This window comes from Fringilla coelebs, assembly GCF_963513975.1.
Source record: "Fringilla coelebs genome assembly, chromosome: 1".
Lineage (NCBI taxonomy): Eukaryota > Metazoa > Chordata > Aves > Passeriformes > Fringillidae > Fringilla > Fringilla coelebs.
The window spans coordinates 70,524,706-70,596,794 of NC_140028.1; the positions used below are offsets into that span (position 1 = coordinate 70,524,706).

Sequence of the window (72,089 nt, forward strand, 5' to 3'; positions counted from 1 at the left end):
GCCACTTAACAGTGCCACATCCTTGTGTCAACCAGCAGCTGTAGGAAATAAATCTGTAATTTTTGAATCTTCATCAATGTGCTTCTAGTGTTCTTCTGTGCTAACCTTATTGTCTATCTGTATTAATCTAATCTACTCATATCATGACCATATAAGTCTTCCTATAAATCCTATTAATAACAGGTTTAAAACTAGTGAAATTCTCTTTCAAAAATTTTTTTTTTCCTATTTCTTTTCAAGTGTTTTTCTGAGAATAAGTCCTAAACTCTGATACCCATGGATGCTGCAGAATTCCGCAAGAGAGGGAAGGAGATGGTGGACTATGTGGCGGATTACCTGGAGAAGATAGAGAAACGACAGGTATTCCCAGATGTGGAACCAGGATACCTACGGCCCCTTATCGCAGACTGTGCACCCCAGGATCCTGAGAGCTTTGAGGATGTCTTTAAAGACATTGAGAAGATCATTATGCCGGGGGTAAGCAAAATGGAAATGTAGGGCAATTTCAATTCTGCATTTAGGTTTTTCAAACGCCTAGAGAAAGTGGGGGTTTACCAACTTAAGTACCCCCACTGATTAACTTTTACAAGGCAGGAGTCAGCTTTACATGTTGAATATGATCTAACTAATGTTTTTCATTCTTCCTAGAAATAGAAAATCATTCTTTTGCTTCATGCATGGTTTACTTTTGAAAAGAATTCCCTTGAAGTGGTTAAGGCAAAACTGCATAACTTTCAGTTTCGTGTGATATTTTTACTACTTTCATAGCACAGTAAATATTTTACAAAATAGTATTTTTATTAGTCTGCTGTGCCCGAAGTGTTTCTTCAAGCTGATCTTTAAATGTTAAATTCTCTTAGGAGACTTCTTTTTATTAGAGAGTTGACTAGAAAGGATTCTCCCCAATACTTTTTCTGTTGATTTACTCTCCTAAATGTCAACTACTTCTTATATCTTCTAAGGCAGACGACTACTGCCTATATATTAGTCCTTGAATAGATCAGTATGGGACAGACAATGTAGAACTGTTGGAAAGCATCTGGCATTTGTTTAGACCTGGAGTTTTCTTGTTTTTCCACTCATTGTACATTGTCTCCTTAGGCCTCTAAGTAGCTTGAAGAGAACTGAATTATTAGTAAAAGTTAATGAGGAATCTCTCATTTGGATCTCTTCAATAAACACTTTGGGTTTCTTCTCTAGATCCAGCTAGGTGATATGATTGTGATGGGACTGGACACCGCAATCAAAATTACTTTAGTCAGTGTACTATGATGCCAATTCCTTTTCATTGACCAATGTAAATATTTGATATTCAATATGATTTTATCTTGTTTTCCTTGGAGCCAGCCTGCTGTACTTTAACAAAGCTCCACTGAAGTCAATTGAAACCTTTGCACTCTTTTCAAAGATTTGAGGATGAAGTCTTAAATCCAAGGGAATTACATCAATGCAGATTGGATAAGAGAATCATGTCCAACACGTGCAAATACTTTAATTGCTGCTCATAAATATAATTGCCTTTTCTTTTTCGTTGGAGGAAAATAGTAATGTCTGTGAAGTAGAAGAGAAAACACTTTGAACACCTGAGACCTTTCAATAAAATAATAATGCATTAAAAACAAGAGATGAATCACTCAAGAGTAGAAAGTGAGACATTGAATTCCAATTATGTCATCAACATGTCATGTTCTCTCTTAACGAAATTGACTTTTCTTGGTATTTATATGCCCTGCAAACAAATTTACTTTTACAAAGTGATACATTCTGAAGAAAAATTGTTCTATCCTAAATTTTTCCACTGGTGTGAAATGTTAGTGACACAAAGAACACAATATAAATTCCAGTTCTTATAGTAATTCTGATTCTACCCATGTTGCTAATACTCAGTTCCAGAGACTCACATGGGCACAGAACCACGAGGTCCTGTATAGTAGAGATTGGATGGTATTTTAGGATCATTTAGTCTGTCCCCTCTGCTCAAAGCTGAGTCAGCTAGAGCAGGTTGTTCAGGACTAAGTCCAGCTGGTCACTGAATATCTCCAAGGATAAACTCTGCTCTCCTGTTTCAAAGCTGGAACACCCTCACAGTAAAAATTTTTTTCTTATGTTTAAGTGGAATTTTCTCTATTTCAGTTTGTGCACATTTCTTACTGTCTTGTCACTGGGTACTTCTGAGAAGAATCAGGCTTCATCTTCTTTACACCTTCCTGTGAGGTGTTTATACACATTAACAAGGTACCCCCTGAGCTTCCTACAGGCTGAACAACCCCAGCTCTTTCAGATGCTTGTCACATGACAGATACAGCACTTAATCATCTCCATGGTCTTTCACTGGAATCACTCCAGTAAGTCTTTGTTCCTTGTACTGGAAAACCCAGAACTGGATGTAGCGTTCAAGGTGGGGCCTTTCAGTGCTGCATAGAAGGGAAAGATCAACACTTTGGACCTTCTGGCAGCATTTTTGTTACCATGGCCCAGAATGCTTGGGTCACAGTGTTTGCTGCCAGGGTGCATTGCTGGCTCATGTTCAGCTTGGCCACCAGGATCCCCAGGTCCATTTCTTCTGAGCTGCTTGCCAGCCAGTCAGTCCTTGCTCTGTATGGAGCAGGGGGTTATTTCTCACCAGGTACAGGCTTTTGCATTTCTTTAGTCAACTTAATGGGATTCCTGCTGGCCCATTTCTGCAGGCAGTTAAGGTCCCTTTGAATTGCAGCATGACCACACAGTGTATCAAACACTCCTCGCAGTTTTATGTCATCTGCAACAATCCTGAGGGTGCACTTTATCCCATCATCAAGGTATTTAATGAAGTACTGGCCTTTCCCCTTCATTCTTCATGTGACCTAGCCTTGAACACTTCCAGGGATGGAGCACTCACAACCTGCCTGGGGAGTTGTTTCAGTGCCTCACCACCCTCACAGTAAAGAATTTTTTTTTCATATGTATAATCTAAACCTACTCTCAGTTTAAAGTCATTCCCTCATGTCCTATCACTACATACCCTTGCAAATCGTCTCTCTCCATCTTTCTTGTAGGCTCCTGTTAGGTACTGGAAGGCAACAGTTAGATTACCCCAAAGCCTTCTCTTTTCCAGGCTGAGCAGTCCCAGTTCTCTCAGCCTGTTCTCACAGGTAGACATCCATTCCTCTGATCCTCTTGATATCCCTCCTCTGGACTCGTTCCAATAGGTCAGTGTCCTCCCTTGTACTGGGGGTCCTAGAGCTGGACACAGCAGTCAAGGTGTGGTCTCACCAGAATGGAGGAGAGGGGCAGAATCCCCTCCTTTCCCCTGCTTCCCACCCTGCTTTGAATGCAGCCCAGGGTACTGCGTTCACAACTTCTTTCCTGTTGGTAAATGTGGAGTCCCACACCCTGTCCCACGTTTTGGTCAGTTTCTCCACAGTTTCCTGTGTTAGGAAATTATCAATGCACTCCAGAGCCCTCCTGATTGTGTCCTGCTGTGTCGTCTGTCCAGCAGATGTGAGAACTAAGACTTGTGAACATGAGGTTTCTTCCAGCTGTCTGAATGCTGCACTCATGTGCTTCTTCTGATCAGGTGGTCTGTAGCAGACACACACCTCCAAATATTGCCCATTTTGATATCTTCACCAGTTCTGACTCTCAAGTTCTTGACTGGCTCATTGTCCATTCTTAGGCAGAGGCCAGTGCATTCCTGCTGTTCTCTTCCATAAAAGACCACTCCTCTGCCTTGTCTTCCTGGTCTGACCTTCCTGAAGAGCCTGTCCTCATCTGCTGAACTTCAGTCATGGGACAATCCCACAGCATCTCTGTGATCCCAGTGAAATTGCAGCCCTGTACCTGCACTCAGCCTTTTATTTCCTTCTGTTTGTTCCCCATGTGTTGTGCCACAGCTTATAGGAGCTTCAGAGAGACACCCATTTGTCTTGATTCCCCAGAAAAGATGTGAGAGCTCCTCTGTCCTGCCCCTGCCCTAATGCTGCCCTCTCAGCACTTCCTAATTTCTGTAGATACACTGCGGATCAGTCTGCTTTAGCCTTAGCTTCTTTCTGAGTTCTCTCATGTCCACTTTATCCTTCCCCCTTTGCTTGCCAGCTTGGTCCATCTTCCTCCCTTGATTGTGGGTTTTCTCTCCTTCCCTCATCATTCCTAGTTTACAGCTCTCCTTACCAGGTTATCCAGCCAGTCTACAAAGATATTTTTGCCCTAATTGTTCAGGTTATATTTTCCCTTCATCTTCTTCTCATTTTTCCTGACAAGAATAACATTTAAAAGTACATCTAGTGTTTTTCATCTATATCCATTTAGCAACTGTTTGACCAGGGAATGTCTTATATCCATTTTATAAATGAAGAACTTCAGAAAGGGCTTTTCCAGAAAGAGTAAGTAATATGACATACCATAAACCTTTGTTTTGTCTGTAAGCTTTTGGTGGCCCATAAGTGATTCTTGTTTCATTCATGCTGACATCTTTACTGTGTTAGTTGTGTTCAGATATTTGCTATTTATTGTATGACTAAAAATGTGAAAATGGTGTTCCTTCAGAAGGGCAGGCAGGGATCAATTAATTGTGTGAAGTGATAATAATGCAGTATCTATTGCTGTCTTCACCCTGTAGGAGAAAAGCATTCATGAGTAGTGAAACTTCTTTATGGGGACTTACTGTGAAATGTAAGGTAGACCTTCAAAGGGCAGTCCACCCAATGATAATGACAGTAATGGCACTAGGTTCCTAATTCTAACACAGAGACAGAGGGAATAACTGCAGAGCTCTGATCTCCACAGCAGGCAGACAGTAGGAAAGTATCTGCATGTAAAAATATCAGTCACCTTTCACTCTCAGATTTGCTTTGCTGTCCGTCTTTTTTAGAGCTAAAAATGATCAAGTGCAGTTGTAACTGCAAATAGTGGTACTCAAGATGCTAGTTTTTTCTCACATTGGATCCATTAATCTATGAACTTTCAGCTGAAGTACCTATCCTTAGAATGTGGTAAAGGAAGACTATTGCTTAGACGGAGCAAGCCAGAGAAAGACATCCTTAGAAGAAATCTTGGAAATAGAATGTCTCTGAGAAGCACTGGAGTAGTAATTAGAGTGAACCCAAGACATTTGTATATCATTATTTATCAACAGAGGGTAAAAAACCCAGGCATCAATTATGTCAGGCTCTCTGCAATGTCTGACTAAGTGTATCTGTTCCAACATGGTGAAAAAAAAGAATTTTACAGCTGCTTCAAGGGACGGGGGAAGGGGAGGCAGGAGGAAGAAGCACAGCTGCACTTGCCCCAGGGCTTTTAGCTTTTTCGCTTTGTGTGTGGTGCAACTGGAATCTGCTGTGTTTCATCAAGCAAATGGCTCCCAGCAAGCAGTCAGTTTAACTTGATTAACCTAAGATGAATGTCACAAGTCTTACAGATCACAGAGGATTAGAGCTGGGAAGATGAACAGTGGCAGCTCTGGCTCATTACGGACATCAGTGAAAGTCTGTGCGTGTGGATCCTATCGAGGACCACTGCTTCTTGAATATTTTATTGTTTTCCTGTGGAGAGCCACATCCCATCCGGGGTTTTTTCTGATTTGTGAAGGAAGACATTTGCCACAAGATCTCTAAAACCTTGTTACAGCAAAGAAAGATATCCTGACCAAATATGAGATACACCTGAAAAGGTTCACAGTGGCTTGTCTTTGGATAACTGATTTGACAGGTTTCAACCTAATGACCATTAAAAATGAAATCTTGAACATAGCAGGAACAGGGCTAGTTTAGACAGTGGAAAATTGTAATGGATAGGAGATGTTTTCATGTGAAAGAGATAGGCACATTTGAAATTGGTACACTGCAGCAGGGAAAGTGATACCTGATTCATTCTGTCAAGAGTTAAGGCAGTTTCCCCTTAGCATGGACCACATCCCTTCAAGAAGAGCTGGTTGTTGGCATGAGGAAGATGAAAGAAACAGATTATTTGCAGCATGCAGAACAGTGTGGTACAGCAATCCCTGAGTTAGCTCTAGAAACCTTATCACAGACTGGGAGAGAGGAGTGTAAAAGCTAAAATTCATCAGAGAATGAACATGGAACAAAACAGCACAGAAACACTGAACTCAGGCAAGAGAGAATGTATAGTTGTACTATCCTCCAGATGTAACAGAAGAATCCCAATATTAAAAAGGAAAGAAAATTATGTAAGAAAAGGCTAGCCTTCAATAACTCAGCAGCCTCTAGACTTCCAGCCATGAAAAAAATCTTACACAGATCTGCTGAATTCATGTTTACTGTGGAAGCACTTTTTTAAAAAAATTGCCTTTTTTAATGAAAAAGCTATTTTTGCCAAACATATCACATCTCACATTGTTTCCACTGAACACTGCTGTGTGGCTGTGCACTTCCTGCTTTCAGATTTTATTAGATTGGAGTTGTGGAACACTAGCAAGTATTTCACAGATCCTTAAAATTGCTTGGATGTTACATAAGAGAATTCTAAACATTGCTTTGGCAAGACAATTGACTACCATATATGCAGTTACCATGTTGTTCTCTCATATTAGTTCATACAAAGTGGAATTGTATGTAAGTCACAACTTGTTAAAGAGAGATGAGAGTTTCATTTTCTACAGGAGGTATTGTATACTGGGATGGGTTGTTTCATTTTGTGGTGAGGAGCTGTTTTGTCAGATTCACTGCCTGAGAATTAACAAACAACATGAGAGTGTGGACAAGAGAGTTCTGTGGATTTCTGCTGACTGAAGATACTCTTCTATGTCTGTTGCATGACAGAGATGGAAAACCAAAATACCAGAGTCTCTGATGGTAGAGACTCAAGAGCAGCGAGCCTGAGAAGCTCAGGCTGCCATGACCCACACAATTCTTGTCTTCTAGGAAGAAAAATGGAGAACTCTGATTTTGGAGCTGTTGGGGGGTTGGGGTGATAACTTACTTATTTTTGTTTTGAGTAAAAGAGGGATAAAAAATAGTGAAAAAAACAAGGTAAGTTTTTCTAACAAATGGGATCCTCTGTTACAGCCAGCTACTGAAGACCTGTTGGCTTGTCACAACCTCTAGCCTTTTTTGATTTTGTGACAATTTGTTTCTGCTTCCTGTATTAGTTAAAAATAACTATTTTCCTCCTTATACAGGTGACTCACTGGCACAGTCCGTACTTTTTTGCCTACTTCCCTTCAGCCTCTTCCTTCCCAGCTCTTCTTGCAGATATGTTGTGTGGTGGAATAGGATGTGTGGGCTTCTCTTGGGTGAGTTTACTCTGGGGTGTGGTAATGGTGCTTCACCTTGCCAGAATTTTAAGCATTTCAGTAACATTCTACAATGAAATTATTGATTATTAGCAGTGAAGTCACAGGAGTAATTTTGCCAGTAAATTTCCTTGATTAATTAAGGGTTTTCACATAAACAGCCTGAATGATTCCAGGAGTAAAATGCTGTTTCATCATACAAGTTTTGCTCTTGAAAAATCACCAACATTTAGAATTAGTGAGAGCAATGCAAGCATACTGGTAATCCAGTAATAAGTATGATTGTAGTTTAGCAGCCATTGTTGTTATTTCTCTTTTCATCTGGATGAATGGAAAATTTTCTTAAAACCCCCACATTCATATGAGGTATACTCTTCTCAAAAGAGGCTGGTATTTGATGTTGAAAAAAAATATGCAAGATGCAAATCCTAGCTTTGACATTTGATAGTCATTGTTCTATGTAAGGCCTATTTTGACATTTTTTAGTAAGTGTTAGAAACTATATGCACAAAATGGTCTTCAGGTCCCTAACTTGGCTTGTGACATTAGTTGTCTAGTCTCTTCCTTTGCAGCAAAGGAAAGAGAGAGAGAGAATTATTCTTGCTCATGTAGATCTGATTTCTCTTCATGGTCTAGTGAGATTATTCCCTCTGCTCTGTCTTTCAACACAGGCTTCAAGTCCAGCTTGCACAGAGCTGGAGACTGTCATGCTGGATTGGCTAGGGAAGATGGTTAATTTGCCTGAGGAATTTTTAGCTGGGAAGGATGGCCAAGGTGGAGGAGTCATTCAGGTAAGAGGGGAAATGAAAAAAAGAATACAGATGGAGTTTGTGAAATCATGATTTGTAAAATCTTTATACTAGGACACTAATGAAGGAAATATATATTTTTTTGCTGCCACAGGGGTTCCTTTTGAAATTTCAGAAGGATTGATGGTCTGTGAGAATGTCTATAGGTGGGCAGGATCATTCATGAAAGTAATGCTGATGTTTTTAGAGCAGCTGATTTCTAAAACACTTCTCAGTAAAGAATTGCTAGTAGTTCAATTTAAAATTTCGGCCTAAAGTTCAAATTAGAATTGTATAGGATGAAGACTTTAATTTGTTACTCAATGAACTGAGCTCATACTTATCAACAATATGCAGCAGTGTTTCATAGCTGAGGTTGGAAGTCTACCTTTTATATCTGCAATTGTTTATTTCAGTCAGTTTCCACAGAACAATGGAGATAAACTTTGATAAATAGAAATAGCAGAATGTAGTAAAAATATATCAAATTTTGCGAAGGACGTTGAAATTTCTTTGTTATTATACAACAAAGGGAAATATCAGACTATTATAATAACATTAAGAGCTGTTCAAAATGTGAACCTAAGCAGTTCTATCAACAGATAATACAATTTTGAGACTACACTGCATATCCAAACTAGAAAAAAGTCCCCAAACTTTGACATTGACTGCTGAATGAAACTTAAAATGTCTGAGTAGATAACCTGAAAAAATAATGAATATATCATCAATGGGCAATCTTGCATGCATAATAGAGCAATGTTGTTTGTCAGCCATGGCTCCACTAGCACATGACCATTCTGCAAATGCAGCTGTGGTTACAGATATTTTTCTATCTAAAATAGATTTCTTCTATGAAGAAGATTGAAATTTAAATAATTGTTTTGTGCTTCTATGATTATCTCTGGAGTCTGGTCATTGAAGGCCAGGGCACAATCCATTTTATCCTAATACAGGCTTCTAATATACATCTGATTTAAATGCTAGAACTGGGGGCTTCTTTCTTTGATCTCAGCTGCAAATGCCTACAGTGTATTCCAGTCCGTTCTTCCCAACATCTTCCCAAGCAAGAAGGAATTTAATCCAAATGCTGTCAGTGTCCTAGATGGACCTGTACCTACACAGGTGTATTTCCAGTATAGTTCTTTACTCATCTTGCTCTGTTAGTATCTTTATCATTATGATTGCTAGGGAGGGCTTTATGTTCAAGAAATCAAGCTTCCCTCATGCATCATAGCAACATCTATTTCGTACCAGTTAAAGCAAGCAATTATGCCTGATTGTTATCAGCAGGAAATATTGCCCCTCCAGGCTGACAGTGCTGCATTGCCCATAATTTTTCATCAGAAACTGGTCATTTTCAGAATCGAAAGTGGGCTCTCTGTTCCAGCTTATGTTGCAGTCATTTGGGCTGCAGATCTTCTTGTCTTGCTCTTGAAACAATAATGATCCAAGCAAAAGAGCATGAGGCAAAGATAACACATGTGAAAGTGCCAGTCATTCTGTTCCTAAATGCCAAGTAATTATTGTGCTATTGGGTAAAACTGAGCCTGTGAAAATTGCCTCTTAATTACATTTGAAAGTCTATGTCAATATGAAGCACTTTGTTGTTCTGTGCAAGATGACACTTCAAAATGGCAAAAGATGAAAGAAAATTTCAGTTCAGAGCTCTGGTGGACATGAACATCAGCTCTTGCTGATATTTCCTCCGCCTCTTGAGCCTGCTTGCCATGGCAACCTTTGTTTGCCTGTGGTAAAAGCAAAGGTATCATCATCCTTCACTTAATGCAGAATGCAGCATTCAAGAGGAGAAAAAACAGCTTTCAAAAATAAGCGAGAAAGCAACTTTCTTCCTGAAGTTTGTAACCTGCTGTTCATTCTAGATAAATTGCTGGAAAGTGTACCTGCTTTGAATTTTAAAGAGTTTTCTTGCTCTGCAAAGAAAAAGTATTTTAGGGGTGAGACAAAATTATCTTTGGCCTGGCAAAGAACACTGCTGATTTATCTTACTTGGCAGTTAGCCAAGTAGTTCAAGAACCAAGGTGGTTTTTTTTTTTCCTCAAAAATATTTAGCGCAAGACTTCGGTGCCAAGGGTATAGAAGAGCATTGCAAACCAGGCTCTGCAATCAGTGTAAAAAACTTCAGTGTAAAAAAGGTGACTCAGTATAAAAAATGTGATTTATGGAAACTGAGGCAAGGGAGAAAAGCCTGTGCCTTTTGTGAGATGTCCAAAAGCATTTCCAGCTTGCTGGATTCAGGTACCTTTAGGCTGTGTACCAGCTGTATATCAGGAGACAAAATTCAGCTGGGCAACAGGCCCTTTTCTTTTCATCCTTGTCTCTGTAAAAGAAAATTCATACAAGAACTGTTGTATTCATTGACTATGCACCAGCATAGATGAAGAGCCAGGTGCACTCCTTAGGAAGCAGAGGCTATTCTTCAGCCTAAGTCATTTGCCCACCCAGCCAGTTGATCACCAGAACAGTGGGATTCCCAGATCTCAAATTAATGCCTTAACCTTTTTATATTCTTAGAGCCATTTTCTTTTATGTATTAAGGCCCATTTTTGTAATATGTGTATTCCATTCATATCCTGGAAATGCACTAACAGTGTAAAATTTACACTAACAGTGTAAATTTTATTTCAGCTATTTTGACTTTTTAGACAGAAAAAAGTAGTAAGATTTCTCCATGTTCTGATATTGTGGTGAGAGCTCTGTCTGGCTACAGACCATACACAGAATAGCATTATTTTAGGAGATTGCCAAATTATGTTTTCTGTAATTAATAGACCAAATTTCCTTTGCCCCTTGCCTCCACATGGTAGTTCTACCTTACTTGACCAAAAGGAGTAATTGTATCCTAATTCCATACTGTCTCTGTAATAATTCCCTCAGTTACCATAACACTGTATGCAGCAGCAAGAAGTATAAAAAATGCACAAAAAATGCAAACTACTGCACAAAATTCTCCAGCTTGTGTTTATGCCTTGGGGTCTACATTCCTTGAATCTCACACTACCAAAAAGGCAGATAAAATATATTCATCATTGGCAATACATTCAATGAGTGCTCCAGGACTGTCCTTTTTTCCTTATTACTCTGCTGAATTTCAGCTGGATTGCATTCATTCACTGTTGAGATGTTGACATGAGTAGAAGGGAGCTTGGTCTCATATGAATAGCTCAGTCAACTTCAGTGCAGGAGAAAGTCTGAACTCACTGGGATCATTCTCACGTATGAAATCTGTCAGATCAGGCTCCTCTTCAGTGAAATAAAATTGTTTTCCACATATTTAAATATTTGTTGTAATTAGTAAGTATACTCATGTCTTCAATGGAGGTAGGAGAGAATTTTGGTACAGGACAAGAAACATCACTCCAAAATTAGTTTGTTGACACTCGGGTTATTGCTGAGACATAGATACTAAAATAAGTGACTCTACTCAGAGCACTGTTATGATTCACATGATGTTTAATCAATTTTGAAAGTACCTAAAAACTTCATCTTGCTTAGAGACTCTCCAGTACATTGAAATTAATGAGTATGTATTTACAAACTGCTACTAATAGTTTAAAAGAGCAGTTTAGGGCATGTTTCAGGTGCATTTTCTAGATGAAAACTGTAAAAAGAATTTCTGGGAAGTTGTATTCTGTGAAATTTACTAAATAAATTAATAAATTGATACAAAAATTTATTTTTGTTATCACAGAGTATCCAAGATACATTTTAAACTGATGTTTTGTGAGTTAAAGTGCAATTTAGAAATAGTATGTCACTGTTCCTTTCATCTTTGTTGGTGATGAAGAAAACATACATAACTAATACTTTGAAGTGCAATCAGCTATATTGAATCATAGCAGTTTTGGTTTTTCAGTGTTTTTTTTTCTCTTTTAGTCACAATAATTTACTTGCCCAAGGTAATTCTAATATGAAAGAAGGTGTATAATTAGGCATGTATCTTAATAGAAGTGAGAGTTGGCATTCAGGTTGTGATGGAGCTTAGATGTGCCGAAATCCAGAGTAACAGAAATCAACAATTACTCTGACATTGTTATGAATTAAGAGCAGACTGGTGCCTGGGTGAGAGCCTTTTCACATGCATCTAAATCTTAGTGAGTCCAGCTTTTTAGCACTTGGTTGCAAGGCTGATGCCTAAACTGAGCAAGCATAGAGATTTAAGAGAAAAGGCAGAGGCATTGGGAAGGAGAAGACCAAGAAACTGTTTCTCATCTGCATTTTCTGTTAACTACTTCACAGATTAACACATAATGAATGTTGCTTTTCTTCTGCAATGTTTTCATTTTGAATCTTCCCCCAATTTATCCCATAGGGAAGTGCAAGCGAGGCCACCCTGATTGCACTGCTTGCTGCAAGGACAAAGATTATCAGACAGGTGCAGTCAGAGAAGCCCGAGCTAACAGAAACAGAGATCATGGGCAGGCTAGTGGCTTATGCTTCTGATCAGGTGAGTTCCTCTCATTAACTTGGAAACACAGTGTCTATACTTAACAATTTCAGCCATCTGAATAGGCAGGTGGCTGTTTGATTTTGGTTGTTTAAATCTTGCTGAACTTCATAAGCATGTTCCACAGGGGTCTATATTGGGATCAGTGTCGTTTAGCATCTTCATTAATGACACAGACAAAGGGATCTAGTGCACCCTCAGCAAATTTGGAGATGACACCGAGCTGAGTGGTGCAGTTGACACACCTGAGGATGGGATGCCATCCAGAGAGACCTGGACAAACTTGAAAATTGCTCTGTGGGAATCTCATGAGGTTTAACCAGACCAAGTTCAAGGTGCAGCACCTGAATCAGGGCAATCCCCAGTACCAGCACAGGCTGGGGGATGAACAGATGGAGAGCTACCCTATGAGAAGGACTGGGGAATGCTGGTGGAGAGGCTGGGAGAAGCTGGACATGAGCTGACAAAGTGTGTTTGCAGTCCAGAAAGCCAAAAATGTCCTGGGCTGCATCCAGAGTGTCCAGCAGAGCCAGGGAGGGGATTCTGCCCCTCTGCTCTGCTCTGCTCTGGTGAGACCCCACCTGCAGAGCTGCCCCCAGCCCTGGGGCTGCAGCATAGGGGGGACATTGACCTGTTGGAGCAAGTACAGAGAGTGCACATCATGATGATCAGAGGAATGAAGCACCTCTTCTATGGGAAAAGGCTGAGAGAATTAGGATTGTTCACCCTGGAGAAGGGAAGGCTTTGGGGTGACATAATTATGACTTAAAGCCTATAAGAAAGACATGGGAGGACTTTTTGCAAGAGCATGTACAGGACAAGGGGGAATGATATTAATCTGTGGGTAGGGTGATTATATTAAAGAAATTCTTTACTGTGGGGGTGGTGAGGCACTGGAACAAGTTGTCCATAGAAGCTGTGGATGTCCTGCCTCTGGAGGTGTTCAAGGCCGGGTTGTATGGGGTTCTGTGCAACCTGGTCTGGTAGAAGATGTCCCTGCCCATGACAGTGTGGTTTGCACTGGTTGATCTGTAAGGTTCCTTCCAACCCAGGCCATTCTATGATTCTGTGGTAAATGAACTGGAATGTCATATGTGCTTTCATAATATAAAGGATAAATATCCAGATGTCAGTGTTAAATATCTTTATAAAGAGCTTGTTTGAAGTAAATAAAGATAATTAAATAAGATATTAATTTCAGTCATGTTTAGTAAGTCTAGAGTACCTTTTGTTACATCCAGTCTTCTATGTCCATCTGTGCACACAGTATTTTCTTCCTACAAGCACATGTGCAAGCAAACACACATACATCTTCCCCCTCTATGCATGCATGGGTACAGATGCATGTGTGCAAAAAACCATAATGCATGAATATAAACCAAATCAGTCACAGTAGTTGAAGAAGCCAAAACATTTTTTTTTCTTTTAAAAATGAAAACCTTTAAGATGTCCATCTGCCAATCCAACTAAGAAATCTCATAAGAAAACAGAAAACCTAATCCTTGATTTCTGACTGTGAGTGGTATTTAGCAGACTGAGTTACACTAAATTCTCAGCAGGCCATGACTATGAGAGGCTTTTAATGTTAATGAAAACAAATTCTGCTTATGTGAGTTCTGCTGCTGTTGCGTTTCTGACACAGTAATCCTACTGAAGGGCCATGCAATGTTGTTTCCCTTAATATGTGTGACATTTTCTTACCTGCATGTCAATGAGACAGAAAAAAAAGGTCTCTTAGTGCTTAGTGTTTATTTTAAAGTAATATCTGATGCGCAGAGTAAAATTCTACTTTGATTTACTACCAAGTGTATGTGAGAGAGCACTGTCGAAGTTGTTAACACAACACTTGCTCTTTGCTGGTGGGAAGAGGGATTCCACTTGTGTGGTGAGAAGATTCAAGACAAGAAAATATGAGAAAAGATAACTGCTTTCAAGAGGCACAAAGGATATTTATCCATTCTTTTTGTTTGTTTGGGACCCTAAGGTCAGTATTGCACAGACCACCAGTCCCAGAGCTCTGACTGACCCAGTGATGCACAAAACCTTTTTTTGCTTTGACTTTTTTGTCCCAAATAAGAGGCTGACCTGAAATGAGGACTGACAGGCCTTCCTGCATACTGAAGGTCAGAGGATCTTATGTTTACTGAAGGATTTGCCTTAAGATACTGCTGACCTTTCCAAGCAGATTGTTGCCGAGCTCACCGTTCCTTCTGCATTAAGAACAGACCTGTGTGACTCATAGGCAATAATCCACAAAAGAAAGTTCAAGCCATTCTGTGGAAGGAAAAACCATTTACTGATAGAGCCCAACAATACCAGCATGCATTTGGAAAAGAATCTTGCAACAATTTTTGTGTCTTGATGAAGCAATTTAGGGGTTCTGTCTTAACACCTCAGTGTATTATTTTAGTTTGCTTATTTGCAATTCTAGTATAAATAAGTTCTAAACCACATTTTTCATTGTACACTTGAATGAAGTATGGTATTGATATGCCACACACCTCATTTTCCACTTAAAAAGTTATATTTCAAGTCTAGGCTTCCAAATTTTCTCAAGTTGGTGCCTAAATTAGTTACCAAGCACATTAAAAAGGGGCACTACTGAGATACAAGTTAATGGTACATCTGTCTTGAAAACATGTAATTCCAAAAATATGTTTAGCTGAAAGGCAAAAACTTTGTCTAGTCTAGTTCACAAAAATCCTGGATTGTTAGTTTTGTGATTATATGCTAAATTTAAATAGAATTAATAAGCAGTTTTAGGCACTGCCAAGAATCAACAAGGAGATTATGAATGAGAATGACCTTAGTCACGATATGAAAAAGTGAGGCATTTTCCTCTTTCACATTAACTATGATTAATGAAATTATAGAAGGTAGAATAGCTTTTCTGTTTGTTTCTTTTAATCATGCTTTAAAGGAGATTATTTTGTGCTTAATATACCTTTCATTGTCAATGGAGTTTTTATTCCTGTTATTATTCTCTTGTACTTCAAAATTGTACTACAAATTTTTGAGAATTTCTTAGTGATAACTTTGGTTTTATTTACAGAGATGTGATTTATTTTCTAAAAGAATATTATTTCAGGGGAATTCTAATGAAGTGAGTTGTAAATAAACTAACATATTGGGAATGATCCTTACTTGCCTTAAAAAGTGACTGAATGATCAAACCACAATGTAGTTAGTAGGTAATCAGAAAAAAATGGTCATGTAAGAAAATATCTGTCTGTACCATACTGTGACATGTATAATTTTGGAGTTCAGAAAAGCTGTACACCATAAAAATATGCTAGCAAGCACCTGAGTGATTATCAGACAAGATGATCGTCTGCACATATTTTGATTGATCTAGAGCCAAGTCCTGAAGCTCCACATCAATCCTACCATGTAAATTGAAGATCTCACTAAGGTTAATGGAACTCTTGTCTAATGTGATAGTGGCAATGGTCTCAAGGGTATGTCAGGGTTGCTATTAGTTTATTTTGTGTATGTGTGTATTTATGTATATGTGTATATATATGTGTCCATTACCTATAGGAAAGGTGGAGAAGTATGTATCTATTACCTATGATCAACAGTCCTAGGATCTCAAGTATGGCTTTACTTGAAAGGACTTACTTTTTTAGTTTGTAAATACAAATGAACTTCTTACATTCCAGAAAAAAAGTATTGGTCTTAAAACATGCCCATTTCCTTGTAGGCTCATTCATCTGTGGAAAGGGCTGCACTAATTGGTGCTGTGAAGATTAAAAATGTTCCTTCAGATGACACATTTAGTGTTGGTGGTTCAGCCCTGAAGAAAGTTCTGGATGAAGACAAAGCTGCTGGTCTTATACCTTTCTTTGTGAGTACTTGGTTTTAACAAATCAGTTGATTTAATGCTTCTGGTAAGATGCTTTTGACATGAATAGATGGCCTCATCCCTAACAGAGGCACTGGTAGGCAGCTGGGCTAGAATACTAGGAGATGTTCCATGAGTGTTCTTCATGTACTTTTTGTGCAGGAGGAGAAAATAATTTGAGCAGCTGATTGCACTTCTCAGCAAAATTATGTTTGGGGTTGATTTTGTAGTTGCATGTAGTCCTGCAGTGTTTTAATTTCCTAGTTCCTGAATTCTGAACTGTTTAACTTTATTTTTCAGGTTCCAACTTACTTCCAAATAAAACAAGCTTAAAGGCAATAAATTAAATGATGCTATCTCAAGCTCAAGTGTCTTCAAGAAACAATAGTTTCCTCCTGGTAGTACTTTAGTAAAAACATGAACATCTATAATATACCCCAAATATCATTAAGATCAGACACAGTCAGGTACTTGTGAGTATGTAATTAATCTCTAGCAAGTGAGCTATAGAGATTGCAGCTATGGAAACTTTAGGTGTCACGATTTCTTGTTATCTGTCCACTTTTTTTTTCCAGAGATTCCTGCTTCCACAGCAGGACAGCAAAGGCAAATATAGTTATGTCTTAGGATCTTAAGCTTCTAAGCCCCCAAGTTTTGACATAGAGTATTGTTAGATTAGATAAAATTTTAAAGTTTGGTTCTACCATGATAAGTACCTGATCAAAAAGAAAAATTGCTTATTCATCAGATCTGCTCCTCCTGCCAGTTCAAAATACTATGTTATCACTTCAAGTCAAAACAAGATTTTGCCATTTGTTTTTTTCCTATAAAGTAAGTAACTTCTGCTGTGGTTTTGTACATCACCCACAAAATTCTTTGCTTATTTACAAGAATTATGCTCTACCAAACTTGATAAGGACCACAGGCTATATAGGTTTATTAAGGGGTATAACATGCCACAGAGAATATGTTTTTACTGGCCTCCACTGAAGAAAAAATTCTCACACAACTAATTTAGAAACTGAGAACCTCAGAAATGGGATTTTTAAGAGATTCAAAAATAAGTCACTTTTTTCACAGAAAAGTCATGCCTGACAATGGTTGTTTCTTTTCTTTCATGTTGTAACATTTTGAAAAGGGATAATGTGACAAATTTCTGTGAACTGTTTTCAGAAGAATTAGAAAGATTAAGCTTGCCTATATTCATGGATTAGTGCCAAATGGGACAAAGAAGCTTAAATTTCACCAGGCTCTTTTGAAAATATATCTTTTTACTCTTCTTGTTATTAACCTTTAGAGAATGTTTTTATGTAATATGAGGATGACTAGAATGAGAAGTGGTTTTCATATGTGCAGAACACTGATAATTTCTAGGGTGCCTAGAACTAGTGAGTCCTTAGGATGACCAAGCACATCAATGACATCCTGTCATTTGCTTTATAATATAACAAGAATCTGACTGAGAAAAAAAGCATTTCTAGGGATTCCAAAAAGAACTTCTTTTCTGTGGGATGCACCTATTGAGGTGAAGAACATGCTGCAAGGCATGTTTTATTTCTCTGTGTTACGATCCCAGCTCATAATACCTTACACAGTATCCTATTTCTATATCTCCCTGTTGATTTTAAATAATTACAAGTACAGCAGGATATCATGTCTTCATGCAGTAACTATAAATGTCTTTTTTCCTCAGCTTTTGTCCATTAGCAAAAAAATGCAACTCACCCCTCATAAATATTCAGGCCTTATTAGTTTTTCTATGCATGCAAGAGAAAAAAAATTCTAATTTATGTATTCAGTGACACCTTTACAAAGGGTGATTTAACTGCTGTTTTTCTTCCTCTGTTTGTTTAGCTGTGCAGGGTTTCAAAGACAGCAGAGGCTCTGCCTGAGTTAATACAGCCTGTATCAAGTCTTCAATTTATTTGTATACATAAAATATGTCAGCTTTAGTTTAAACTAGATCTCATTATCTGTATGGCTGGCCTCTTAACTCAAAAGGTGTGTTAATTCTCTGTCATGCTGAGCAGCTGGCCATGCACTGTATTAGTGCTCCCTTTTTTGGCTTGCAGATTTCAAAAGCCTTTCCATTTCTTTTGTTCTTGAGTAATTTGGTGCTGATGTATTTTGTTCTGGCGACAAAGATATGCACATTGCCAAGGAAACACCTTACGCCACTTGATTCCTTGTCTCCCTGTGTTCACTGATCCTTCACTAAGGGGAGTGATTCAACATCAAAGCAACAAGTTTGATGGAAGAAATTCTGCCTGAAGAGACTTGTGACAGCAGAGACGTCATTCCTAATGAAGATGTCTTGTTTGCATCCAAGCTGCTACAGTCTCCCTTAGAAGAAAGAAAAGGTTTTGTAAGGGATTAAAAAGAAAACACAAGTAAATTGCAATGCCTTATAGGCATATTTCTCCTCTTATTCTTAATGAATAAATGAAGAATCATTATACTGAACTTGATAGCAGTGCTTTCCCTGTAAAGGTGAGTGGAGAATCAGGGTCAGGTTTGCTTGATGTGAAACAGGTTCTGTCTTACAGCAATCTGTTAACAAAAGGTTTGCTTTTCACGTACACAGAATTTGGCAGTCAGCCTTTTTTGGGGAGAGGCATTGTCTTTAAAAGGAATCTTTGCATTCCTACCCACCATCAATGTCCTGTAGCACTAGTAGTATGTATATAATTTTGTTCAGTAAAAGCTGTTGCCGCTAGGGTACCCTGATCTCTGCTTTTGTTTTCTTCCTTTTATTTCTGAGTTCAGACTTGTGTTAATTCATCTCTTTCAACATACTTCTGCAGAAACTGAAACAGAGATATTTTTATATAGTAAAGCAAGCAGACTGTGCAAACAAAGCACTTAACCATGTCAGGTGTTGAGGCCCTAAAGTTGCCACAATTTACTGAGGACCCATTTTCCAGCACGGATGATGTGCAGCCCTTCATCTGGCCCCGAGTTAAGGAGTAGCTTTAAAACACATGCTGAGGTCATGTCCCTTTCATTAACTTCAAACACACACTGGTGGTTAAATTTATGTGTAAATGCCTCTCTCAGTTGGGCCCTATGCTCCCAGCTTGAGACAGGCCTCTGTGTTAGCAGAATGTTGGCTGGGATGCTCAAAAGTGAAGACCACTAAGTTAAGCACTCCTAAATTCAGAGAGAGTGCCCACTGCATTCAAGCCTAGCTCACCTAAACGTCTGTAGATGACCTGTGAGCTTTTTGCTGTCTTTCATAAGTCAGCACTGACAGATTGCAGCTGGCATATACAAGGTACAATATACTTCACCGACCTCAACCAGTATAGAGAGCCACAACACAATTGCTTGCTGCCCAGCATGAAATCTCTCTGATTTTGGATGAAATGACTCTTCGGAACGTGATCCACCGGATATTAAGAAGCAGGCTTTTTGTATCCAGACTCAGTCAGGAAACAATAAATCAGAACCAGACTGACAGATGAGCCATCTTTTCAGTAGAACACTTAGATCCTGACCACCGATTTCCCTTTGGAAGAAACATTCTTCAGACATGTATAGATGTCTAGGGTGATGTTTCTTAACCCACAGTTTGTGAGTAAAATACTGAATGGTGGTTTAGAGAACTGTTGCAGTTTTCTTCAGGCCACAGACATTCTCATGAGTAAAAGCTGGCAAGAACTGAATAGGAGAAAATAAAAACAATACGCGAACATTGAAAGTTCTGCCTCATTTTAGTTATTTGCAAATGAAAAGCTTTGTGGTGGAGCCATGCTAAATGTGTCCACATCTTTTTCAATAGCTGTAGGAGGTCTTCCAGCTGAAAAGATTGAGAGTAATTGCTCTGAGGAATCATAAAGATTCATGTATGTTTCCTGACATAGCTCTCCATTTCAGGAAAGTAATACATGAGATGACTGAGTTAATCATTATAGCTGCTTTGTATTCACAACCAAGGGCTGAGTCAAATTTGAAGTCCACAACCTGAAAAGGAAAAGGCCTGCAGGCTATACTGAGCCATCAGTCCCATTTCTGTGATGCAGTCTGTCCCCTGCTCTTTGCACAAATGTGATTTTTCTGGTGTTACACAGGCTACAAATTGAGTTAGATTCATTCTGTAGTACTGAGGCGGGGTAATGAGAGTCCTGACAAGGGCAGATGGTGTCACTCTAAGTGGTTTCTGAGAATTAAAGCAAGTAGCTTTGAGGCTTAGACACCTGCAGAGAGGAAAACAAAATTATTCTAGAAATGGAGGTATACTTTACAGAATAAACCATTATCTAAACAGCTAAGCATATGTTTGAACTCATATAATCTCTCACTGAAAAAACCATACTTCTTATCCTGATTAGGAGAATACCTTAACTGCAGTACAAAACTAATAACAATAATGTGTAACTTTTTGTTATGAAATTTCCATCATTATTTTAATTGCTGGACTGACCAAGGCAGTTTCACTCTGATCTTGTCAGAAAACTCATACCATATTACCATAAAATATATGTGTAAAAGCAGAGTTAAGTCTATAGTGGGCTCTTTATTTCCCAATATATGCATATTCCTTATGCATATAAAAAACCTGGGATTTTCATTATGGTATCCTCCATTGTGATAAATATATTTTCACTCCATACATATGTGCCTTCTTAGGAAAAATTGAGACCAAATTTTTTCCTGCTATTTAAAAAAATCCCCTTCAATCTTTTCAAAGCAGCCTCTATCAGTTGGTGATTAGTCTTCCAGAAAACTCTTAAATGGACCTCAAGGCACTTCAGTTTTCTGTTCTTCTGTGTCTCAGAAATAGGGCTCAGTATAGATAAAGATTAGATTATCTTGAAGGAAAAATATGTTAGCTTATGATTTTACTAACTATATACATACAGTGTGCCTCTCATTTTCAGAACTGGATTTGTTCCGAACTCCGGTTCTTAGTAGCTTAATATAGAAAAAATACTGAATTGTCCCTTTTTTATTTTAATAATTTTTTTCAAGTTTTTCTGGAACAGAATGTTTGTTTCTTGAAAAGTCCACTGGATGGACAAGTATAATTTAGGTTTTCCTTTCTCTTCTTATTGTTGTCATCATGAATTTGCTAAGGGACACAGGCACACATACACACAGAAAAATGTGTCTAGGTCCAGATATATAGGGAAAAACTGTAGGAACAAAATGTTGCTTGACAGTGTACTTGGCAGGAAAGGTAAACAGAAATATTAAAATAAAAAAAGCAAAATTCTGGGTTTGGCATTTTTATAATCATGTCCTAGCTGTACTGTAGTTTATGTGTGACCTAGGATAAATTATCTAACTCTTTTGTTGATCAATACTCTGACTATAACACAGCATACGCTATTTATCTATTTAAAATGTAAAGTGTCTTTTATTATGTAAAAAATCTAGTAAAAGACAAAAAACATAGCCTTTATTTGTGCTTTCAGAAATAAGACAGGGTGTTTAAAACATAAGTGTAGCAATGAAAAATAATGTCAGTTTATATGCCCTTGGTAGTTGGGGGTTTTTGATTAAGTTCTACCTGCATGTTCCCAATAAATTACAATAGACCATTTTCACTTAGTTATATTCTCTTTCTACTGTGAAACTTCAGCAGTTATGTTGCCTCTGCTTTAGGCCCACTGGTCACACAGAAGGATACATTAAATGAGACATTAACAGAACGAAGGAAGAGCTGTTCCAGTGCTTTTGGATTAATCTGGGAGAAGAAGTTTCTCTGTGAAAAAGTCTTGCAAGCCAAGTAGTGAACATATGCTGCTAGTGAACAGGTTCCAGGTTGCAGATCTCTTGAGCATAAACTGGTTACAAATCTCTGTTGCAGAGCTGCGGCTCTGATCAAGACAGCAACATTTGTCGATCTATTCTGTCAACAATAATTCCAGCACCTTTAAATTGCTCAAGTTCAGAACTTGCTTATGTACCATGAACTGCAAATCATTTTGATGGGATTTGCATATGTTAAGGTAGTATTGAGCCACACAATAAGCATGTGGAACTTACAGAAAATACATAACATATAGCATTAGCACAACACTGTGCCTATATTACAGTACTTATCACTCAATTTTATATTAACATTTTATTTTATGCATCTGCTTCAATGGACTGTTATGGGAGCTTTGAAAAAAACCCACCTGCAGTCTTAAAAGTTGCACTAAGGGACTATTTAAGTTCCACTAATGACTTACATAATTTTTTTGTTCTATAATGTCTATTATTTTGTTTGTCTATAATGTCTGTTATTTTTGTTTATTGCTGCCTTTGCAGACTGTTTTTCTCCTTTGGTAATTTTCTATTATCTATATTTTCTGTAACATTGGTTTTTTTTTTTTTTTTGGCTCTGCAGTTCTGTGCAACACTTGGAACCACCCCTTGCTGCTCCTTTGACAAACTGTTAGAACTGGGTCCTATTTGTAAGTCTTTAATGCTTCTTTCTAAAATTTCAGATACCAGTTTAAGCCATGCTGAGTCATTTCCAGGATATTATGCAGTGTCAGTGTCCAAATACAATAAAGCTACTTATAGATGAGACCTTCAGTTACGTTTTTTTTTTTTGCTAATATTAGGTCATGCAGCAAATGTGCATTCTCAAGCTGTTAAAATGGTTAGAGGACATTGCCTTAAGGGTTTCTTTCCTAGGGAGGACATATTTTGGAATACTGTCAGTTAAGAATTGCTGTAAGGGCCTCAGTTTGTAACACACTTCTTCAAGCCCTTCTGTCCTGCAAGGGCATCTAGAACAATGCTGAACATCAGGGAAAAGCTGAACTCTTAATTCTGCTCTGCACCAAGTGTTAGTTTCTGCCTGGTTCTAATAACTATAAAAGGTAGGGAAATATGTACCAAAAATCCCCATCTATTCTTAACCCTTGCTCTCCCCTTCCCAAATAGAACAGTGCCAGTGCGTTTAATATAGTGCTCAAGTCATGGACTCTTCATAAGTATTTCTTTCTGTGTTATGGTTTGTGTCAAGCTTTGATCTGTAGCAGGGCTTGGTCAAATCCCGTGTTTGTTGGCTGATGAAAATGATACTGAAGCACACCATATCTCTTCAAATGAGAACAGGAAATCCATAGCTGTAAGCCACTGGAAGCAACTTCATAGAAACACAGCTTGATTTGATGTCCTGTTAATTTAAGCATGTGTGGTGGGCATTTGCTCTGTGAGGTTTGCTGCCTTTCAGCACAAGCCCCAGTGACTCAGTTTCTCCCAGTTCTTCTTTTTAAACAGGTTCCTAGTAGTTTGCTTAGCAGCTACAGATTATTTTGCTGTTTGTGTTATTCCCAAAGACCTACTAAATAGTGACACCAGGACGTTTAGGTGTAGCAATAATCATGTGTTTCACTTCAGCGGTTCCCTGCTTGTGTAGCAGAGCCCAGCAGAAGGATGGCATACGGGTGAAATCAGAAATCTCATGCTAGCTTTTCTGCTAAATCTTATCCTTAGCATGCATGAGCAGCAGCCCTGTGATATGAAGGCAGTGTCTAAAACCAAGTATATTTAAAAATAGATAATCAGTTAAACTTTCAACATGCTTTAAAATAAGCCTAAGTTGTGGATGTTGTGAATAATATTTTATCGGCTTTCCCAGACATCCGTGCAAAAAGAAAATTTAGTTCACAAGAATGCAAATTTCAGCATGACCTTAGTGGCAAACTGCAGATCTCAGTGGATATTTCCACATACCTCTGTATGTGGAAATAACCCTCAGAATTATTTGGTGGCCAGTGTAATGTGGGCTTCAGCCATAAACTGATAGACCATAATTGTTACTGAGTGCATTAAAACAGTGTTCTCTAGTAGAGTGTGAATACTTAATAACAGAGTATACCTGAGCTGCTCATATGCCAAAATATTTCTGGAGAAACCATTCAGTGACTAATCAAAAGTAGCACTTTCTTAGCATTTCAGTGCTTGCTTTTGCCTAAGTGTCTACATCCTTGAAATGAGTAGTTTGCTGCACATGGTTAAAAAGCATGTGCATGCACATTTGTCAATATGTACGAAATATTGTTTAGAAATTTGTTTGTGAATCATGAGTTAGAAATGGGAAGCACAACTAATATTCTATCTCCTTCTGCTAAAGTAGTTTTTTTAGCATAGAAATGATAGCTAAATCTCTAGATACATTTTTTTGAAAGTGTCTTTTATAATGGTTCTTAAATTAAGACCACAAAATAATTTATGTTGCTTAATTTTAGTAAGATTTAGTAAGAGATGATGATCCTTATGGATCCTTCCCAATACAGGATATTCTATGATTCTATGCTTCTGTAACTTTTTTCCAGTAGAAGTGGGAAGGAAAAATAATACATTATATATACAATTTATATCTTAATGAAAACCCAGATGGTGGAAGCATTTAATCTCTTAATTTAATTTTAAATTGGGAAAATAATAACATCAAAGAGAAATCTCTCAGGCGTTTGGTTTCATGCAAAATAATTGGGCTTTTTAATCAGCTGTTTAATTTATTTCCTTCAATTATTTTTTTAGGTAATAAGGAAAATATCTGGATGCATATTGATGCAGCCTATGCAGGAAGTGCTTTCATCTGCCCTGAATTCAGGCATCTTTTAAATGGAGTGGAGGTGAATGAGTGTTTTTTCTCTAGCAGCCTGCTGAAACCCTGCTCTTTTATAGAATTTGTGTGTTTTTTATGCAGCCAAGATTAGTGGCTCTTCCAGAATCTCTGAGTAAGCTGCACCTCAGTTTGCACTACAAATCCCTGTACATTCAATTACATCACTTAAATTTGTAAATTTTTAATGGTTTACACTGGGAGCATATAAGTACCCCTCTATAAGAAGTTTGTCATTCAGAATAACAAGTACTACTGAATCAACAAATAAAAAGAGAAACTTTTCCCCAAATATCACTAAAGACATATTTGCAGCATCCTACATTGCACAAAAAATGAGGGAAAAAAATTTTTTGACAAATTAATGAGCTCATTATGTCTGGTTTTCTTCTTACATCCTGAAATTCATATAGCATAGAGCCAGTAGCTGTATCTCAACTAGACAGGGTTTAATAACCAAGAGACCCAAATGAAATATTCCCCTAACAGCGCTGCTGTTCCTTTTCTGCTGCCTTGCTGAGCTACTTGGCATTCAGTTGCTTAGATAAGAGTACTTCAATTTCCTGCTGCTCCCCTCAGTCAGATAAGTCCTTGTCTTCCACATCAGTGGAGAAAATATTACTGTTTGGTAAAGCCAGAAGTTTAAACACAGCACTGATAGGCAGTGAGTAATGAAGAAGAGGCAGGAAAGCCCCCTCACAAATAAAGCCTTTTTTTTTGTCTCTTTTTAATCAGCAGATGAAGCTTATTGTAATTTCCTGTGGGGGAATATTTTTTAAATTATTGTTATTGGTTCCTGAAGGAAATGAAACAGCATCCCTTGTCTGGGCCAGCATTTGTCATAAGAGTAAATATTTGACAACCATGAATAGGTTTCTTACTTTACATAGTACAGGGTGATAGCAAGATAGATGGATAGATAGATGGATAGAGAGACAGGCAGATCATCTTCTCTTATTAGAGCATTTGTTAATTGTTTACAGCTGACAGGAAAGGTTATGAGAAGCAAATGAGAACAGAAGAGTGCAATATGGAATAGTCAGACCGTGGTGCTGCCAGGTCCCCATCCCCAGCGTTTTAAGGCTGGTCACTTCTGCCTTTCCTAAAACAGAAAACATGGATGAAACCTTTCCAAAATCCTTACCCATCTAGGTTTCTTCTCATGCCCCACCTAAACATGTCAAGTAAACCAGGCCTGGCACATAATGTATAAATATGTATTTATGGAAGCGCTTACTTTTTGGTAGTTTTTCTTTTGATTTTGATAAAAAATAATTTCTAGTGAAAGAAAAGACCCTGTCAGAAGGGGAAAAAAAGAAAAAGTATTTCCTCGTCAGTTGTAATTTTTTGAAGGAAATGATGTGCAGATTCTGAATTACATATAGTTTCTTGCTATATATGAATTTTGTGTGTATTAATTTCATATTCTTGGAAGTAGAAAGCGTAGGGATTTGTTATTGGAAAATGTGATATGAACCCAGTAAATGTTTCTGAGTATGCAAATGTGTTTATCTATTTATTTAAGATCACAAAAAGATAATAATATACTTTTCCATAATATATGTAGCAAGAAAGCATTGTAAACAAATGCCCAAAATGTTGATAATACCGCTAGCCTAACTCCATACCTAATGTGAATTCCACTCCCAAAATAAATGAAGATTTAACTCCAAGAGTTACTAAATAAGGTGACATTGATATGAAGACCTGACTCAGGAATTTATTTATAGTTATGCAGACAATTTGACAAAGTCATATCATTAGCACATGGATCCTTTTCTCTTTTGTAATTCTGTTTTTATTTATCCATTCTCAGTTTGCAGATTCATTTAACTTTAATCCTCACAAATGGCTCCTAGTGAATTTTGACTGCTCTGCAATGTGGTAAGTATTTCAGTAAAGGGAAACATTACAAGAAACAAAAACGAGGTTATATTAGTCTTCCTTTCTAGGAGTAGACATTTCTTAATATTTTTCAACTGAAATGAGGAGAACTGCATGGCTTTAAATCTTAGAAATTATTTACAGAATTCAGAATTTCATTTAATCCAAGTTTCAAAAACACAAAGTTTTGAAAGAGACCTGAGCTCTGTATTATGTTCCAAAAAGAGAGAGAAGTCCCCAAAAGTCAGATGATTTATACTTGCTCCATTTTGGGGCTGTTTAAAACATAAATAAAAAACCTTATTTTAAGCAGTGCAATGAACAGCATGCTAAACAGGGTTTGATTTTTTTTTTATTCCTTCCTTTTCTTTTCCATAACATTTCTTTTGGTTTGAGTCTTTTAAAAGCCATTCTAAAAATGTTCAAGATTTGGCTGATGAAAAGCGGCTGATTTCAAAAAGGCCTATTTATGTAATTTTGTACTAACTTTCAATTTTCCCAGATGACAGCCAAGACATTTTGATATTAAATGATGCTGAAATAAAAACCCATAGACATACTTTCAAACAAAGCAAAATATCATGGCAGTAATAATAGCATGGGTTTGTTAAAAACATTCTATAGATTTTGTCCCAAACTAAATGATTACCAACATCACAATTAATGATACTTGCTAGCAAAACAGCTATTCATCAAATGAAGACTATTTATCAAAATAAATGAAAACATTAATTTCAGTTGCAATAGAACAAAATTTGCAAAAGAGAAAAAAAGAAGACTCCAAAACATCATATAGAAATAGGTCACCTTATTTAAAAGAGGAATTAATGTAAGACAGTGATCACTCAGTTGCTTTTGGTTAACCTTCATCTCTTTTAATTTCCCTGGCAAAGTTGGCTTTTCAGGTAATATATTATGGTCTTTACTTTAATATTTCAGCTGATGTAGGCATTTTAAATCTTTACACACATTGTGTTTTTTTCTTTTCCTTAGGGTAGATGGCTTACACTTTGACCCTAATTCATCAGTAGTGGCAGCACCCCATAACGTGCTGTGTCTCTGTATGTAAGGAAGTGGGAATAGTTCCTCCCATCTTTTTCTCATCATCTAAAGACATTGTTAAAAACATAGCCACTTGCAAATTAGACAATACTCTATAATTTTCTTTAATGTTTGTAGTACAATGAGGAACCACAGTCTAGTCCCTAATAATTTAGTTTCTCATTAATTCTGCTTTCCCTGAAAACCCTGTGGAACTATGTTAAAGGCAATTTATCTGGCTTTCCAGTAAAACAAATTATATACAATCACTCTGTGAGTTCTCATCTCAAGTGACTTTAGGTTATTCCTAGTAAAGCTTAGACTTTAGACTTAGGAAAATATTTTTTCTGCATTTTGGTTTTTAGTTGGGTTTTTTGATTTTTATTTTTCAATAAGCCATTGCATAAAATGCTTGTTTTCATAGGTAGGAAGATTCCAGTAGAAGGACTCTGAAGAGACCTTGCAACATCTCTTTACTCAAAGTAAAAGTTTCACTACCATAGCCACTTGGGCTTCAAGTCAGCTAGGCATTTGTGTATAGGGGTTATTCCCTTAATACAGACTAAATCTACACTTAAGCTCTTTGACTTGAAGCCAAGTCCATTGTCCAGCTAATTCTAAGACGTACATCCAAAATTCACCTTACAGTCTTACCAACTGTAGCACTCCCTGAGAAGGTGAAAAGTAGTAATAGGATGAAGTAATAAAAGGATGAAGGAGGGTGAGAAAAAGTAACTGTGAAGGATACATTCTCTTAGGATCCATGGAAAGTATTAAGTAGGATACTATGGTAGTATGGAAAGAGTTCAGTAAACACCAAACACCATTTCAGAACCAAAGTAGTAATCTGCCCATCCATTGATGGGCAGACTTCAAAAAAACTCAGACTCCTCAGCACTTCCCCCAATAAACACTTGCATTTCTTTTCACTGCAAGCTGATTAAAATAATCTACCCATTAGATCTGTAATGTAATTATGTAATTACTCAGTGCAATATGTGGCACTGATGTAGCTTCAGATTTGGAGACAATTTCATTATAAACCTGATGTAAAATATTCTCAGACTTCCTGGTGTACAGAAAAGAGCAGTCAATTTCTATAAAAAGGAATTTAATAAAGCCAGTCCAAGAAGGGTGTATTTTCTGTATTCAAATATCAATGTCCTTTAGAGACTTTGTCTTGAACATACAGTCAGGTTTTTTTTTGTTTAATTGATACTCTGGAATATTATAAAATAGGACTAAGTGTCTTTATTCAGAGAGAGTGAAAATAATAATCTTGCCAAGTCTTGGTATTTTTGACTTTTACTACTCTTTTTGTGGTTTAAGTGATTGGGAAGGGTGTTTCAGTAATTGGAAGAAGGTGCTTACAGAAAATACTTATCTGTAGATCATAGAACACAGAATAGTTTGGGTTGAAAGGGAACTTAAAGATAATCTACTTTCAACCCCACTGTCATGGGCAGGGACACCTTCCTGTAGCCCAAGTTGCTCAAAGCCCCATCCAGCCTGGTCTTGAAGAGTTTTTGGAATGAAATTGCATTTCACCTCCCAACTCCAGCTGAACAAACTTGAACAATCTACTTGAACACAAACTGAAGTGAAATTTTCCTGCTGGTCCATAATATGAATCACCTTTTTATCTGTCATTTAAAATGCACAAAATAGAGTGAGGCAGTTAAAAGCTGCAGTTGTGCAATTCAAGGAAGTCACTTCTCACAGATTTTCATTACTTATTCCACCAGTTTTGTTGTACATTTTGTATTGTGAATACTTAATTTGTGAATCTGTGCTACTTAAGGTAGGTCTTGGTCTATTAGCATAACATCCAGCCTTAAAAAAAATTCTAGTTTACCAGTATGATTTGTGAAGTACATATTCACAGGATCACAGATTCATTAGGGTTGGAAGGGACTTCTGGAGATCATCTAGCCCTATGATTTTCCTCTTGAGAGGCAGTCAAGGAGCATCTTTCAGGCTGGTGGATGTGTGTCTCAGAGCCCCTTTAGCAGAGAGCCACCCACTACAGTCACTCAGCTTTTCTTTTTCTTTTCAGCATGGCTCCTGATGTAGGCTCTCCTTGTTGCTTTGCTCGCAGACATCTTTAGACCTCTAAAGAATCGTACCTGATTTTGCTCTGAATGTTGGAGGGTGGAGGTTGGAGCCCTGCTTTTTTTTGATCACCAGGATCCAAGGTGTCTCTAGCTCAGTGTCATCCCCTGGTGGTGTATGGAGCCATACATATCTACCTCTGTTTGAGTCCCTCCACTACCACACAGCCTGTTATCTGTGTCTTGTAGTGCAGCCATTTGACAACAGGGCATCTACCTGTGCACACCTTGTGCAGGTACCAGCCTTTCTTCCAGGAGAAGTATCTGGGATATGAGAATCCATTGCAAACGACCAGCTGTACTGGCATCTCCTTCCTTACCAATTCCATCTGAGTGGCAGCATCAGACTTCTCGGGGGCTGCCTCACTCGACACACTGGGATTGGCTCCAAGATGGGGGCCCTCCAAGTGCTCAGAGACCTTGAGCACTGAGCACTCTGGTCTGGACCTCCTTAGGACTTGCCTGAGGTGTGGACCTGCTTGCAGAATGCAGCAGCACCCTTGCTGCATTCCCTGCCTATGGAAACTTCCATGTCATTTTTGTGTTCTAAGCTAGATGTTGCTACAGAGCAGTTACCCTTGCCATTGTTTAATACAGCATCTTATAGGAGAAGAAATCAAGTTCTCACAAAACATCTAAAGCCATTGCTTGTAACTCGGATTAGCTGCATGGAAAATGAGCTACTGAAACACAAATATACCAAAGTAATCAAATACTTAAAATAAACTACAGTAGAATAACCTAAAATTTGTTTAAAATAGTTATCCTAATTAAACCTGTTTTAAATTATTGTTTTCTTCCTTTTGTCCACAGGACATTTTTAGCAATAATTAGGTTATTCATGGTTTTTATTTTATGTGAAAATCTGTTGCTATTTTTCATATGCATAAGTTTACTTATTTTCAGCTATGTGCCTCTCATACCCGAAGGTAAATACTTAGTTGTTGACCTTGGTACTTCCCTGACCATTAGAGAGATGAAGGCTTTTTGTTTGTTTGAATAGGATGTTTTATGACCACAGTCTAGATGTGAATGAGAGTGGGAGAATGTACTGGCCTGTGCATTTATACATACACACTAAAATATTGAAAATTAGATTTTTACTTAGAAATTTACAATAGTACATTAAACCATTAAAACATAGGAAAAAAGTTTGGATTTTTGTCTTGTAGAGTATCCCTGCGTTGATATAATTTTTGCTTACTTAGTAATATATTTATAGGAATAATATAATGATGTAGCAGTCTTTCCCTTTCTGATTTATGGTTTCTTCTTCTGCCTCTATAAACCCCAATATTTGTGGAGGTGAGCCAGTCTAACTCAGAAAGAACCACGAACCAGAAAAATCTTGTTATTAATTGCTGGCAAAACACCTTTTATTCTCTCTAAAAGGGACACACTGGCTTTTGGACCTCAGTCCAGTCACACCACCCCTAGCTGGCAGTAGTAAGTTACACTTCTCAGTGTAACATTGCGCTGTAGAACGTCTGTCAGGAATTGTGTAGGATCCAGCTAATGGCAGGGTGGTACAAGAGGGGAACCCGAGTCAGAACTGGGAGCTTGTCCCTTCCAGTGGCTGCTCTTGCTGCTTCCACAGCAGCATGGAGAGACAGTGGCCAGCACCCCCAGAGCCTCAGCGCGGCTCTGTGTGATGTTTAGGGAAGCAACAGCTCTTCCCACGCAGCTTTGTACTGCAGTAATTTCAAGACAACTTCTGTTGACTGCAAACATTAACATTGCTTCAGCTAGTCTCACATTCTGCTATGAGTGTCTATCACCATAAAAAGATCCTCTATGTCTGTTTCTTGTCTGTTTTTAAATATGCAGTCGTGCAGTCATGCTGCCCGTTCCTGCTGAGCCTTACACTTAACTGCTTGTAAGTACAGTACTGATATGGCTGTGAAAAAGCACTGAAAATGGCACAGGCTGTGCTCAGGAAATATGCCAGTTTAAACACATTCAATTTGACTTCACTTCTTGTGGAAATTTAATCCCTTAAATCTTTATTCTTAAATTTCTCAATTTGATTTCTTTCTTTTTTTATACAGGGTGAAGAAAAGATCAGATTTAATAGGTGCCTTTAAATTAGAGCCTCTTTACCTGCAGCATCACCATCAGGAGTCTGGTAATTTTATAATTAAATGAGATTATTATTATTTTGTTTGCAGTCTGATATTTAATGGGAAAAAGAAAGGACTTAAGATGAAAAAGGCAATTCTTAAACTACCCAAGTTGTTTAGGAGGCCGTTTCCATTTTCTGAGCACTCTAGGGAGCTAAGCTCATTAAAGTGCAAATACATGTCTAGTGAGATTTTAGTTACTTAAAAGCAGTACAAGGAAAGTAATTTCATAAAGCATTATGCATTACTACTTTTGTATTGGGATTTCCCCAGTTGCAGACTTACCGCTGATTGATTGCAGGAGTGTTGAGAAAATTCTTATTATCTTTTGGCTGTGAGATAAACGTATTATTGGGGGTTGTGTAACTAGTCCCTTAACCTGTCTTCCCCAACACATCTTTCTCCAGAATGATTTCAGGATCTGATTTGGTTTTAGAGTTTCTAAGGTCTATAACTTTTTTTGTTAGTTATTCATGCAAGCTCTGATTCAAATTTTTCAAAAACACATGTGAGGAAAAAAACACTCCCAGAAACTACAGAGAAGAGGTGAACTGTGTTTGCTGTCTATGCTCTGCTTTTGAGTGATAGCTTTCTGGGACATTATGCTGTAGCCCTCATGCTCTTACACTGGCTGTAGGGAAAGGCGGCAAGAGCAGACTATCTGTTTTGTACAAAATGCTCACGAAAGCTCTTTGCAAAATGCTCACAATGAACTTAAAAACCTCAGGCTCTCTACAACGCTCCTTAATGGATTAGTGCTGGTCCTTGCACACCTAGCAACTGCAGAATGGTATTTGCCCTCCTGAAGCCCATTTTTACACATCTGGTTATTAACTGAATAATTGTGAAGAAGGTCACAGGAGTGCAGAGTCAACATGTGGTGGAAGTTCCCTCTTTACTTTCTGAAGAGAGTGAATCATCTGTAGAAGGTCTTACCATATACTCAACCTCATCGTTTTCCTGGAATTACTGGTGCTGATCTGTGTTCAGAAGTGTATCCTATTATGGCTATGAACTCATTGACATTTAAATTAATACCATCCAGAATTCCACTATTCACTAAAAAGCCCTAGGAAAAATGGATTCGTGTGCCTTAATCCTGAACTGGCGTAAACCTTGCATTTTATTCCTTTCCTCCATTTCCAAGGAATGCAAACATGGAACAGTGCAATAAACAGGAACATGCAGTAATTCTGGAGCTGATGTTTACCCTCTAAAGGCTCAAATTATTAAGAAAAAAATATATACCTTATTTTTTTGCCTTTTCAAATGGAATATACAAGTTACAGCAATACACTTAAGAAACTAGCTTTTACTTAACATACACATTAAAAATATTTATCTTGAGGTGAAAAAATTCCAGCCTTAACTAAAATGAAAATACATTTTTGGGACAACTGATAGTGCTGATACAAGAACTTTTGGTCTTACCTGGGTTAAATAACACCTGAAGAAAACCAAACCTTTCTTAAAAACAGGTAGTTTCAGTAAGGCCACCCAGTTGACCTAAAAACTTTGTCACCCAGTTGGAGAAAGAGTTTTTTAACTTTCATCTTGCTTTCAGAAGCATGTTATGTGATCTAACATACTGATTTCAAGGAGATCAGCCAATTACTAGCAGTCTAGGAATGCCAGTTTTTTTCTATGCTCTATTCCCATGTAATATCAATTTTCTAAGGTCTGAGGATTCCTATCCTGGTTTACTAAGAAAATGAAGTGGTATTTCTGAATTCACTTATCTCTCACTCAAGAATTTAAATGAGCAGAAAAATATCTCTATCCGTGAGCAATTACTCTTATTAACCATATGGCAATTATATGTGTCCCCAAGGGAGAGTCTTTATTTTGTCATTAATTATAATTTTATGTGATTTGCATCACCACACAAGAAAGATTATACTAGCTTGCCTGGCAACCCAGGATATAGGTCAAATCCTCACGGCAGTGTTAGAAGAGTGCAGCTTTATACTCTATTGTGAACACCACATACACTCCCACAATGCAATTCCTCCTGGTTAAATACAGATGTAAGACTAAGGCTTGTAATCAAGGATTCAAGCACTAATCATTGATTACATTCTGCTTCACAGCTTGTGAAAGGCGTTGTTGTGGATCATTAGACATAGCCCCTTACAGGAGCGTAGGATTATTTATCTGTCACCAGTTGCTTTACTCTCTTTCCTACCAGTCTTGCAGCTATCAAACAGAAATGGCTGCTACAATGCAGGAGAATGGGAATGTTATCAATTGTCCTTGTTATCAAGCAGAGACAACCACATTTATTCCCAGAAGACCAGAAACAGGTTGATGATCGTTGGTTGTTTTGTGGATTTGGGTTTTTTTGCCACTTGGAAACCAACACAGTGACAGGTTAAATAACCTAATGGCCTTCTGTTACAGGGAAAGAAGGGCCATGTTTTTTCCTGTGTTTTGGCTGCAAATGAGAGAACATTGGCAAGAGAGCTTATAACACAGAAAAAAGATGTTTGGTTTTTTTCCCTTAGAAAATATAAATGCTGAAAATTATGTAAATGGCATATACTGGTCAAATTCAGAAGCTACAGTTCAACCTTCCAGTTAATAATTCCATGAACATTTAGCATTTTCCCAAGGAATCCAAGTACATACTCTCCTATGAAGCTTATACTCCAATGCAGAGAAATAAAGCAGAATAAGGAAGCTAAGCAGATGCTTCCTAGAGAAGTGCTTTAAATATTACGTCAGTTTAATTTCTGTTACTGGCTTACAGCAAGTAACTGACTGTGTTCAAGTTTACTTTACTGTGCAATCAGTTGAATTCTTTGATTCAAAGAAAAGGTAGGTGAATCCTGACACTGTGTGCTTATATAAAAGGACAGCTTATAATGCCCTCTGCTTGCCTTCCTGGACTGCTTTGTGGCTTTGTCCATCTGTGTAAGGAGCTTTCACTCCATCAAAAGAAAAACCATAAAAAATTGCAGAATACTGTTCTCCAAGCAGGGACAGGTCAAATTCTGAGTCAATTTTTCCAGTCACTTATTAGATATCCTGAAGAATTAGCAACAAATATATGCATGAGTATAAAAGGTACTTAGAAGTAGATTATTTTAAAGAATGTTACCTGTTCACTAGGGTAAAGTCAATGACATTTCACACCAGAGCATGAGTTATGAAGTGAGTCTGGGGATTCTGCAAACTGAACCAAAATTAGTAACAGTTATTTTACCTACTGCTTGTTTTCCCTACAGGAAGAAAATAAACATAATATTTGATCTGTCATCCCCATAGTATCTGCAGTATAACAGAAAGGAAAATAGTGTTTCTTCTGTAAACTCTTTGTTAGTGGCATATTTTGACTAGCTAAGGAATGAAGGTTATTGCAGGCACCTTCATTTAACATGCTGCCAAGTACCCAGCTAGATATTTAGTGGTCCTATTGACACTGATGATGCAGAAGTTTGCAGCAGATGTAAAGGATAGCTAAGATACAGCTTTTTCAATAACATTAGAATGGCTGTTGTGATGATGATGTAATGTGAACATTTTTTCTTTAATTTCCAGGTCTTGTAACAGATTATCGGGTAAGTACCTTATCAATGTAATTAATATAATTGCTTGTATGTCCTGGTATTTTTAGGGATTTATTTTCTATTACTACCATAAACTTCCAAACTTTATGTTTCCTTACAAGAAGGATGCAGCTCGCTAAATTTTTTAACAAACAAAAATTTGGGGTTTTTTTTGTTTTTTGTTTTTTGAAAAAAAAAAGTGTTTTAAGGCAGAAATTGTCTTGCATGTGCAATATCTTTAGATTTAGGCAGTACAAAGAAATTTTCTCAAGCCGTGGGTTTGGTGTTTTGTTTTTTTTTAACATAGTGAATAACACAATTTAAAAAAAATTAAAGGCATCTCTATTTCAATCTTTTACCATGGAAACACTGTTGTTTTGAAATGGAAAATGTGCCTGTCTTTGTAGATGCTAGCCCCACAACTTTAAACAAGCCAATGTACATGGGTTTCTCAGATACTTGGTTTTCTAAAGCCTTTGAGGAGAATTCAGGACGCACAAAGAAAATTTGATTTGCCTCGTGACCCTTCCATTCTGACTCCAGCCTCCTTTGCCAATTTTAATTTGAAAATTTTGAGTATTAAATGGCGTTAATAAACAGGGATTAATAAACCAGGAATAGATATTCCTTCTATTATTGGAGGCACCTCCAACAACTGCCGACAGGATGTGGCAGTGTGGTTCACTTCCAAACCATGGCAGAGCATCCTTTGTGCTGTGTCACTGCAGTGGTGGCCTCTGACATGGGCTCTTCTCTCTGGGTTGCAGCACTGGCAGATCCCCCTGGGCAGGAGGTTCCGCTCCCTGAAGCTCTGGTTCGTGCTGAGGATGTACGGCGTCAAGGGGCTGCAGGAGCACATCCGCAAGGTGACTGGGAATTGCCGCCTTGGGTACCCTGTGGTGGGATGGCAAGGGAAAATGAGCTGGCTGCCTGTCTGCTCTTCATGACTTCTGTACACATCAGAAAGCACAGGAAACAGTTTGACGCAGCTCAGCAAGGGTGCTGCTCGTTTGCCCCATGTTAGGTCACCGTTTCATATCATAGCTGGAGCACAGCTGCCATTCATTTTGTGCTCATCTTTAGGAAAGAAACGTCTCAGAATTTGGACCTTCTACAGTATGGTACCACAGTTCCCTCTCAAATTAAGCCAGAGCACATGGATGGTTTTATTGTGTAAACACATGGATATTCATTGCTTCTTTATTTTATTAATGTGCATGCATTGATAGGATGTTTAGATTATGATTAGGGAATACAGTGATTTATTTGGCATGTCTACCTCTGCTGTTGCTTTTTTACCTGTCTAAAAGATATTTTTGTTAAAAGAAGAATATATACAATTTACAGTCTGTTGATAGTGCTATAAGTACTAAGTTTATTCTTGATGAAAAAAGGAGGATTTTTTAATCACTAAAAAACACATGTGGCGCCCATCTAAATTATATATATACTTCCTCTGTAGCAGTAAAGTCAAATGCAAGCACACCTTTCCATCTTTATGAAGTTCAGGGAAACCTCTAGTGAGGGGAGATCCATGACTTGGCTCTAAATATTTACAAAAATATCCATTAGCTAAGGGCCCAGCCTAGCATACCAAATTCCCTGCAGACACACATTCTTTTCAGTTTTGGTACTAAACAGAACAATTACTAAGAAAAGCTTTGGAAGACTCATATCAATTGCATGGCCTTTTGTCAGGCTGGTTTCCACAGGTGAGTATTTACATTCAAAAGATTCCCTCTTTCCCTGTTTCCCACATATCTCCCTGACTGTCCTGCCAGTCTTCATAGAATCATATCTGACGACCAAGTATTGATATTTTCTGTGACAATTCAGTTCAGGGAGGCTAAGCAAATGAATATTTTCTTAAAGATATTGACTCCAAAGTAAAACCCTTGTATGTTTCCTCATTTGTAAAGGTGATTCAGTCAGCTCAGATTTCCAAGGGCTTGTTGAAATGAGTGTGTTTGTTTTATATTTCTAAGGACTAAATTTTTCTTCAGTACAGATATTAAAAAAACTTATGAAAAGACAAGAGGGATAATTAGGTGAAGAATTTTTCTCACTGTATACATCTTGAAATTGGAACCATTAAATTAATTTCTCTTGATATCTCCTTACCCACCAGCAATGAATGCTAGTTCAGTGGGTTCCAAAGCATCTAAAAAAACCCTAATTTATATCTCCAGCAAGCCTCTGTTGAACTTAAATTTCAAAAAATAATTGCATTTCATTTGTTCCATAGCAGAATTTAAGGTATATCTTGTGAGTTTTCAGATATTTTTATAAAATTATATCACTAGCCAGAAAATAAAAATTAAACATGTGTTTCTTATCTTGTACTTTTTCCTGTCTTCTCAGGAATTATCATGAGCTCCAGGTAGATTGTGATTATTTTTCTTTTGGTAGAGTAGTAATGAAGTAAACCAGCCTGACATTGGTTTAATTTTTCAAACCTATAGACAAGTTTCCAAATTAAAAATAATTTGGAATTTAGCTTCACTTGTTAGCTGAACTCTAACATTGCTCATCTCCATGCCTGGCCTCGAGAAGCTGCTTTCTTTCAAACATGTTGTAGCATCTTGCAAATAACAGTTTTTATATTGCCACTGCTAGCCAAGGCGGTCGCAGGCAGTTCCTGCTCCCAGGCTGGCACTGTCTCCTGCGTACCTGGGACTTTAGCTGGGTTCTAAGGGAAGGCCTGGACGTGCCAGAATTATTTCTGAAGCTGCATCTGATGATTTGGAGATGCATTTGACTGGGTGATAGAGTGGACATAGGTAGAATGAGAAGAGACCTAGAAACAGTGACAGAGGCAGGTATTGCAAGCTTCCAGTGGAGAACAGAGGGCTGGAGCTGGGGACGCAGGAAGAAGTGGTCTCTCTGTCTCTTGTGTTATTAAGGAGCTGCCCTGAGGAAAGGTTAACAGAGTCAGGCAGAAGAGTGGAGGTTTGAAGCTGCTCCTTGGGCTGGAATCTGGGAAAGGATGTACCTAGGTTTGCTCCTAAGTCATGGAAAACTCTAGGAGGATTTGTGCAGTGTTTATAGGTTTCTAGTTAGGCTTCTTTTGTGCAGCCTGGTGTTACTTACAAAAAGATTTGAGATTTTGAAGAGTGATGAGCCTCTGACATGATATAGAGGAAAAAACCACTGTAGATCCTTAAGAACCCACCCTCTTTGTTGTGTGGTAACAAGTTTCTTTGTGGAAAACCAAAGATGTCTGTAACTATCTCATAAAAAACTTTTTTTGCTTGACATAAACTGTCACAAAAATTATTTTCCCCCCTCTTTTATTAGTATATTTTAAGGAAAATATGTTTGTTGTGTTTGCAGCCTTAAGGTCTACATCAAAATGACCGGATAACCACTGCAGCTTGGCTCTTGCTTGAGGATGGCATTTAGGAAGTAAAATATTCCCAGGAGATGAGAATGTGTGACTTGGATTTAGATGCAGTAACTTTTTTCGTTTTCCAAACATTCCAGTTATGCACTCTTTTCACACACAGCATGTCATATTAATCTGTTGCAAAGTATAGGTTTTAAAGCAGCGGTAAAGGGGAGGATAGTCATCTTTGAAGGATGTGGGGAGAGACAAATACAAATTTTGGAGTTAAGTCCTAAAGCCACAGAGGAGATGTAAAAAGAGGGCAAAGTCAACAACAACAGTCTTCTGGACTGATGGCAACAACTCAGAGTCTGTATAAATGTGAAATCCAAACGGCCCATTTGCAAATGGCTCATTTGAAAACTGCTTGACCATCTCTTTCTTATTCTTTTATTGGTTTAAGTCCTCTCAAAGGTATCCTCCTTAGGACCAGAAGTAATCAGTGTACTGAGGATAATGAATGCCATTAAAAATTAACAGTTGAGTCCAAGAAACTGAAACTGTAAAGAGCAGCAATACTAGAGATAGTATTTGAACTGGAGAGTGGCACAGTCCACGTGGCTGTTAAGAAGACTCTTGTGACAGCATTTCCCTTCAGTGTCGTGGGATGCAGGCTAAGGCAGGCAAAGAAGTGAAATTTATAGGAGAAAAAGTATGAAGTGATCAAGACTAGGGCAGTATGCTTATCTGCATATACACAGTAGTGTACTCGGATGCTTCAGAGAAGCTCCCTGCAATCAAAAGCTATTTTAGCTCTTCAAGGCGTTGCCCAAAAATTAAAATTCAGCTTGAACACTTCAATGAAGAGGCATTTAAATTTAAATGTATATTTATATTCATAATTATAGTTATTTACTCACAGACACACATAGGAAAATACAGATTTTTTTTTTAAATAGGGACCATATCTTAGTGCCTCACAAGTTTACTGCCTCAGTTACTGATTATGTAAGACATTTCCCTTAATCCAGAATAACCAAATTAATTAGATCACTTGTTTCCTTTCTCACTCTTCTGGAGAAGAGCAAAGGTTATGTACCTGGGATAATAGTGACACATAACAAGCCTCTTTTTTGTCAATCAGCTAAATTGCACTGCAAAGACTGGGGCTCTTATGCTGTTCCTATGTACCAAGACACTTCAGGACACTAACACAGTCCATGTGATTCCACTCTGAGAACGCACCTGATGGAGGGATTGCTCAAATAGTAGTTTTAGAAACAGTATATGAGTTGGTTTGCTTATGTTCACACTTTTGTTAAATCAAATAACAGCTCTAATAAAATAATTTTAAAAAGTTAAATAATATTTTAATGCCACCTTCAAGTTAATGGTGCTAGGGACACAGGCTGACACAGATGTCAAAATCAAAAGCATTTGGAGGATTAAGATATCCATAGGTCAGGCTTGGTATGTACACATTCAGCAGGAAACTGAGAACAGCCTGTCAGTCTTTTTATTTCTCCTTCTTTCCTATTCTCAGTTTCAGTGCCTGCAGTTTTATTTTCACAGTGTACCTGCCTGTTTTGAAAAGTTGAAGCACTAAAGCCACATATCCTCCAGTGAATTATTGCCATGCTCACATCCAGAGTATGGGTACAGCTATTGGTGTTAGGGAGGAACATGTGACACCTAAATGCCCTGCAGTACCACAGAACTTGAACTTCCAGGCTTAATAATATTTAACTTCCAGGCTTTATAATATTTAACTTTACTGCTGCAGCAATCTCTGTAAGAGCAATTCAGGATAACAGCTTATGGTTCAAAGGTACAGGGCCTTGGGTAACTGTATTTATGCAAAGCTATACACGTGAAACTCCAGCTAAATCCCCTCTTTCTCATATTCCAGTTCAGTAAAACCTAAAACGCTTGGTGCCCCCCAGTGTCTTTACCAATTATTGCTACTTGTGAAGAATTGCTGTGAATAAAAGTATTTGCATCCACACATGCATGCAAAATAATTCCAGAATTTTGCTTTGTGACTTACCTAAAAATTTTCTATTTTCCCTTGCTTTTATTTAATTCAAAGTCCTGAAAAATAATTTAGTTCAAGAAGTGGACATAAGTACCTGCTATAAAATGCACAGCTTGAGTCTGGAGTTTTCTAGTACAAACTTCTCACACTAAGCCAGATCCTAAATGTTTGCTTTATTAAATTTTTACCCTGATAAATTTTGATGAAATTCAGCTGGGGCTTACATTCAGCTAGACAGTTGTAAAATTCTTATCTCATTGAACATGATTTGTTTTATGGCTTTGTTTTCCAAGACATGGTACATGCAGTGCAGAATTTTGTGTAGCCGTGTAAAAGACATGTTTGGTTAAAGGTATAGAATATGAAGATAGGAGGAGACAGTAAAAGACTTATTACAACACCTGTGCCTATTTCACATATGTTTTTCATGCCCTTTTATCTGTATGCAGATACTTCTGCTTGGATTTCACAGCTGTAAATTCATGCTCTGTCTATTAGCAGAACATTCAAATGCCTTGGAAGGGATTGAGGATTTTATTGGTCTCATTCCTGACTCAAAGAGCTTTGAGGCTAATTTTAGAGGGAGATGATAAATGGATGTAAGAAACAGCAGAGCAGAAGTGGTAACCACAGGAAAACTGGTTGGTTACATAGGGTACAAGTAAGCCCAATATGAAGGTCTTGAAGAAATATTTTGATTCGATCTAAACTATGCTTTTCTATTTTAAGAAATAAAAAACCACCAGAAAGCTATGATTAAGATTGCAAAATGTGTTGGCTTTTTTTTCTTCTTTTTTTTTCTCTTTTCTGTAGTTTGTTTTGCCTTGTCCTTTTGGAAGAAGTTACTGTGAGATGATACATTCCACATTTAACCTTGACCCAAAGCAGTATGCTTCATTTTTGTTTAATAGCTGTCCTTGGACTTAGAAAAAGTCAAACTGCAAAAGCATGGGCTTAGTTGTTTATTTTTGAAAAATTATTTGCAATCCTAAATATATAAAAGCTGAAAAAATCTTTAAACATGACTTTTAGATTTTTCAGATAATTTTTGGCATAGATTGGCTATTGCATCAAGACAAACTGCAATTAAAATGGCTGGTTGCTGTTGTTTGGTTAGTTGTTTGGTTGTATTTTTTGGCTTTTTCTAGAATAGTGAACACTAAGCCACTAAGCTAATGAGTAGGAGGGGGACTGGATAGGGTACTGCAAGTATCTGATGAGGATATGCATTGGTTTTTTGAAAATGCTTTTAAATTAATTTTCTCTTTGAAAGAAAGCAAAGAAAAACATGATATGAGTATGCAATTGTCACTGACTAATGATAAGACTTCCCAGCTGGTTTTTAGTGTGTCTGTTGGTTTTTTCCTATTTATTTGAATTTTGGTTTCATCTGCTTCAAAATAATTGCTCTAGCTTGGTGCCCAGTGTCATCCTTTTTTGCCTCAATAACTTCTCAACAGGTTTGCTGAGATTTGCTGTCCATTTTCTTGATTATACTGCCATCAACTTTTTTTCAACTGAACCTGAGCACCCAGGTCAGAATAGTGAGCACGTTCTCCCTTTCTTCACAGATTTCTCATATTAAGTGAGCTATTCTAAAAAGTGTATCTTTCCAGCTCAATTTTCACTGAAATTGTGACAATTTTTTCCCTATATATCTGTGCACTTCCCCCTTTCCCTCTAATGACTTCTCAATTCTTTAGCCATTCCCAGCCAAAACTAACAGTAGTATAAAACCTAAAGGAGAATTATTAAAATTATTTACTCTTAATGTGGTATCATCTCAAATTGTGTTGAAGTGTCTCAAGAAGTAGACCAGCACTGCCTAAGACAGACTGAGATCCTAATACAGCAATGGCTCCATATGGTCTCTGAAAGTCATAAACGGGATGGAAGTTAACACAAACAGATGGCAATATGTGAATATTATCACACAGCAGCAGAAGGAACAGAGCAAAGGAATGGAAAATACTTCAGCACACCTTTTCTCTTGGTGAATGGAATGTATTCAATGTAGATACTCTTTCTCTTCTCAGCACGTTAGACTGTCGCATCAATTTGAACACTTCGTCCTTCAGGATGAGAGGTTTGAGATCTGTGCTGAGGTTGTTTTGGGACTGGTCTGCTTCCGGCTGAAGGTAAGGCAGCTAAAATCTCCCATCTCTTCTCTCATGGTTTATAGCAACTCCAGAACCTCCAGCTGAATAGTCTTTGTAGTTGATTATTTTTTAAGGAAAGTAAAGCGAGTTTGTTTAGAACAAAGCAGATGAAAGAAAAAAGCTTTAGACAATTTTGTTAAAATTGAATCAAAAGCTTAAGAGAAATTTAAGCATATTAAGGTATGGAAACATACAGTCAAGGCAAACAAATGTTTAAACTAGTAATATAAAATTACTTACATTCTATGTGTGAGGAGCTTTGATAAAGATGACTGTTTTAGTATATTTCCCTAGACTTCTGAATATGGTGAGTGTGTATTACTTGTTTCTTGTCAAGTTAATTTCATCTGTGTATATATTTAATATTCAATTTTATTTAAAAAAATACTAAGATAAAAATCAGAGCACTAAATGCTTTCCTTTAAAGACTGTTTTTTCATCTATAAATTTTGATTGTAAAACTGGGAAAATTGAAGTAAGATGTGTTTAAGAACAGGTTACATGGGAGGCCAGCTTTCCTGGTCTGCTTTTTATTGCTGAACATGATCCTTTTGCCCTGTTTGGCCTTTTATTCCCCAAAATCTCTCAAAGTGCTAAGTTCATTGATGTGGAGACCTTGCCCAACAGAAATTAAAAAATTCACTCTGTACTTTGAAAGAAAATAAAAGCTGCAGTAGTTGGGAGAGCTCATTTGTTTGAATCAGCCATTAAAAGGGGATCAGTGTCTCAGTTTAGGTAAAGTCATTTTCTAGAGGAGCTTTCAGCTAAAGCCTCTGCAGAGGACTGGATTGCTACACTGAATCTGACCACCAAGCAACAATAACAACAGCACTAGTGTTTTCTAGTTAACATGACACCTAAATGAGCTTTTAGCTTTTCTGAAGGCTTCCAAGCACATCTTTTCTCCTTCTGGGTAGTTTATTTTTAACAAATTATTTTCTCAGTCATTCAGTTATCCCAGTTACCTGAGTTTGATGCAAATGGCTGAATAATCTAACAAATAAATAATAAAGTAATGATGAGTTTACCTGGAATAGGAAAATAGTTTTGTTTGAATTTATAATGTTTAAAATAAAATTTTAAAAGACCCTATGTTTAAGGGATAAGACAGATTACAGAATGTAGTTTTTTCAGTCAATGGAAACATGAATATAATCTTTTCCTAACCAGAACTTTTAAAAGATGTTGAGGGATAGATTCTGTGGCTTTTATTGCTCAATAACAAAATATTGGTTGCAGCCTGCTCTCTCACATGGAACAAGCAAACACTAGTTTTGCAGATCCAGACACAGCTGCTAGTCAGTGCTCTACATTTACTTTGAAGGAACAGTTCTGGTGAAATAGAGCATAGCAACATGGGAATTGTCACTTTTGATCAGACCAGCAGCTCATCTACATCTGTTCTTCCATCCCTCATGATTCAGAGGAAGAAATCACATCTAAAGGGAAAGAGAGTTTTACAATAGGAGGTAAATATTGGACCTTTAGCAAAGAAACATTTGGACAAGTTCTAGAATCAAGGCCTGATTCCACTGATAACCAGTGTTAAAAGAGCAGTGTTTTTATTTCTTGCCTACCCAATACAAAAAAAAAAAGAAAAAAAAAAAAAACCCTAGCAAGATTTCAAATTAGGAGGTTTTTATAGCTATTTTAACAGCTTTATTTGCTGTTTATATCACTCCTTCAAAAATCTTTCTGTCATTTTTATAATTCATAAAATCAAATAATTCATATAATTCATTCATCTTAGAAGCAGGATATTTGTAACTTTTATGTAGTTACAGTAGGATTAAGAGTCAGGGACTTCAACTATATAATACTGCACAGCTGTAAAAGTATGATTTTTTTTTCTTACTTCCTTTGTTCTTGAGAAGCCCTTTTAAATTTTTTTTGCTTAGCTGTAACTTTTAATTTTTTGCCTTTCACACTGTTGAGAAAATGGACTAATTACCTATGACTTTCATATTATAATTATTTCATCAAATATGTCATGCCAAAGGGTTAGTTTTAGGCCTCCTTGTCATGACTGCAGATGAATACAAGCTAGTAATTTCTCCAAGGGGGTGAGAATGCTGTCTTATTGAAGCTCACAGACTCAATCAAAGCTGCCTTCTCAAAGCTCTGGGAGAGGATTAGTCACTACCAACTTCAATTTGACGTGACACCTGAGTGTCACAGCAGCCCTAAGGTGGAGCTGTGAGAGTAGAACAGAAGAAAGATAAATGAATCTTTCTCCTTCCTCCCTTCACTCCTGCCAACTTAACATCATGTAACTGCTCGTGTTGCCTGAAAGTCAGCGCTGTGCATTTGATATTAAAGGCGAGGATTGTCATTTTAATAATGCATTGCCTTTCATAAGAAAGCAGGACATCTTTGTCAGCAGTGACTGACCTGTAATAGGTGGGGACTTACAAAATACCAAAGTTGGTCCATTTTCTTAGTGAGGAGCATATCAGTCACATAAATATCTCCTAGAAGAGTAAGGCTAAGCCATGAATTTTAGAACTTCACACCAAATTCATCATAACTTGTGCTAAGACAGAACAAAATTTTTACTTGGGTTCAACTCTTAATTCTTAATATGATCTAAAAATGTGCAAATGATATATTTATCCTTGCTGCCAGTAGGAAACTTTCTGCCTTATGCTTTGGTTTTATATGGAAAAGGCTAAGCAGGAAAGTCACAATTGGATTTCAGAGAAGGTGTTTTCTGGTCAGGATGTTTTCAAGAAGACCAATGCTGCCACAGTAACGCAACACTGCTGAACAGAGGGATTTGTCCATTTGCAACTCTTTTTCCACAGTCAGTGCTCAGTAAGGGGGCACTGCAGTAAAAATGCAGATGCTCCCAAAATCCCTTGCAGTTGTGTGTTACCACTAGTGTAATAGATAAAGGTTGCACAGTACCTCAGATACTTCCTCTGATGGATTCTGTGGTGGGTAACTCCTGTAGAACTTGAGGCAAATACTTTTTTAGGGTTTCCACTGATCATATGAAACCTAATTACTCCAGGGATATATTATCTTAAAAAAATTTTAATTAAGGGTAAAATTTCATATTCAAAAGAATCTCTCACAGCGGCCATGCTTAAGTGAGGAAAGTTAGTATAGCTCACTGTGAAACTTCCTCCCATGTTTGTTTGATTAGATCCAAGAAGAGTGTAATAACACAGATACAATAATGAACGCTTTTAACATAGCTCATGACCTTAGGTCGCAAAAAGGCAGTCAGCTAACACAAATGCCCCAGTGTGAGCACTGCATGTAAACTGAAGGTAATCCCTAAATCTCTTTGTGGCTCAAAACTTCTCTCTTACATCATCATCTTTTTGGGATCCTTTGATGGCAAAGCACTGAGAGATGAGAAGGTGACTGCTTGTTACTGATGCTACTTGAGCTTGGCTGCTTGGTGGGATTTACATTTTCCAGAATTGTTTCTGAAACTCATTGCCACATCCATTGAATTACAATGATTTCAGGGTTCAAATGAACTAAATGAGGCACTTCTAAAAAGCATAAATGATGCCAAGAAGATCCATCTGGTCCCGTGCCACCTGCGAGAGAAGTTTGTGCTACGTTTCGCTATTTGCTCCCGCACAGTGGAATCCACCCACATCGAGTTTGCCTGGCAGCACATCTCACAGCTGGCAACTGATCTTCTGAAAACATGGGAGCAAAACCACCACCAGCAGTAACAGCAGTGAAGTATAAGTGGAGATGAGGTAATTAACTGGTTTTCTTTGTGTTGCTAAGTTTTATTTTAGGTGCAGGTGGGCAAGTCCAACTATGAAGGAAAAAAGTACAAAACCTGTTGTTATATAGCCCAGCTGCAATAGCAAAACCCTTGCCAGCAAGTTGAGTTGTAACCATAGCCATTCCTCCTCTGTACTGTTGTTTCATCTTGCCTCTTTCCAGGATGCACATAGCCAAGTAGAATTGAGCTGCAATTTCTTACCACTTTGTAGTCCAAGAGCATTTGTTCAACCAGGCAATGTAAATGGAAGGGTTGGTGCTCCCTCCGTTGTCCCCATTCACCTCTAGCACACCCCCCCTTTCTTCACAGATGAAACTAAGAGGTCTTATAACCAATTAATTTAACATTACTGTGACTGCACAAAGAACCCAAGTTGGGGAAATTTAGTTGAGGTTCTAAATATGTTAGTATCTGAATAGGCATGCACAAATGTTGCCAGGATTTGGGGCGCTATCGTGTCATGATACACTCGCTGCAGATATTTTGTAAATGAACAAAGGACAAAGGGCCTTCAAGACTTCCTTCATTGCATAGCCAGACTTAGGAGAATGAGCACTGATTACTAATCATCCTTGTGGCAGGTTCTCTACTTTCCCCTAAGTGGCTTGCTTTTAAAACTGCAATTTTGTCAAATTCCAGCAAATAGGTTATGCAGGCTAGTGGTTTTCAGATTGATCATTCATAATGAGGTCCCTGAAAAGCTCCTCCTAAAGAGTTTTGTCAAAAGCTATGTGCTACCTGGTATTCTGTATTTTTAATCAAGTTATTATCAGCAGTGATTACTTGAAAATAGTCTGTAATATCTGTTCTGCGAAAATGAGTTGTGATTTGTTTTTATGGCTACCATTTTGATTACTTTGTGGTGTAATAAATCTTTGACAAAATGTGCTAAGAAATGTGACGTCAAAAATATCACTCTTAGTTTCTCAAATTAGCTAGCAAACGAGTAAGCAAGCGACATTAAAAATAGGAAGTAAGAGAACCAACCCCCAAAATCAGCTATGGTGCCCCCATCAGTGGTTTTCTTCCATTAACAGTGATGAATGGAAAATGAAAATACTGGAAAACCTCTTTCTGAGAAAGTCAAATCGTATATATTTGACACAAACCATTGATATATCATCCTGTCAAAGGCAGGCACAGTAAAGAGCTAAAATGTAAGTTAGAGGTGAAAGTCAGAACAATATCAAGTCACAAAGTACTTCTGCCATTTTAAAAACAAAAATTCCAGACACTTATTTCTGTGTAAATAAGAACAACATAAGTAGCTGCTCCAAGAAAAATAATATGTAGGATTAATTTCTACATTTGCATTTCAATCTTCCTTTTAATGCTCATATTAACCTCTATAGCCTCTTGAGCAATGTGCACAACTATTCAGCTTTCCTCCTCCATCCCTTTCATGTATACTTCCTACAGCTGGGAAGTTGCAAGTAGACCAGGGAAAATGGATCAGGACAGTTGATTTGGCACATGGTCTGCTTCTATCTCTGTCTTTCCTAATCTCTCACTTCTGGGGTGCAAACTGGGAAGGATTGTTATTTCCATAAGGAACTGATTTCCCAGGTAACATGAAGAAAGGGATAACCAATGAATTTGGTAAAACCCAGTAATACTTGAGCAGGTAACTGACACAAGATCCTACTGTCAGCTACAGTGTCAGAAATTTTGATAGCATCATTCTCTTCAGAACCAATATGAAATTTAGCTTTTCTAAAGCACAATGCAGTAGCTTGGTAGACTGAAGAGAGTGGAAAACGCTGGCTTTCTCTGCTACTGTTCTTTTTTTTTCTTTTTAAAACAATGGTTATTCTGATCTCATGACCTGGAAAACAGTGTTCATCCCTAACATGTATCTTCCACACTGATACAATTTTATAACTTTTACATTATGAAAACTCTAGAATCTTGGAGCCAAAGAATTACATGTTCTCTGTGACACAGGCCAGTATTTTGTATCTGAAATATAACCAGGACTGTTCAGGAAAACAAAGACAAATCAGATTTGGATCAAAGCTATCACAGAGTAAAGCCAGGATAATTCCACTGAAATGAAATGGAGTTGCTCTGGGCTTAGGTGACTATAATTGAAATTAAAAATCTGACTAATAAGTATTGGAAAAGAAAGGCATAAGGTAAGGCACTCCTAAACTGAACATAAGAAGATTCTGCTGGAAATCTGCTCCATGGAAACCAGAGCAGAGATGAATGATGCCTGTGTGAGCCTCAAACTGCTGTAAAACTGGGATGCAGGCAGGATGCACACCCAAACCTAGGAGAGGTGAAATGTCCCCAACAGCCCAGAATTAGACATAGATCCCTTTAGACATTTGTGGGAAAATACTGCCAAAACTGACATTCAATTAAGCATTTTTCAGTATCTGAATATCAGTTTTAGAAGTGACTGTTTTCCAGATACAGAAGCTCCTGTTGGCAAAGAATTTAAGATGAAGGCTAATTCAAAATATAGATGGAGTAAAAGTTAATTTTCGGGCTTTTTTAAAGAAGTGACATTAGTAAATCTGTCTAATAAACAGCAGTGGTGAAACCCATGGAATTACATTTCCCCTTGGCTAGCCCAGTACCGAAATCTGAAGTTTATGGTTCTGGTTTTTCTGAAATTCTAGAATGATTCAAATATGTAACCAGTGAAAGCCTTCATAGTATTCAGTCTCTCATACCTTCTCTTTTCCATGTGATAATTCCTTCTTAGACTATTAACATTAGGTCATTTGAAAAGGAAACATGGGCTGTGTAATCAACTCAAGAAGAAGCATTGAAAGGAACATCTTAAAAAAGAACATAACTGCTGTTTCTGTTCTGTAGCTTTGCAATGTGTCTGTAAGTGAGAAACTCTGTATTTATGAATAGTTAATGTTAACCTGGATTTATTGTGCCTTGTGTGCAAAAGCTAATATAGCCTGTGCTGATGAATACTGTTTGATAGTGAAATTAATTTAAAAATCCCAGAACTGTACTTTAGTAGAATATTCACATCTCAAGGAAGACTGTGGCTATTAGAGAAGGAGGGAAAAACCTGACTTTTACTTTCAGGAACCTCAATTTATTTTTTTTAAACTAGCAGAGTACAGTACTTACATTCTTAATGACAGATTATATTTTATTACTGATGGTGAAATAATGAAAATGTATGTATTTATGAAAGTATTGGTAATATATTATGCTCTGAACTGCATTATAATTATTAGATTTTTAATTTTTTCTTGCATTTACATAAAAGATTCTGCTCATGGCTGTTTTGTTGTTGTTGAAGCATTACTCATCACCATATGTGATGAGTTGTAATCACATCGAAGTTGCCTTACAACAGCAGTCTAAACCTTGAGATATATAAACTTGAACTGCTCAAAGACAGAAGCAAATGAGAAATAAAACTGAGGATCCTGAAGATCAGGGTGGTCAGTGAGGGCAGGTTAAATAACCATCGATGAATAATACCTCTATAGCATATGTAGAGTTTGTATGTTCTAAGTGGAAAAATAATCAGAAGTCTCTATGTGCTCTAATTATGATTTGTGTTGATTTCCTTTAAAATCTGTACCCAAAACCTCCTGAACACACATATGAGTTTTAATTGGCAATATAAATAAACCAAAACAAAACTACAGCTATTGTCTCTTTGTACCTAACTAAGCTTTTCTCATCTCATTCATGCCAGATGTACTGTAAGAGGCCCAACTTCCCCACTCATATCAAGTCAGTGCCCTGATTCTCACCACCAAGGACTTTTTTTCAATGTGTCTTTCAAATTACTTTGCAAATGGGCGTTGGCAAATTTTCCTGCAGGAAGATTCCTCCTCAGCAACGGGAGTCTGAAAAATATCCAGGGCTAATGCCAACCCTTCTGCCTAGCTCTGCACAGTGCTGCCGCTGGATCTGCCATTGGAGCCACCTGCCCAGCTTTAGCTTTGGTTTGTAGCTCTGGTGCCATCCAGTAGGACAGGGAAGGGGCCCATGACATCGGTACTGCAGCCCATGTCCCCAAGGCTGCTGTGCTCCCTGCCTCTGTGCAATCCCAGGGAAATCGGGCAAGCATGCCTTGGGGGAAATGTGATGGCAGCAGCGTCACACACTATTTAAATGTTAGCCCAGTTGGGTCTGAGATGATAGCTTGCATACCAGCACAGTTTAATGTGCTGTCTGCACTGATGGCATAACAAGCCTGATGTATAACAAAAACCTGACAGTAACTGCAGGAAAGGTTCCTCACGGGAAATAAAATGTTCACCCACACAGAAGCGTCTCTGTTAATACCAGAGGTGTAACTGCAGCTTAGAGTGCTCATTTGCATCTAGATTGGTGTGCTAATTTGAACGGGGGTTGGTGTGATCCAGATGGGGACTCCACCACCACAGTCAGTTCATGGGAAACTTCACTTCCACATGGACCACCATCTTCCGCCCTGTGTCATTCATCTTGTCCTTGTCAGAGCTGTTCTCCCAAAAAGGGCTGTGCAGCAGCTGTTGTTTTCAGGAGTGTTAGAAAGTGTCCCCTTCTGACACTGCCGTGGTGGCTGTGGTGGTCCTGCAGCCGGTGCCGCAGGGTAGAGATGAAATAGCCCCGGAGGTCAAGTGCTCGTGTGCCTAAGGGCCAGGTACCCATCACTGGCCGCAAAGTCACCACCAGGATTAGGGCTTTGTGCTTGAGCCATCATTCATGGAACCTCCCTCCTCTGGAGCCTGTCCTGCACGGAGGGCTGCTGCCAAGGACAGAGCCCGGGACACCACTGGCCGGGACGCCTGGAGCCGAGCAAAGGGCATCCAGAGGGCCTTCCCACCGCCACGAGAGGAACAGCGGGCAGCTGGGGAATGCTGATAGGGTGCCCTGCTGTTTGGGAGGCCAAAGTGGAGTTTGACACAGGAAGAGCCACAGTAATTCTGCTCCTTAAATCACCAAACTGAAGGGAAAGACCTCGTCTGCCCCACAGAAATTGCACATCTTCACGTTCCCATTTTCTACTGCTACTGAAAATGGCCTGGGCAGGCAATAAACGTCACAGAACCTGTTACATTCTCCAGCCTCTCCCTTCTCGGGTGCTCTGACCTCCCGCTGAGGAACCAAGCCCTGACCAGAAAGGATTTTCCGAAGGGTGTGAGCAGGGCTGGCAAGGCGCGGGAGCCGAGACACCGGCACCGGGGTTGCGCCCTAGGCCGCCGGCAGGGAACGGCGAGGGATGCGGGAAGGAACACGGGGAGGAGCACACAGAGGGGATACGGGACAGACCCGAAGGGAACACGCGGAGGGGACGGGAGGGATCGGGGGGGATCCGGGGGGATCACGCGGCGCGTCCCGCCGCCCCCTGAAGAGCAGGCACGCGCCCTCCACGCGCGGCGGTCGGCGCAGCACCAGCCCCGCCTCCCAAGGCACGGACCCCACGCCCATTGGTCGGCGCGCCCCTCAACCGCAGCCAATAAGGAGCGCCCGCCCTGCCGCGCTCGGTCCCTCCCAGCGCTGCGGGTGACGTCAGCGCAGAAAACCCGCCCCTCTCCCACTCGGCCCGGCCTCCCCACCTCTGATTGGCTGCATCTCCCGGCGCGCTGTTACCCGATTGGCGGGCGGGGCGGGGCGGGGCCGGGAGCAGAGCGGGCGCGCGCGTTTGGCGGAGGCGGCGGCGGCCGGTGGGTGCGGGGCGCGGGAGCGGCATGGCCGGGACTGAGGGGGGAGCACGGGAAGGGAGAAGGGAAGGGAAGGGCGGGAGCGGCGGGACCCTCTCGCGGCTGTGGCCTCCGCTTCCCGTGCCGTGAGGGGGCACCGCCCGCCGCCGAGCCGGCCAGGGCTCCTAAGCTGAGGGGCCGTGGATGCCGGCTGCGTAGGGGCGACGAGGGCTCAGCCACGCTCAGGCAGCTTCCCGGCTGGATTCCCGGCCTGAGGGCAGTGAAGGGGGGGTGTGCTCGCGTACCTGGCTGTGTTTCCATAGGCCCCGTGCTGAGCGTGCTCGTGTGTGGCGGCAGCAGCTCCCGCCCGCTCCGCGCTGAGGCGAGCGCGCAGCCGAGTGCCGGATCCATCGGTGGTGGTGCTTGGATAGACCCCCAGCTCCAGGCGGGCACACGGAGTACGCTCTCCTCGTCTGGGAACTGTTGTATCTGAGCCTGTGTGCATGTTCTCTTGGAGAGAAGTTGTGAGACTGTGAGGACAATTAAGATGGGTTAGACTAGGGGGAGAGAATGATGCCAGATAGTGTTTACTGTGGGTGTCAAGAGGGTGGATCCAGGCTCTTCTTGGTGGTGCCGAGCAATAGGACAAGAGGCAATGGGCAGAAACTGAGGCATAGGAAGTTTCACCTGGCTGTGGGGAAGAACTTCTTTACTGCGGGAGTGGCCACACTGGAACAGGTTGCCCAGAGAGGCTGTGGAGTCTCCCTCACTGGAGATAGTCAAGAACTGTCTGGGCACAATTCTGTGCCATGTGTGCTGGGATGACCCTGCTTGAGACCACAGGTGACCACTGTGGTCCCTTCCAGCCTTCCCCATTCTGTGATTCTGAGAATAATCAAGCTAAAATTTCAACCTGGTTACCACTGTTCACTTGTTATGGCCTTCCCTCAGTGCTATGAAGGTGACCACTGAATCCTTAAGAAAGTGGTGGTGAACTTGAGATTTTATGTTCTGAATTATGGAAGTATTTCATGGGGGCAAATAACTGCTATTAAACTTTTCCCAAATTTATGCTCTTATGTCACGGAAGATATTTTTGATTCAACAGTTACAAAAAAAATTATGTGCACAGTGAAAGCCATTTAGAAAAAAGTAAAAGGCTGCAGCCTTTCATCTCCCATTCATCTGTCACTCGGCAATGGATGGATGATGATGTGAGTTTGTATCGGATTTTCTCATGGTACAAAAGTCAACAGTAACTTTTCAGAGAGAAAGTCTTACTTTAGTGGTTTTGTTTGTTTTAATTGGATTTGCTTGTAGAGGTGTCAGGTCTGCAGGTAAAATGTATTTTGACTTTTCTAAACAGCTCTACAAATTGGGGCTGTAGTAAAAAAAAAAAAATTCAAACCAAAATTATTTACATCCTCATTATATATCGTGTGTGTAACCATATAAGCATACAAGTAATAATCATATTGTGTACTCTGCTGTCTAATGCTGATGCCAGACTTTTTGCAAATAATTAGGGAGGACACCCCCACATAGCCGGGATCCCTTCAGTTCTGTCTCCCCAGCCTTGCAGGAGCATTGCCCCTGTACCTTCCTCTGCACTCCTACGCAGTCCATAGCTGATCCAGAGGATTGCAGCTTGACTCACACTGTTGGAAAGGGTGCAGAATATATGGACACGATACTTTGCAGAGAAAGGAAATACATCATGAATATGAGCAAATCATTTCAAGTCAAATGAAATACTCTTCCTGGGCCAAATGTCATCTTCCGTATTTCTTAAAAAAACCTTACACTAAAGGAGTTTAAATTCCACTTTCTGAAATAGAGAAATAAGGATTGCTTTAAACATGCAAGACCTTTTCTTCTCTAAAGTGCAAAATCGGGGACATTTTAGTGCTTTTGAAATGGAAGAAATAGTTTTGAACTTTTTCTAGTAATCTGTTAATATTTTCTTAATATGAAATATTTGCTACATTCAGAATTATTCATTCCATTTTTATCTCCCCTCTGAGACACTGCACACAATTTTACTTACTAGATTAATTGTTTCATTTTTATTACCATCACTGTAATAAATGAAATCATTCTGACAGTGGAGTATCCTGTGTCCTCTGCTGCACTGTGCCATATTCTGTCAAAAAAGAATGAAAGCACTGGTGATTTCATTTAACAAGGCCAGTTTTTGCTTGGCCATCTGTTACCATTCTTTGCAGCCTACTTACCTCCCCAGGAGACCTCTGGTTAGAAGCAAACTCTCTCTTTTTTCTTTTACCCCCACTTTTTTCTTTTCTTTGGACAAGGAAGAAAAAAGAACCTCAGCCTAAATGCCTTTGTACCACAAAGCTGGTTGCTTTTTGAAAAGATTAAAGTGCCCAGACTGGCTAAGTAGCTTGCAAGACCTCCTGCTCAGTTTCTCACAGTTAAAATAATGTAGGTTTTCCTGTGTTAGTATTTAGGCAAGGGGGGGAAGCAGCTGGTGCAAATGGTGTGAAATGGCATTTTGTGACTGCAGGTATTTTCTGTCTGTTCCAGCGTCAGCCATGGAGGCCCCCTCCCCCAGTGCAGTGCACCTGAGTGAGTGGCAGGAAAGTTCCTTTGCTGTCACCTCTGGCACCTGCACGCCGGGGCAGAAGGCAGATGGATACCGTGCCAAGATGCTACGCATTCAGTATGCATGGGCAAACTCCGAGATCTCCCAGCTCTGTGCTGCCAGCCTGTTTAAGAAGTACGCAGAGAAATACTCTGCCATTATTGACTCTGGCAATGCGGAGACTGGCTTGAATAACTATGCGGAAAACATTTTGACTTTGGCAAAATGTCAGCAAAGTGACAGTGACAAGTGGCAATCTGCCTTGACAACAGATAATGTGTTTGAATTGAAGTGTGTGCGAGAGAGGATGCAGGCTGGCAAAAATTTCCAAAGCTCTCAGATGGCACCGACAGATGCCCGTGTACGAGCTGATAAAGGGGTCAGCGCCCCTGCTGCTCCAGCTCTTCCTAAACTCCATGTCTTCGGCAGTACCGGGGAGACTGAGCTCACTGCTGCCTCAGCAAAATGTGCAAGTCAAGGGCCAGATCTTCTTGGGCATCCCTCATCTTCCAAGTCCCTTCAAAGCAGTGTGCCTCCTGTGACCAGAACTGCAGACACACTTCCTGCTGCTTCCTTAAGTAAACAGGTTCTTCCAGGTTTCCAGGCAACTCCGCTCTTTGGAAGTAAAGAAGCCACTAATAGTAGTTCTCTGAAAGAGCCAGGTAACTATTATGATGGACAAAATTCATCTCTTTTCAACCAGTCAGCTGTATCTGCCTGGTCTGCAAATTCTGGGAAAAGAAAAGCATTCTATGGTCTGGCTGATGAAGGCAGCACAGCTGTTCCTAGCCTTGCTCCATGTCAGGCCTCCATTTCTACAGAAACTAATGGTTTTTCAGGGCAGAGAAACAGAAATGAAGAGAGCAGTGCTCCTGGGTTTAAAACTGCAAAGGAACAGCTGTGGATGGATCAGCAAAAGAAATCTCAAAACCAGCGTGCATCAGTTTCATCATATGGAGGCGTAAAGAAGTCCCTGGGTGCAGGCAGGTCTCGGGGTCCGTTTGGCAAGTTTGTGCCACCAGTTCCGAAACAAGATGGAAGTGAAAATGGAGGAGCACAGTGTAAGCCTCATGTAGGGGAACCAACAGACCCGTTGCTGCCTATGGATGAACGGCTGAAAAACATAGAACCAAAAATGGTTGAACTCATCATGCACGAGATCATGGACCACGGGCCTCCGGTCAGCTGGGATGACATTGCTGGAGTGGAGTTTGCCAAAGCTACCATAAAAGAAATAGTGGTGTGGCCCATGCTGAGACCAGACATCTTCACTGGCTTGCGTGGTCCTCCCAAAGGAATTCTGCTCTTTGGCCCCCCTGGGACTGGCAAGACCCTCATAGGCAAGTGCATCGCTTGCCAGTCTGGAGCAACTTTTTTTAGCATCAGTGCCTCCTCTCTGACTTCCAAGTGGGTGGGCGAGGGGGAGAAGATGGTCCGTGCGCTGTTCGCTGTGGCGCGCTGCCAGCAGCCAGCCGTGATTTTCATCGACGAGATCGATTCCCTGTTGTCCCAGCGCGGAGAGGGGGAGCATGAATCATCCAGGAGAATAAAAACTGAATTTCTGGTGCAGTTAGATGGGGCAACAACCTCCTCTGAAGATCGTATCCTGGTGGTTGGAGCAACAAATCGACCCCAGGAAATCGATGAAGCTGCCCGAAGGAGACTGGTGAAGAGACTCTACATCCCTCTCCCAGAAGGCTCTGCCAGGAAGCAGATTGTCACCCGGCTGATGGCAAAGGAGCACTGCTCTCTGAATGAAGAGGAAATCGGACTCATAGTCCAGAAGACCGATGGGTTTTCTGGGGCAGACATGACACAGCTCTGCCGGGAAGCTTCCCTGGGCCCCATCCGCAGTCTGCAGTCCATGGACATTGCAACCATCACGCCGGAGCAGGTACGGCCCATCTCCTTCCTGGACTTTGAGAGTGCCCTGAGGACGGTGCGGCCCAGCGTGTCCCCCAAGGATCTGGAGCTCTATGAAACCTGGAACCAGACCTTTGGCTGCGGCAGATGAGCTGCATCACAGCTGTTTCACTGGAGCAGTGTAGGATTTCAGCACTGCCAAATATTAAACCTGTGGCAATTTAGTGCATCTGCACTTTGTTTTGTTTCTGTCCTGGAATTAAATCTCCTCATGTTATGCAGGCAGATGTCCAGGCTCTGGCTGAGGCTTTTGCTGAAAAGACCATGAGGAACTGCTGCTCATGATACGAGAAATTGCTGAACAGCAGTGGCATTGAGAGGCTGACAGCATTTACAGATTGCTGGGAGAGATGGAAACAAATTTCCGTGATGTTTAAGGGGAAGGTTATCAAACCTCAAAAATACTTGAAAGGAATACTTGGGAAATCTTGCAAGGTCCACCATGCTGTGCCAGTAAGGGATTCAAGTAATAGCAGAAATACTGATTTTTGTTTGGGAGGAGAGGATGGAGGTGGATGTCGACTTATATGGAAAAATGGAAGGGAGGACAAAAGAGGAAGGTCTTTCGAGTGTTGCTCTCGTCTGACAGCCTTTTGGCTCATCACTGCAGTCAATCCCAGCTTCTCATTAAAAACTTTTTGGATGATTTTCTGCTTGCCCTTACTTTCTGTGCTGCATCAGCATGTGTGGGTGTGTTTTATTGGAAGGTGTGGGTGCCTGCAGGTGGAGAAGAGGCCATGGGTCACAGGGGCTTTAGGATCTGGGCCCAGCCGTGGGGTAGCCCCTGTGGGCAACCAGGTGCTGTAGGGATCCACTGCCAAACTAAGGGCTGGACAAGCTGGCAAGGAGGAAGAGCAGGATTTGGAAAGAGCCCCTCAGTGGCAGGACAAGGGGACTCAGGGTCTGGGTGTAGGTATTTGTTGAAGTTAAATCCCGTGTCAGTGTCTGAAGGCTCTGAGTGAGGTGTCCTGGTGAAACTGGAGAGAGTGGGGGTTGTCTGGTGACCTCAGGTGCTTGAGGCTGGAGCTGAGGGATAGGGTGGGGCTGTGTGTGTTTATGGGAGTTCATGTGTATGTGTTTGTGTGTGTGTGTGTGTGTGTGTGCTGGGAAAGACACTGCTCCCTCTCTGTCCTTGTCTCTGTGTGTGTCTGTGGTTTTGTACCCACTGGTGTAGACTGGGGGCTCAGCCTCACTTCTGGCTGGACCCCCAGGCAGAAACAGCAGCAGCTGCATCCATCAAATTCAGATGGAAGATGCCTTACTCCAAGAGTGCTGGGCTCTACTGGTCAGGAAGGAGAAATCCCATGTCCCAACACCTCCTGGGTTCCACTGCTCCTTAAAAAGTCCACATGCATCAATGGTAAAATTCTTGGCTAGCTTGTATTTGGCATTCTTACCTAAGACATGAAAGAATGCATATTCACATAACCTGTCCTTGCCCACTGGCTGAGCACAGCTGCCCCTGAAAGGAAAAATAAATGGCAATCTTTCCTTAGGATTCCTTTGTCAGTGTGGCAGAGCTGGCTGCTCTGTTGTCTGTGCTTCGTTTTCAGTTTCTCTAAAGAACTTCTTCTCTATTGGGGAAAATGCAGAGCTTAAAAGCTGCTCTTCTTCCAATTTCTCTAAAATTGGATGAATGCTGTTTAACTGGCATTTTTAAAAGACATTTGGAAACTACAGGGCCCAGGAGATTACAGTGAGCCTTGAATTCAGAATAATTTGGAAGGCTTAGAATTTCTTAGAGCTCATCCTGATTTAAACAAATGAGTCAGTTTTGTTCATAGCTCATGTTTTTAGTAAAGTCTGATATATATCAGAAGTTGTTTTGCAGAGATGTAAAAATTCAGGTATGGGAATTTATCTTCATTTTTGAGATAGTGAAAATAGAATAATTAGATTATTCTGAAAGAATAAATGTGTAATGTGGTTCAAACCAATTGACTTCTGTCCCACTTGGGTAAAGATTATGAGATTAAGTCTCTTCTTACAAGTTCCATTTTGCAGAGCTATAAACACATGCTAGGTAAGATTTTTGCCTTCTCCAAACATTTCTTTAAATTCATTGTTCAGGCAAGTGAATGAAACACCAGAGAATTTTAATTGTTTAGTAAAAATAAGGGTTGCTGAAGGGTTAATAAATGCCTTATTTATGCTGGGAATTATTCTGGTGTGCTATGTGAGCATTCTGTGGTCACCTCTGCATCTGAATTTTCACATTTTAATGGAAGGGCTATACAAGGAGGGATCAGTGAGAATCCATGTGGTGACAGAGAATAAAGCTCCTCCTGAGGTGACAAGGACTGGACAAAAGTTCTGTGCAGAGATATTTGTCTCCTGTGAAGTGGAACTTGTCAACGAGATAAAAGGTAGAACCAGACAAGGCTGTTGTTCTTCCTCCTACTTTTTAGGTCATCCATTACAAGAATTACATGAACATGCCTTTTTTTTTTTTTTTTAACACATAGAAATAGTGAAAGGGAATATTAGGTAAAGTTTTTTGTGTTTTAGTAATGATGCAGGTGACATGACCATCTCTTCAGCCATGTAGCATTCTTTGGGTTTGCTGCAGAGCTCAGAGCCAGCAGGACTTGCAGTTTCAGCCCAAGATGAGTTTCATAACCGTCTGTAACAGTGCCACCACACAGCAATTCGACTGCCAGGAACATAATTTCACAAAATACAGAAAATTGCACAGAAATAGGGCATGATTGTAATTTAAGGGAAATGGTGCAGATAAATCCACTTTAATGGATCTGTTTAGTGTATGCAGAAACCTATGTACTTCATTATTTATTCTTTTTGGCTGGCTGATCTTTGGAAGAAGAAATGCACAAATCTCTGGTTTTGTGGTTCAGCAACGTTGGGTGCACAATCTCTCAGTTTATTTTTAAGGTAAATAATTGCAGTCCTGGAAAAGTCAGGTCTTATTAATGAACAAGGCAATTCAGACTCTGAGTGCATCTTGGATTTGAGTTATCTAAATGTCTCAGAGCTGTATGAAGTCCCCTAGGGGATTTTCATTTGCAGAAAACTGCCAACACATGTAGGGGAAAAAGCCGATGAGGCAGAAATGATCATCACCTGCTAATGGCAAGTGGATGGAAACCAGACTGGCCTCTTAAGAGCATCACTAAGATTGTCCTTTTGAAATAAGGCAATTTCCTTCTAACAGAAATTATGGAACTGCTCACAAGCCAACGTGACATTGGAAAACAACCCACCAAACAAAGCAACATGGACTGTCCCCTGGGCTACAGTGCAGGCACCTGCTCCATGGGTCTGCTGGAACCAGCCAAGGAGGCTGCCCCTGCAGCCCTCCCTTACTGACACCTTCACATCTGCGCCCAGCACAGAACAGTTCATGTAAAAGTGGGATAGCGAAGATACAGTCACAATACTCCCAAAGTCCACATTTCTTAGCCTTGCTTTTTAATATTTTGTTACCATTCTGTATCACACCTGTAGAAAATCAGTCATGTAAGATGCTGTGGATATAAGCAGCTGTAGTTCTAATAGGTTTCTGGTACTTTTTTTTTTTCTCCCATTAGTTAAGAAGTTTCACATAACCTTGGGTCATAGCTGTGAAGCCAAAATAGCATTATCACAGAGTCATGGGCCTGGAAAGGACTATAAGGAATCTGCAAATTCCCACTTTGTGTAAGGTGAATTAATTTTTGTGATTCTTGGTGCATGTTTTACCTGGTTTGTTCTTTAAAAACATTCAGTACTTATAAAAACCTTGGTCTCTTTTTGGACTTCATTCCCATACCAGTGATATGATAACACTCAGGACTTGACATGTGCAGTAGGTGCCAGGATGCAAACACAGAGTGGTAAATGTTTAGTGTTAGCCAATAATAAAGAGGCTTTCTTGCCTGAATTCTTCTTCAGCAAGGTTGAAGATGAGTAAAATTCTTCCCTGATGTCTCATCTCTGTTACTGTGATACAAGTGTTCTGTGCCTTATCCTGTCTGTATTTCTCACATCACAGACATAGGGAAAGGTTTAATCATCCCCTTTGTGGCAGGTACCTGAAACAGTTGAGATGTCATCATTTGGCACTACAATAGTACCTGTAGTAAATAAAAGTCACTCTTCCACTCCCTTTAATCATTTTCTGTTGGTTAGACTTCTGATCACTTCTGTGTGCTCATCTCTCTTCAGCGCTGGTACCCTGAATGCCAGTGCTCGTCAGTGACAAGGGAGGAAAATGGAGCAGAGTGGGACTGGCCGTGGGTGCAGGGTGGTAGATGAACTTTTCACTGTATTGTTCATTTTCAGCAAAGCTGTTCTGAAGTTGCTGTGTTTTCCCCTCTTGCCCAGGTTGGTTTCAACAGCAAAGTTATGCAGAGGAGCCTCCCTTTTCCATCACTAATAGTCACCAATGAATCCATCATCACAGCTGCAGGGAAGACCCAAGTGAAATCTCTGGCATGCCTTGTTGTTTGGCTCTTAATGCACTTTGATTATGGCTTTACAGCTAACTGGGCAGAGGTGTTACAAAAATTTAATAATTTCCATCTTCAGAAAATATCACAAGAAAGACTCAGAGAAGGTGTGTCCTGTGTTCCTGTGTCCATATTCCCATATTACCAAGGCACATAACCTGTTCAAAAGAAATATAAAGCTATTTTCTTGTGGCAAAGATGGAGCAGTAAGCAAAAGGCAATATTGTTCTCTTCCAGAAGCTGAGGGTCAAGGAAAGTGAATGAAAGCTGCAAGGATGCTGTAAAGACAAAAGATCTGCTTTCTGGCTGGGGGAGAGATGATGCAGTGCTTCCTCACTGTAGGTAACTGGGGAAAAGGGGAACAGCTGCCCTTTCTTCACCCAGGCATGACTGGAGTCGTTAGCTGGGCAAGGAAGGGGGGAACAGAAAAGGGGAACTTTCAGCTGTCCGAGCTCAAGCAGGGACAAGGCTGCTGTGCGTGTGACTCGGGCGTAGCATCACAACTACCAGCTCATGGGGGCAGCTGAGGTGCTCTCTCAGGTTCCCAAACAGCACCCTGAGCCCAAGGGAGCCGCTCTGTTTGAGTTGGGTTGGTTTGTAGTGTCAGGGGCAGGGTGGCATCTTGCTTTCCATTGTGCCTCGGATCTTATCAATCCTCTTTTGGCCGTGGCAGCGTAATCAAACACAGCCAGGCTGCTTCAGGCTTTCCACCAAAGCCACGGGAGAAAAGCTCCCCAGAGCTCAGGCTTTCCCTAAACTGTGCTGATAGAAAATTCCAGTTTCAGATTAGTTTGCCTGGTTTTGGAACTGGCAGGCTGCAATCTGAAATTCTCTCTGAGCTTTGTAAAATGGGAACACCTGAGCACCAAAAATTAAATGATGGCCAGCCTGCTAATGCATTGCTCTGAAAGATTGTCTGGAGAAATTGTGTTCACAGGGGGAAAAAAAAGCTGGCTTTTTTTCTTTCCAGAAGTAGATCACAAAGTTCTGGAGAGTGGCTTGTGAAAATTCCTACCCAATTCTCACAGGTTTTGATTTCTGTCCTGTGGGTTAAAATATAATAAGATTAAATTGCCTATGCTTCTGGTTTTAAATTTAGAGTGGGTTTTATGATTTTCAATTACTGGTATTAGTAAAATTGTCTCTTTATAACTTTTTGCCTACAGCCAAAGGCAAGTGTGTCTCTGCCAGCTGGGGCAGTTCCACCTAAATCTGTTGTGCAGGATCATTTTGATTAATAGATGTCTCCAGACCCAAATACTCCTCAGTGGTGGTGAAGACCTACAAGTCAGTTTTTTCCTTTCCCAAATGAGTAATTTTGTGACACTTGCAACTAGTGACTGCTTCTCCCTGGTGGTCTGATGTAACCAGTGAGATTTCTTACAAGAGTTGTTATGAAATTATTCATGCTCTCATACTTAATTCAATATTCTGAAGAAGGAAAATTTATTTGACCTGTGGATTTTTTTTTTTACCAAGTATATAAAGAAAAAAGAAGAGGGGTAAATATTGACACAGGAGCTTGAATTCACTTGATATAGTGTATTTTTTGCACATCAATTATTTGCACTACAGAATGGATACAGATCTGGTATAGTGAAGAATATAGAATATATAGAATATAATTTACACAGCATTACAGAAACTCCTGATTTTCCTTAAGTGATGGAGAATTGTTCTCCAGAGAGGGCACGGACTCTGGAAGCTGGCTTCTGCAAGCTATTCTGATGCCAGCTTCTCTTCAAACAGACTCAACAGAGAAAATGGAAAAGTACTGTGGGTGGGGAGATTGATTACATGTAAAGACACAAATTAATGTGTACTTTTAGGCTGTTTTGACATTGATGATGTATTTTTTAATACCTGTCTATGGCTTAATGTCATATAAAAACATGCATCTAGTGGCGATGGGACAAAGCAGAAAAAGAAGACCACTTTCAAGAAGATCACAGAACCTCTGGGCTGGCATAGCTACAACTGGAGAAAAAGAAGAATCTTGTAGTGGCAATTCTATGATCAGTTCATTATTTTCTGAACATACTTTGTGATTTTTTTTTTTTTTGCAGTGATTTTAATGCTAAATTTAAAAGGTTCCACCCTGCTTAATGTGGTGCCTTACTGTCATATGACAGTGAGACTGAGAGCTGACTGAAAAAAATTAAATGTGATAATTAAAACATTGTGATATCAGAAGTCATTCCAAAACCAGAAGTTTTGCATCAGAGAAACAGAAGATCAAATTTTCAGAAACTTTTGCTGTCATCTGCTGAAAATACACAAAGTGCTCTGTCTGTAAATGTCTCAGAAAGGACAAGACTGAGCACGCTGGGGACTGCTCCACTGTGGTTTCATTCATGAAAACTATTTTTCATGTGCTTTTAAAAATAGTTGTGGTACTGAGCTCCCCAGATAGTCATGGTAGTATAACTCATGCCTCTAATCACCCCAGAGTAGGGGGAATTCATGCCAGGGAATGTTACCTTTTGTCTGTAGAACAATCCCTTTAAAAAATATGTCCATGTTTAAGAGTCTTTATTGCCCCTTGAGCAGTAGAAAAGCAATGCTGTCTTGTTTTTGTCCCTAGGGAGGAATGAACGCAGTTATTGCCTGTGGGTGAATCCCAGTATCCTGGACACATATACCTGCAGGTGGCAATGGCACTGCTGCTCCCTCCCGTCTTCCACAGGCTGGGAATGTCTCACACAGCGCTGTCAGCAGCAGAAATTGTGCAGCGGAGTACGGGAGCCAGGGGAGCTCAGAAACGCTACCTCTGCCTGCATGTAGGACAAGCCTGAAAGATGCTTTGCTCAGTCTATGCTGTATAAATCCTTGAAGTTTATGGAGAAGTAGTTATCCCCGGGACTCCTCTTCATTTCCAGTGATAGCGGTCTTTTCCAGGGAGAGGAACACAGCTGCAGTGTTCGAGTTACTCTTTTTTTGTAGCCTGCCACCAGATGGAGTTCTTTTCCTAAAGAAGTCCATCCGATTTCTTAAGGAAAGCCCAAGGGCAGTAAATATTATTTCCTTTTTTTGTCACTTAAAATCATCCAGTGTCAATGACTTGTTACTGGACTTTTATTAATTATTGTATTTATTGTTTCTTTTTGTAGGACGGACTTCGATTTTTGAGATTTTTTTTTTTTTGAGGGAGCTGCGAAAACCAGGCTGACACTTGCAGAACTTCCTATTTAACAAAGTTGGGATTCTAAAAGATTAATTTTACTTCGTGTCTCAGGTCAACGGGGGCTGGGAAAACAGGTGAAAATCCCGGTACAGTGCATTTGTACTTGAACTGATGCTTGACCTTGGACATTTTAATGACAGAATAAATGAGAAGATACACACAGTCTCCCAGGCTGAATGTCCCGAAAGTGCATTGGCACGTAGATACACACCAGGAACTGAGTCTGATTAACTCCAGAGTCTGAATTCATGTGTGTTTTGGTGGACAGTAAATGGCACTCGCTGCTCCCAGAGCTGTCCCAGCAGTGAGAGCCATCGTGCTGCTGCTCCGGGCTCCCTCAGCGGCACCGCCCGCGCCCAGCAGGCCGGGCCCGCTCCCGATGCCCCGGACAGGATTCCCGTGTGCCGGGCAAGGAGTTCACTTTTGGGGTGATCCCTCTGCCAGTGTTCCCCTGAGCTGGCTGGGCAGTGTGCCCGCTGGAGCTTTTGTGGCGGGGGAAGCCCCTTGGCTGACTGCTCTGGAGAAATAATTCCCGGGAGCCGCGGAAGGCCTCGGCCCCCTCAGCGCCTCACGGGACAATCGCGGGTGCCGCCCGCGGCCGCTCCTCAAGGATCTTAACACGCCGTGTACATTCAGATATGGGTGGCTAATATTGCTCTGTCTCCCTGAGTCCTACAGTTTCTCACTTCCCTGCTTTGTGGGTCAGATGCTCTGAAGCCAGTTTACATCAATTCCTGGCACTGTTTTTAAAGGAAGCAAGGGGGAACAGCGTGAAGTCTCGCTTTCTGCCAACAACAGGAAGCGCACGCTCTTTGTCAGGCGGCTCGGTTCAGCCATCCCTTTTGTTCAGCCAACAGATTTCGGGACTACGGGCTTGGTTTTCCACACAGCAGCGCTCGGCAAATCCTTGGAAAAGCAACGTCACAGAGTGGCAGCGTGGCCGGTCGGGGGGAAAGCCCAGCGCTGCTGCAATTCCCTTTTTCGAAAGGAGTGTTGCTTTAAAGAGCGCTCGCCTGAGGGAAGGGAAAGGAAATGGTGATAACATCTCTGCCTCGGTCTGTCCCGTGGCTCGGAACGAGCTGCTGCTCAAGCCTTGCCGAGGGTGGCGGCTGCAGGAGTCTCCTGGTGCCTCTGGGGTGGTGCCTGTAACACCCCAGTCCTGCGGGTGAGACGAGTGAAGAGGGGCACTCTTAGATCCTGCGCTTAATTTTTGTGCCTAAAGCAGGCCAAGGTACTCTGTGGGGTCCAGAAAGCTGCGTAGTTTCCTGAGATGCTCACAGATCAGTCCAAAATCCCTGTTTATTTTCTCTCTCCTGATACAATAAGTAAAATTAAAACTGATATGAGACTGCCATAAAAAACCATAAATCCCCTCTCTGGAATATCCATCTTTGAGGCAGCTCTTTCCAAGGCCACTTTTTGCATGCTGACTGCATGTGACAATTGTACTATTATTTATATTATTATTTTTTCTTTATAACTGCTGCAAAACTTTTTCTAAAGCTCACTGCAGAAGCCAGTGCTTTCTACACCCACCTTTGTTCCTCCCAGTGTTCTCCTGGTGCAGACACAGGCTTAGGCTAAAGAAGCCGAGTGCAATTTCCTGAAGAAATTATTTTTTGTATTTTAACACCTTTCTCCCCCCCACCACACACACACCCCACCCCGATTTTCTTTTTCCTTTTCTCTTGTGTAAATTTCTTTTCACCTCTCTGCTGCCACCAAACCTCCTGGCATTTGTTTCTTCTGGGCATTTCCTTTCTAACCCATGCTAGCAGACCTGTCAGGGAGAGCTGTGGGGCTGAGTGGCTCCAGCCTCTCCCTCTTCCCCCTGCCCTGAAGGCTTCAACTTGCTCGGCACTAATGCAGTCCTGAGCTGGAGAAGAACTACGGTCCTGGTACAATATTCAGGACATAAAATTATGGAAGTAGCAAGAGACTTTGTAGCAAAAGCAGATGTGGAAATGATGGGGTTTGAGTTGAATATTTCCCTGATTGCAAAGGAAATTAGGCAAGCAGTTTATGCAGGAGAAGCAGAACCAAAAGGAAAGCTCTTCGCTTTCCCCCTCGGCACGTACTGTTTCTCCAGAGAAGCTGTGGTGATCCTGCAAAGTTAGACAAGGAGGGTGTAACAAGTTCTTCCCTATTTTCTGGAAATCCCACCCTCTTTCCACAGCTTATCTGAAGTTTCTATTTTGCACGTTCCTATTTGTGCAAAGTTTGGGTGAGCCTCATCTTTTCCGTTGCAAATGAGCCTCTAACTAAAGCCCTCATAGGCCGATTTATTTTTTGTTTGGTTGTTTGGTTTTGTTTTTTTTTTTTTTCTTTTTTGGTTTTGGTTTTTGGGTTCTTTTTAGGTTCTTCTCTGACATTGTTGGGAGGGCAAATGGAGTAATTTTGTGTTGTGCTTTTGAAGGTTTAGAAAAGCATCCCAACTTGTTAAATCAGTTGGTCACATAAGATAGATAATGGAGCAGAACATTACGTATCCATAGACAAATGGAAAGAGGGCCCGCAGGGGTGTACACCAGACAGGGAGCCCCTCTCCCAACATTGCTTTCCTTTTTTATCTGTGCATCATTTGAAAGACATTTGCAAGGCAAAAGCTGTCTAACTTCAATAACTAATCATGGAACAGATAACGTGTCTTGGTATGTTTGGTCAAAATATTCTGTGAAAATAGGCAATTTAAGATGTTTTCATTAACAAAGAAGTAGAAGGGAAACTGGCAGCTCTTGGTTAAAAAGATATAAATTATTGAGAATTTTGAATTAGACAGACATGCAGTATTTGCACATACAGTACATGTGCACAAACACACACATACCTTGATATAATGTAAAGCCTGACTTCTTAGTCCTGTGACCTTTCCTCAATTCTTAGCTGTTAGTGGGAGGGTCTGCTGAGGGTTTCCTGAGTTTACTGTCCACCAAAGCCTAATCTGTGGCTGTAGAATAAATAAGCATTAGAAGACCTGGCTCCCAATCCTGATTTTGTCAAAAACCTGTTGCTCGAGCTTGCATAAGGAATTCAGGGAGCATTTTGTGTTTCAATTTCCCCTTCAGGAAAGGAAGGATGTAGTTGTTTCGTAAAAGTGCTGCTGTTTACAACCTTTCAGAAAAAGTATCTTGAATTTTGGAAACTATAAAATAAATTTAAAGGCAACAGGAAGAGATGATATTTGATTCAAAGTAATTTCCACTTGCTGTAATCTTACACACACGGATACGCGCTCATCCCGAAGTCAACAGAGCTACACACCTGCTGTGTTGGAAACAAAAATGGATATTCTCCAGGACTCTGTATCTCCAGAGAATGGGATAGTAAGAAAAAATATATATATATTTAATTAATGATAGGATCAAAGGAATTATTGAAAAGGACTTGCACCACACAGTTCTCTGCTTTGTCAGAAGATAGTAAAAAGGAAGTGTGAATGTATAGTGGGAGCTCCTGGGTTGGCTGCCTGGATTTAGCAGGGGTGGGGGTAGGGAGCTGTTACTTAGATCTAAATAGAAGAATAGTTTTAGTTCAGAAGTTGATTTCAGGTTTAAGGATAATCAAGAGAAGAGGGCAACTCTCCCCTGGTATAGTAGGCACTCTATAATAGGCATGCAGCCATTAAGAAAAGTGGATTTTTTTTCCCCCTGAAATGCACTGGGTTTGGCTTTTCTTAATTCCATAGTAATAACCCTTATGGTAGAGAGTAATTTCTTCACTGCTGAACTCGATATCTTAATTTTTCCACCCAATCTTCTACCACCCTTCATTTCCCTTCTGGTCTGCCTATCACTTCTGGTACATTTGCTCCTACTGTCAATGACCAATGGTTAAGCTATCAAGAAGTAGTTAATGAAACTCAGGCAGATGCCTGTAGTCTCCTTCTCCTGACCTGGCGTTTGGAAATGCCTAATTTTAAAAATGGGTGAAAATGCCTATTTTAGATGACTTGTTCTATTAAAACATGCATTCCACTGTTTTCCTAAAACCACTTGAGCTTTTCTTCCTCTGCTCTTTCTGCTGATCAGGATCCCACCTTTGTTTAAAGGTCAGTTAAACGTGATGGAGTTGTGGCTCAGGGAGAAGCAGCTGCAGGGTGTGTTGGTGCTGGGTGCTCCTCAGGAGCCTGAGTATTCTCACTTACTCAGCTTTATCCTGGTTCCTGCAGAAGAAATTCTCTTGTCAGGTTCTATCATAATATCATAAGATAATTACAATACACACTGTAAGACTGGTTGGCGTGTCAGCCTCCATTACAGAGAGACGGAGAGACAGATGTTTCCAAAGCAGAAGTAACTATTCTAATTTGTACCAATACTTAATGAGTCCAAAAACCCCCTACATACATCTGAGTGCTCAGCACAATTCCCATGTGCATTTGCTAGACTATGCAAATAAGACACTATCTGTATTATTAGCCAGGAACTAAGTGATTGGATGCAAAGCAAAAATAGTTTGTGAATGTTTCAGACCTGGACTTAGGGAGGTAAATTACGTGCTGTGCTAAAAAAAGTGAAATTCATGTAACAGAGCTTTGGTTACTGCCTACAAATGTGTTTTTGGCAAGTATTTACACCCTCTTCTTTTTCTTTAATGCAATGGAGAGTAAGTCTATATTCTGTCCCATGACTACACTGACAAAACTCTGTAGGGTGATAAAGATGTATTTTTGTACACTGCAACTATCAGTGAAATAAACCTGGAGTGTTTTAATCCAGATTTGAACAACCTTTAATGTTAAGAGCTCTGTGGAGCTCTCTTTTGATCTATATGACATATTAAGACTGTAGTTTCTTTAATCCTTGTCAATGCAACAGGGATGCTACAAAGTAAAATCTGTAGTCAAATTGACATTACTATCTCACTTGAAACAAAATAAGAAGGAATATAAAAACTCCTCTTTTACTTGTAGTACACATCCCATCTATGTTTTAAACTGCCCCCTTAATACTCAGGTTATTTTCCCAGTTATTTTGGTAAAGTGCATGCAGGGTTGGCAGGTGCAAATGCTCTGACATGTTGGTGAGGCTTTGCGTCCAGAGGCTCCTATCCCTGCTCCCTCAGTCAGATAATCTCTCCCCAGAAGGGGATGCCAGGCTCCTCTGGGGCCCTTGGCTTTGCTCTTAGTGGAAAGGAGATTACAGGGGATGTTAGCCCAGGCTCGTGGCCTTCCTGTATCCAAGCTCTATGAGTTTTGGGGCATGCAAATAGAGGAGATGAGTTCAAGGTCAGTTCTGTTGCTTGTTTAAAAGTTTATGGACTTCAGATTGAAAAATCAGAGCATGCTGAAATTGGTCACTAAAATGTCAACTGACTGAACAGAGAACAGGGTTTTATCCCTGAAAGCTTCAGTGGAGACCTGAGGACTCCCACCAGAGGTTTCCCTAGAAGAGAGCTGAGAGCAACCCCAGGCAAGCAGTCAGGTCACATTTAAGATTTAATCTGGTTGAACCTTGAGTGGGAAACAAGAAGTGAAAACTGTCAACTGTGCCCAGATCCATTCAGATCACTTCTAGGGACAGTTTTGATACCAAATTATCCTTGTTATGCAAAGTTCCTCACCAACCGGCTGGTTCCCAGTTATGCATGGGGAGAAGCGGTGGCCACATCTGCTTCCCGTTTTGCCGTTTCGGAGACGAGCCATCTGTTTGGCCTCATCCCGAACAGCCTGCCTGGGGCTGATTAACTTCCTCACCCCCACCAGCCCCTGGCTCACTGTCTGCTGCAAGGTGTAGATTTTTTTTCTACTTTTTTTTTTTTCTTTTTTTATTCTCTAACTGCTCATAAACCAGAACCTTCACTTCTCTCCCAAGGGACAGGAAGGCGTTGGTTTGTGTGATTTGCAGCCGCCACCAGCGGCAGGAACAGCAGCAGCTGCCCTCTATCATTCACATGTTTCATATGTGTGGTCAGGACAGATAAAACCAGGGACTGTTCCATGTCCTGGGATGGCTTTAAAGCAGTGAGACCTTTCTCTATATGAAAAGAAAAAAAAATTGTAACAATAAATGCAGCAGAAATCTCACTGCAGTTAACAGGGATCTGTTCATTTGGCAAGAGCGGGGTTTCAGTCATGCTTGTGCAGCCTTTTTTAGTTTAAATGTGATTAACTCCTGCTGTCTGAAGCCTGGCTTTGGATTTCTCACTTCCAGCTATCCCACTTCTAGCAAAACTTTGCAAATTTTTGTCCTTCATGTTTTCTGTATGCCCATCTACTGGCCATTACAGCAGGATTTCAGAAATACTTCTTGTTGCTGCTCCCAGTGAGTTCAATTCAGCAGTCCTGAAAAGTCAAAGTCTGTGTGGCCAAAATAAAGAAGCATTACAATTTAGAAATCAGGACAATGGATGTCCTGTTAAGATTAAGACTTCTTTTGCCTTCCATGGGCCAGATCTGAGGAATTTTTGTCTTTCGTGATGCATTTTGACCAGAATTTGTTCTCATGTAAAATTTTCCTTCCAGACAAGAAGCTTCCTGTGTTTCGTGCTAGTGGACAGAGCCTGGCTGGCCTGTAGCAGGGAAGGATGCCCTGGAGATCTGACCCACAAGACAGGCATGAACAGTTTGTTCAGAAATCAAATATTTTGTTTTTCCAGTTGCCACATTTTCAGTTTGCAAATTGCTGATGCTACTACTGAAACATGAAGCTTTCAGTGAAAGCTTTTCCTTTCTTTTTGACCATCTCACAAGCTGATAAAAGCAGTGCAATATCTTCAGTGTGCTGGCAAAGTCAGGAGCATTTCTAACTCCTTTCCCCCAGGTACAATGTTGAGTGATTCTCACACACACAGACACACACACACATACACACGCAGTATTAAAAAGCCAGGAAATTGTTACATTATCTGATCCATGTGCTCCAGGTCTGGCTCAGAGTTCCCATTTTGGTATCTCTAAAATATTAGAGTGTATTTTAGTGTATTTCTTGATTTCAAAAACACTGTTTGTTGAGCAGAAGTTAATGCTGTTTTGGTGTTTTGATGCCTATGTATGGATTGGGAAGCTGGTCTGAGCGCTTGAGGCTGAAAATACTGACCCCTGGTAGCTGTAGGTTTTGTCTGTGAAACAATTTGTGTCTTGGCACCTGCCACAGTTTCTGGTGTAATTTAATCAAGCTATTGGAGTAGGAAAAAATATGTGTTATTTGAAGGAAGTCTTTGAAACATAATAGATAAGAGACCCAGAACAGATTTTTAGGGACACAAACTTAAATCTGTGGATTTCTCTAGCTAAAGGATTTAATAACATTGGTTGAGAATAGTACATTTGGTCAATTTTTATTATTATTGTTATTATTAGTAGTAATATTATTATTAAACAGAACATATTTGTTTTGGAGAAAAGTCACCAGCTGAAACAGAAATCTGTAGTTTCATTTACTGAGAACCACCTATGATGGGGAACAAAGAAACTAGGATCTTAGCTCCTTCATATATTAG

General features: G+C 39.9%; 1 protein-coding gene across 1 annotated transcript; it reads left to right on the forward strand.

Annotated features, from left to right (window-relative positions):
- Positions 1 to 276: 276 nt before the first annotated feature.
- On the forward strand, positions 277 to 57,489 carry LOC311153707 (uncharacterized protein; the record flags this gene model as incomplete). Its single annotated transcript, XM_084205707.1, has 16 exons — positions 277 to 477; positions 7,115 to 7,228; positions 7,900 to 8,019; positions 12,350 to 12,484; positions 16,188 to 16,331; positions 22,666 to 22,732; positions 24,816 to 24,910; positions 26,717 to 26,784; positions 31,985 to 32,061; positions 35,597 to 35,616; positions 36,372 to 36,470; positions 43,001 to 43,102; positions 46,603 to 46,814; positions 51,917 to 52,261; positions 52,371 to 52,516; positions 55,037 to 57,489. 16 exons carry the CDS (start codon positions 277 to 279, stop codon positions 57,106 to 57,108), a joined length of 4,017 nt encoding a protein of 1,338 aa, XP_084061833.1. The 3' UTR covers positions 57,109 to 57,489.
- Between the last annotated feature and the right edge of the window lie 14,600 nt (positions 57,490 to 72,089).